This window comes from Apium graveolens, chromosome 6 (genome assembly GCF_009905375.1).
Source record: "Apium graveolens cultivar Ventura chromosome 6, ASM990537v1, whole genome shotgun sequence".
NCBI classification, from domain to species: domain Eukaryota; kingdom Viridiplantae; phylum Streptophyta; class Magnoliopsida; order Apiales; family Apiaceae; genus Apium; species Apium graveolens.
Window position 1 is genome coordinate 97684833 of NC_133652.1, and position 72089 is coordinate 97756921.

A 72089-nucleotide genomic window follows, 5' to 3' on the forward strand; every position below is an offset into this window, starting at 1 on the left:
CGGACGGCCAGAGCGAAAGAACAATCCATACAATCGAAGACATGTTACGTGTTTGTGTTATTGATTTCAAAGGAAGTTGGGACGAGCATTTACCCTTGGTAGAATTTGCTTACAACAACAGTTATCACGCCAGTATTGGGATGCCACCCTATGAAGCTCTTTATGGATGCAAATATCGATCTCCCGTATATTGGGACGAAGTAGGAGAACGCAAAATACTTGGACTTGAATTGGTACAACAGACGAAGGAAGTTGTTGAAGTTATCCAGAAGAGATTGATAGTAGCACAAGACCGTCAAAGGAAGTATGCAGATCAGTCAAGGAAAGATATGGAATTCGAAGAAGGAAATCTGGTATTACTGAAAGTATCGCCATGGAAAGGATTGACACGATTTGGAAAGAAAGGAAAACTGAGCCCAAGATATGTCGGATCTTTTGAGATTTTAAAGCGTGTTGGAAAAGTAGCTTACGAGTTGGCGTTACCTCCGCACATGGAGCACATTCACAATGTTTTTCACGTATCGATGCTTAAGAAGTATAATCCAGACTCCAGGCATATAATCGAATACGAGCCAATAGAGCTTCAAGCAGATTTATCATATGTAGAGAGTCCGATAGAGATTCTAGAGGGAAGAGAGAAAGTGTTAAGAAATAAAGTGGTAAAGTTAGTAAGAGTATTTTGGAGAAACCCAAAGGTTGAAGAGTCAACCAGGGAGTTAGAAAGTGACATGAGAGAAAAGTACCCTCATTTGTTTTTTTAGGAGATTTTGAGGACATAATCCTTTTAAGGGTGAAGGATGTAATATCTGGGATATATCGTGTAATTATTTTTGCTAATAAATAAATATTATGTATGTTCAGTATTTATTCTGTGAATTAATTGTTAAGTGGTATATGTATTTGGATGTTTAAAAATAATATCAATTGAGTATTTAAATTTCTATATGCCCAAAATATAATATAGATATTTGTCATATCTTCTTATTCATTTTTATGTTGATTTATGATTTTATAGGAAATATATGGATTTTATAAATTCTTTTTTCGAGTATTTATAAACTATTTTATACAATCGGGAACCAACCGACGTCACCCGTTTTTACGTTTTTATAACCCGAAACTCTTCCGAAAACTCCTTCTTAACCTAATTGCAATATTTCGAGCATTTTCCATGTTTAGACTTTTTCGATTCGGCATACGGTTTGTCCTGTGCGGGTCCCGGCGTAATATTTTTGATATATTATTCATTTCGGTAAATCAATAAAACTCGTATTTTCGATAAACGGGATCGTTTTATTAAACTATTACAATTATCACCTCGTAATACGTGTAACCAGGCGCTGAGACCAAGACCGCAGTACAAATTGTACTGATTTGGATAATTATCCCGAAAACCAGTATCATTTGGATTTGTTTTTATAAATAAACGTACTATTTTATATCCAGAATGATCCAATGGGATACTAATTTTCCGTAATTGTAAATAGCCTTTACCGTATTTTATTTTGTACCGAAAATCATTTGCAAACAGTAATTATATAATTTTACAGAGAAAATTCATATATTCATAAAACCTACAGAGAATCAAACCTCAATTTCAAGGTGTTACCGGAATCCGTTGGTGAAGCTCGAGTACTCAAATCAAAGCTCTTGAAATATACTATCAGAATATGTGCTTCATATCACTGCAGAATCAAAGGTTTATTTTCTATTTTTTTTATTTATTTTCGAATTATTTTGATTAAAATTATGATTTTTTATTCGGATGATTGTTTGAATGATTTGATGATTGCATGTTGTAGAGCTTGTTTTCCTGATGATTTTCATATGTCATATGACTGATTTGGAGTTCAATAACACGTTCAAAATTGAGTTTAATCTTCGAATTTTAAAATTAGGTTTTATAACTCGTATGAATGTTCTTAATTGAAATTTAGGGCTTTTTGTTCTAGGGGTTATTAGGTGTTGAAATATAGTGGGTTGTGTTCCTTATGAAATTTCCAATCGATTGGTGTATAGCTCGTTAACAGAGGATCCCTGAATCGAAGGGAGTTGTGTTTTTAAGTTTACGTCGAGCTCGCCGGAAACCGGCGAACTTCTTGTCCATTTTCCGGCCAACTGAGGGATAGGTTGTGTGTTTTGATGGCATGGTTGTGTTCCTGGTGTTGTGTAGATATGATCTGGAGGTGGTGGTGGCCTGAGCATCCCTGGATCGTCTTCTCCGGCGAGACATGGGTGTTTTCCGGCGAACCTCTGTCAAATTACAGTTTAATACCTGAACTTTTGGGGACGATGCAGTTTGGTCCATGAAGTTTCCATAATTTGCAAAAATAACCTTAATGTTTATAAATTATTTAAAAATCATATTTTCTATTTATTTTAATTATAAAAATTCATTTTTAAATTCTGAAAATTCCAAAAATTGTTATTTTAATTCCAAAAATTATTTTTAATTCAAAAATAAATTTGAATTAATTAGTTAATTAATTTTAGTTAATAATTAATTGATTAATTGGTCAATTAATTCGAAAATTAATTGAATAATTGATTTAATTAATTATTAACTGATTTTAATTTTTATTTAATTAGATTTAATTATTTAAAAAAGAATTAAAAATTCTGAAAAAATAGTTTCGAGCTTTAAAATATTATTTTAAATTATTTTCAAGGCTCGATTATTATTATTAAATTTTCTTGAAGCCAGATTTGGCCAACCGAACCTTGTTTATTGCTTTAAAATTGATCCAACGACCCGTTTTAATTCCGAAAAATGTTTTAAAAATCATATTAAATACCCGAAAGCTTGTTATGACCCGAGACTCCTTTATAAATGATATATCATTGATTGTTTGACGTGTTACGTGTTATATTTGACTTGTTGTTTGACTATCGGTCTATATGTTCGGTGTTTACTTGTTTATAGCGTAACTTTTAATCCGTTAGTCGAATTTGGGTAAAACAAAGGGTAGATAGAATTGTATACCGACTAGAATCGTATGAGTTGAGTATTAATAGATGCTTATGATATGTGAGCAGAAGAGGCAAGGCTTAGGAAAGTAAAGCAGATAGTCGAGGACTAAGACGGTTGTGATTGGAAGTTAGTGCAGTATAGCAAGCTAGTACCAGGCAAGTATTCTGAAATTTCTCGAAATATATTGTAGATGATTGATAGTACCATTCTATATTGCAAGTGCTTTGAAGCACTGAACCCTAAACCTTGATTCCAGTTGTTGATCTTTGAGCCGTAAACCTTATTCTTTCTGAACCATTGATTGTTGAATACCCGAGTACAAACCACAGATATACGATACTACTCCACAAATACATACAAACTAAATACCAACCACTGAATCAAATGACTTACATATTCAAACCATTGTACCCTATGCTTTGAAAAACCAAATCCTTGTAACCTTGAAACGTTGATTCCTTTGTTATCCAATTCTTTCATTACCTAACAGCCATTCTTTGAAATTGCCATATTGTTCCTTTATGAAGATTGAAACCATTTCATTATTGAACATCCAATGTTGTTTATGATTTTGTTTATTTCTTTACATTGATTATTCTGTTATTATGTTAGAATTGGATTATTTTATAAAATTGTGGACCAGATTCGTGGTCAGACCAGATTGGTGGTCAAGTTAGGCCAATATGTGCCTTGGATCCAGTAATTAGAGCAGGGCTGTGTGCCTTGCAGTGCGAAAGCTAGGGGTCCAAGTTGATCAAGTTAAGCTAGCGGACAGCGTTTGAGATAGTTTAAGTTTGTAAAAGTTTGTAATAATGTTTAATATTCAGTTATGAGTTTGAATAGTTGGGATTTGGACGTTTGTAATATAAAGTGTGTGTGTGTGGCTTTTGTACATACTTTAACCTATTGCGGTCTGTGGTAGTTGGTAAGTAGGGTCACTGCATATTATTATTATCTTTATTATTGTTATAAGCAGGTTATAAATAAGGTATGTGTGTGTGGACCCCAAACTTCTGACCCGGGTTTAGAGGGCGTCACACATATAAATATTAGTCGGCTACTAGCCATTCGACACCTATCCACACAACTAGCAATGAATTCCAATTTTCTCCAATATTTTAAATACCCATCCTAATTTATTATTAAGAGAATATCCAAAATTCTAAATATAACAAGTGATTAAACCTTGACAAACAAACAAACCATGATCATAATCTAGCACATTAGCAACCTATAAGACTTAGTGAAATACAATTGTCTCTAGCATGCAAATCAATTCGATAAGACTTAACATCACTAAATATGTCATCACTACACTAGCATCAATATCACAAATTAATCGAAAAAATCATCCAAAAGATCATGTTATTATGCACATGCATGAAAGTACATGAACAAACTATCATAAAAACTATAAAAAACTACTACATGCCAGAATATGCAAACTACATACACTAAACTATCATGAATATGCAACCTATATGCGACTCACAGAAATATATTCCTTCACCTACTACCCCCAAACTTAAAATATTCACTGTCCTCAATGAAGGTAATAATAAGGAATCAGGCATACCTACTCCGAATCAGAAGCATCACCCTCAACGGGTGGAGTGTCAGGCATGTATGGAAGCGGATACACAGAGTCCTCACCAAATACTGGCCACTAGATGTCAATACTGGTGGCTCTAAATACAGTCCCAAGTGCTTGGGTAAGATCATGTGCAAACCAAATATGGATGTCGTGCATCGCATCCATCCTCCTCGCTAGATGCCTATACTGCGTCGAACTTAAACCAGCTCCAACCTCCGCTCCTGCTGCCTCCTGCTGCTGCTGCGACGAACCAGCCTCGTCTCCTAGCTGAGCTCTTTAAGCTGCTTTACGGGCCTGCGAAGAACCTCCCGCAGTAGCCTGATTCATGGGTACACCACCTGGCAGATGATCATATGAATAACCAAGCCCCTTAGGATTGAGCTTCCCTCCATACCACTCCTGCATACTCAACAATGTAGAACTTTTGATAGGAGCACTGGGAAGCTATAGCTGCTCATGTGCGAACCAATGAACACCAACTACCATGTACAGCTTCGTCACAATGGACGCATAGGGTATAGAACCCGTGGTACCTCCTCTCAAGAATCTCAAAATCCCCTGATAAATCACCATCCTCAAATTAATGTAATCACCCTGAAGAATACCCCATAGCAGACGAGCACGCTCCACCGTAATCTCATACACATGAGAAGATGGCATGATGTTAGCATAAATAAACGAGTTCCAAGCCCGTGCAAACATGTTCATGCACGACGCAGGGAACATGGAGTAATCAGTAGTGCCCCTTTTAAACTTTCAGTGAGTCTCAGGCACACACAGAGTCGTAATGATCAGATCCAAGTTGAAGTCCTCAGGAGTCTTATCGTTCCAAGTATCCTGACCGGGCTTCCTTGCGGGCTGCACAATCACCCTCCTAATGGCATCAACACTGTACTCTACAGTCATCCCCCTAACCAACGTGAAGACATTCTTCTCCACCTTAGCATTAGCATATAACTCCCGCACAATACTCATGGGCACAGCAGCGGGAGCCTCACAAAAAGGAACCTAGCCCATCTCAAGAATCATCTCCAACAGCTTACCATCCTTCCCTGATGGCAGAAAACCTCGCTCCTTAGCAATAGGTTTCGAGAGAAGTCTCGTGTACTCCTCTTCAGCCTCATGAGTAGAAAACCTTGGCCTCACACTACCCACATATGAAGAATCGGTGGTGCTGCTGCCAACTTGCGTTCTTTGTCTCTTGGGTGCCATTGGGATTGAATAAGAGAGAATAAAAACTAAGTGTTTGAGAGAGATTTGTGTTTGAAAATTTGTGAAGTGGTGGAGAAGTTTGTGTATAAATGTGTATATTTATAGGTGGTGAGATGAGAATTAGATATGGAATAGAATTGGGAATTGATTATGGGAATCGTGGGAATAATGGGTTTGATTTAGAGGGGGAAATTTGGGATGTGGAAGAGTAAAATTTGGTTTGAAATTGATTTTGTGGCAAAAATCCTGTTTTTTACTCCTTAAACTGCTGTTTTTTTAAGTCGGGACCCCGGCGCGGGTGCTCTTAACTTATGGAAAACCGGCGCGGGTGTGCGCTAGATTAGCACGGGCACGCTTACCTTCTGGAAAAATAGCATTGCTACTGAAGTTGGCCCTGAATTTTTTTCTATTTCTGATTTTTTTTGTGTTTTTCTCCTTTCTTCTTGCTTCCTCTACCTACCAATATATAACAAACTTTGGTTGCCTCCCAAGAAGCACTTCTTTTACGTCTCTAGCTCGACATAGAACCTTGAGCTCAAATGGACAATAGAACGGCACTAACCACCTCGCGGGTTGTCATGTCACCATACTAATGCTTCAACCTCTGACCATTTACCTTGAATGCTTGGCCCAAATCACTTTCAAAAATTTCCATCGCTCCATGTGGAAACACAGTTTTGATTATGAAGGGCCCTGACCATCTTGACTTCAACTTTCCAGGAAAAAAACGGAGACGAGAGTTAAACAAAAGAACTTGTTGCCCTAGCACAAATGATTTGAGCACTAGACCCCTATCATGCCACATCTTGACTTTTTCCTTGTACATTTTGTTGTTCTCATAAGCTTGAAGTTGAAACTCGTCGAGTTCATTCAATTGAAGCATTCTCTTCTTTTCAGCCGCATCCAAGTCAAGATTCAATTTCTTCAAAGCCCAATACGCCTTATGCTCGAGCTCCACTGGAAAATGACACCCCTTACCGTAAACCAACTGAAACGGCGACATTCCCAATGGAGTCTTGTATGTTGTTCTATACGCCCAAACAGCCTCATCAAGCTTCAGAGACCAATCTTTCCTCGATGGACACACAACTTTCTCTAAAATACGCTTGATCTCTCTGTTAGACACCTCAGCTTGACCATTTATCTAGAGGGTGATAAGACGTAGCAATGCGATGATTCACTTTATACCTTTTCATCATAGCAGTGAACTTGCGATTGCAAAAATGCGACCCTTCATCACTGTTTATGATTCTTGGAGTTCCAAACCTTGTGAATATCTGCTTGTGAAGAAAATTAAGCACCACTTTCGCATCATTCGTTGGAAACGCCTTAACTTCAACCTATTTTTACACATAATCAACCGCCAAATGGATGTACTGATTATTACAAGATGAGACAAACGGCCCCATGAAGTCAATTCCCCAATCATCGAAGACCTCAACCTCGAGAAGCATATTAAGTGGCATCTCATCCTTCTTAGATATGTTACCCATACGTTGACATCGATCATATTTCAAAATGAACTGGTGAGCATCTTTAAACAAGGTTGGACAAAAGAAACCTGCTTGAAGAATACGAGCTGTTGTCTTTTCTCCACCATAATGTCCTCCATAAGCCGTTGAGTGGCAATCTCGCAAGATCCTCCCCCCCCCATTTTGCTGTAAGGAGTACATCTCCTGATGATTTGGTCAGCTCTTTGTGAAAAAAGAAATGGCTCATCCCACATATACCACTTCACTTCATGTAGAAACTTCTTCCTTTGAGCATATGATAAGTCGGGAGGCATGATATTACTCACAAGGTAATTTACAATATCTACAAACCACGGTTCTTCTTCTTGCACTCCAAACAACTGCTCATCGGGAAAAGACTTATTTATCAGTCTTATCCAATGAAGTACCATTAGGGTTCTCTAAACGCGAGAGATGATCAGCGACTTGATTTTTAGTCCCCTTTCTGTCCTTGATCTCTAGTTCAAATTCTTGAAGCAAAAGAACCCATCTAATCAATCTAGGATTCGAGTCCTTCTTTAAGACGAGATAACTAATTGCAGCGTGATCAGTGAAAACTGTCACCTTAGTCCCAAGTAGATAAGATCAAAATTTCTCAAAACCATAGATAATAGCCAAATGTTCTTTCTCGGTAGTAGTATAATTCAGTTGAGCACCATTTAGGGTCTTGCTAGTGTAGTAGACCACATGAAATATGTTGTTCTTCCTCTGCCCAAGAACTGCTCCAACTGCATAGTCACTTGCATCATACATCATCTCAAAAGGTTCACTCCAATCGGGTGCAGTTATGACAGGTGCCGTGATTAAACTCTTCTTCAATATCTCAAAAGCTGCAAGGCACTTGTCATCAAACTTTAAAGGGACATCTTTCTCTAGCAAACTGCACAATGGCTTCGAAATCTTAGAGAAGTTTTTGATGAAATGTCTATAGAAACCCGCATGCCCAAGAAAACTGTGAATTCCCTTAACATAATTAGGTGGAGGAAGATTCTCAATGACCCCCACCTTGGCTTTGTCCACCTCAAGACCCTTAGAAACCTTATGCCCAAGAATAATGCCCTGTCGCACCATAAAGTGGCATTTCTCCCAATTGAGAACCAAATTGGTCTCAATACACCTCTGGAGAACATGTCCAAGATTTTTCAAGCATTCATCAAAAGAATCGCCAAATACAGAGAAGTCGTCCATGAACACCTCCATATTCTGGCCAATCATATCAGAAAAGATGGCCATCATACATCTCTGAAATGTGGCTGGTGCACCACACAGAACAAAAGAAACTCGTCTGAAGGTGAAAGTACCAAATGGACAAGTGAAGGTAGTCTTCTCCTGATCTTCTAGAGCGATAAAAATCTGATTGTAACCTGAATAGCCATCTAGAAAACAGTATTACTCATGACCCGCCAATCTATCAAGCATCTGATTAATGAAAGATAAAGGGAAGTGATCTTTCCTAGTGGCCTTGTTCAGCTTCCTATAGTCCACACAAACACTCCACCCCATGACTGTTCGTGTAGGAATAAGCTCATTCTTCTCATTTGCTACCACAGTAAATCCACCTTTCTTTGGCACACATTAAACTGGGCTCATCCATGAACTGTCAGAAATATGATAGATGATCCCTGCATCTAGCCACTTAAGAATTTCCATCTTCACTACTTCCTTCATGATCGGGTTAGGTCTTCTTTGCTGATCAACCGTAGGCTTGCTACATTCTTCTAGCAGAATTTTATGCATTCAATAAGAAGGGTTGGATTCCTTGATATCTGCTATAGTCCAGCCAATTACCGATTTGAACTCTCTCAGAATCCTCAAAAGCTTTTCCTCGTCACTACCTGAAAGGTCAGATGCAATAATCACAGGTAGAGTAGATGCATCACCTAAAAAAGCATACCTCAAATGCTCAGGTAAAGGCTTAAGCTCAAGAGTGGGAGCTTCGTCAATAGATGGCTTGAGACATTTAGGAGCTTTGTTCAATTCCTCCATTCTAAAAGATTCAAAAGGCATATCAATCTTCCTCTTCCAGGGAGAATCATTCAACTATTGCAATTGTTCTTTACCTTCGTCATCTTCACTGTCTGAATTCCCCAATAAGGTTTTTCTAAGGCATCAGACCTCAGCAATTGATCAAGTTCCGATTTCACCGCAGAATCGACCAACTTCACCTTTAAGCACTCCTCATTTTTCATAGGAAATTTCATAATATTGAACAAATTAAAAAGTTACATCCTGATCCAGCACTCACATTATAAGCTCATCCTTCTGCAAATCTATCAAGGTTCAACCAGTCGCCAAGAAAGGTCTTCCCAAGATTATAGGAATCTTCTTATCCTCCTCGAAATCAAGAATTACGAAATCAGCAGGGTAGATGAGTTTATCAACCTTGACCAAGACATCCTCCACAATACCTCACGGATATGTAATCGAACGGTCGGCCAACTGCAAAGTCATATAAGTCAGTTTTGGATCAGGTAAGTCCAACTGTTTGAAGATTGACAAAGGCATTAGATTGATGCTAGCTCCCAAGTCACATAAGCATCTATCAAAAGACACTTGTCCAATAGTACACGGAATAGTGAAGCTTCCTGGATCTTTAAGCTTTGGAGGCAACTTCTGTTGTAGTACAACACTGCATTCCTTCGTGAGAGTGACAATCTCTAAATCATCTAGCTTCACTTTCCGAGATAGAATACCTTTCATAAACTTTGCGTAACTATGCATCTGCTCAAGAGCCTCAGCGAAAGGTATGTTGATATGAAGTTTCTTGAACACCTCCAGAAACTTCTCAAATTGCTTGTCTAGCTTTTTCTTCTACAGCCGCTTAGGAAAAGGCGGTAGAGGATAGATCTGTTTATCTCTTGTATTACCCTCAGGAGGAGTGTGCTCAACAATAGTCTTCCTTTGTTCCACTTCTGCTTCCTGCTGCTCTACTTCTTTCTCAGCCCCAGCTTCTTCAGTCAACACTTGAGTTTGTTCGGGATTCGCAACCTTTCCAGACTTCAAAGTGATTGCCTTTACCTGCTCCTTAGCTTCCCTCTTTCCTGGCACTTCAGTGTCACTAGGTAGTGTACCAGGCTGACGATTTAGCAAGGCATTGGAAATTTTCCCAATTTGATCTTCCAAGGTCTTGATAGAAACAACTTGACTCTTGCACATAAGCTTCAACTCCTCTAATTCATATTTTTCAGTAGCTTGTTGTAGCTGAAGTTGTTGTCTTGGTGCATATTGCGGTTGCTGAAAACTAGGGGGTTGTACTGCTTAGATGGATACTGCTGACAAGGCTGTTGAACCGCATTCGGAGCATTACTCCAACTGAAATTAGGATGATTACGGTTGTTGGGATGATAAGTGGCTGGCACAGGTTGCTTCAAACCCTGAAAGTTGCTCATGAACTGAGCTGATTCACTAGAAATTACGCACTGATCAGTCTCATGGGCACCAACACAAAGCTCGCAGACACTAGCGATTTGATTAACTCCATAATTAGCCAAAGTGTCCACCTTCATCGTCAACGCCTTAAGTTGGGCAGCTATAACAGTTGCTGCATCCAAATCCAGAATTCCTGCTACTTTTCCCTGAGTCAGTCTCTGAGAAGGATTCTGATATTCATTAGCAACCATCAGTTCGATCAATTCATAAGCTTCATCTTAGCTCTTAGCCCACAAGGCTCCTCCTGATGCTGTATCGAGCATGGGTCTAGAAGTAGCACCTAATCCATTGTAGAAATAATTTATAATCATCCAATCAGACATGCCATGGTGTGGGAACTTCCTTAGCATCTCCTTATATCGATCCCCAGCCTCACACAGAGATTCTCAAGTTTGCTGAGCAAACTGAGTAAGAGCATTCCTGATTGTAGCAGTCTTTGCCATAGGGAGGAATTTAGTGAGAAATTTTGAACAAGATCTTCCCAAGTGGTGATAGACCTTGTTGGTAGAGAATGTACCCAGCACTTAGCTTTATCCCTCAAAGAAAATGGGAAGAGTCGCAACTTGATAGCATCTTCAGTCACATCATTAAACTTAAAAGTGTCGCAGATCTCGATGAAATCCCTGATGTGCATGTTGGGGTCTTCATTAGTAGAACCCCCAAACTGAACTGAGTTCTATATCATCTAAATCATGATTGAATTGATTTCAAAAGTGTTAGCTCTGATGGTTGGCCTGATGATGCTTGAATGGATGTCATTGATCTTAGGCTGAAAATAGTCCATCAAAGCCTTAGGATTTTCTACTTGATCTCCCATCACTACTAAAACTGGTTCCTCGACTTTCTCTTCTTCTTCTACCTTCTTTTCTTCTTCAAAAACTTCCTTTCGAACCACCACAACTTCTTCATTGGCTTTATTCAGAGTTCTCTTACGAGACCACGAACACGTATGCATACACCCTCGCTAGAGTACCTGAAATAAGACAAGGAAACAGAAAAGTAACAATATCCGAGTCAATTAACTTTAACGACCACTGATGGAAAACACATAAACTAAAAAATGAACACCGAGTCCCCGGAAGCGGTGCCAAAAACTTGTTAGTCGCTAAACACGAGCTAAATTACACACAAGTATATGCGTTCGCAAGTAGTATAAGATATAAATCAGATTCTTTCCCACAGAGACTGGTTTAGGTTAACTTTATAATTTATGCACTTAAGCAACAATGTATGGTTATTATTCAATGCTCAGACGATAATAAACTGAGATTGTTTATAACTAAGAATTAAACTAACAATTATAACTAAGGGAATAAGACTAGTTAAATTAATATATATGACAAACATGAGATTCTAACTTCATTAAATACTTCATTCAATAGCCTTTTCGTTCTTAACCTTAGCATGTAATGGTGATGACACTAATAAGACAACACAAAACTGATAAATGCCAACTTTCTTTGCATGAATACCATACTACCAGACATCTACAAAAGAGATAGAAGCTGAATAAAAACCAATTATATTGAGACCCTATATGTCTATAGAATTTGATAATATAATGATTTAAGCACAAGTTATCTATCTTGATTACATATGGCAAGTAAGATGGTTAAAATTATCTACGAATCATGCATAACAAATACATGAACCTATGCTAGCATGGCAAGTTCTAAACCCTTTAATTCACTTTCGCTTCATTAAAGATTAACATACTATCTTATAAGTTCGAGCGCTAATAAGACGAATAAGCACAACCAATACTAGGTTATCATACAATCAGCACACACTAAGGCATCGAAACAAATCAACTAAAGAAATCCATAGATAAATCCGCTAGAACCCCACAATAACGATTATCCCATAATCGGACACTGCTATCCCGACACGGCGCGGGTGCGCTGGGTTTATGATGTTTGGGCGCGGGCGCGCACTTTGACAGCGCGGGCGCGCTGGCTCACTGATCAAAAATTTGACTTCTTCTTTTTCCTTGCCGATTGAGCTGGTTTTGCAAGAGCTATTATCCCAACACCTTCCTGACACCAAATTAGCACCAAAATAATGCTAATTTACCTGATTACCTGAAGAATGCCTGAAAATGCAAAAACACTAGAAAACACATTAAAACACCAATAACTTGAGTAAAAATACACCAATTCAAAACTTTATGGAGCGTAATAAAGTGTCATAAATGCCACTCAACAAGGAGATAGGAGTATCAGGGAAACATACATTGAAAATTAATTGATAGAACCTAGCATAGTATACTGTATTAGGATCAGAAGTAAACCTATCTCCTATAAAAGATAAAACTACCCTACCAAAATCATAATGAGCATCATGAATTAGAGAGTACCCTATCTGTTGAGTCATGATGGGTAGAACATCAAAATTAGAAGACTTAATGTTAAAGTCATTGGTGATGTAGTCAAAGGAGAAGTTCCATTCCTTTCTGAGCCCATTTCTTTTCAACTGACAAAGGTTCTTCAAATCCTTGTCATAGCCTATCTCAGTAAAGAACCTCCTCATTTCATTATCTCCTACAAAAGAAGTGTAGGAGTTATGAGCAGCCAGCTATAGTGCATCCCTTACAGTTTGAGGAGTAACTATCCTTTTCTTATTGTCAAACTCAAACACCAAACTTGGAGTTCCATTTGTACCTCCATCATTATACACTCCAGTTTTCCAGATAGAGAGCACCCGGTCACCTGAGATAGTTGTGGGTGCTATGAGAGCAAACCCAATCTCACTGGTTTTTAGAAAATCTTGAAAAATGTGAAAATCAATGTTCACACTGTTATTATCGAAAATAGCAGAATAATTATTAGTCACAAACTTTGCACCACCATAGCTAAAAGGTTTTGAAGCAACTGGTAAAGTCATGTTGAATTTGCAAGACAAAGTTTTTCGAGAAGAAATTAGGGTTTCAGAAGTTACCGGTGAGAGAAGGAGAGAGTTGTTAGGGCGAAAACACGCGCTAAAATTCACGCAAGTATACGCGTGCGCAAGTAGTATAAGATATAAATCAGATTCGTTCCCACATAGACTCTTTTTAGTTAACTAATATGCAATTAACTATGCAACAATGGTATGGCTATAGCTCAATGCTAAGATCATAACAAGTTGAGATGTTTATAACTAAGATTAAACTAATATGCAATTAACTAAGAATAAAAGTGATTGAATTAACTATATGAGACAAACATGGGTTTCTAACTTCATTACTACTTCATTCAAAGTCATTGTTCTTAACCTTAACATGCAATGGTGATGACAACTAATCAGATAACACGAAACTAGTAAACGCCAACTTTCATTGCACGAATACCCTATTACCAGACATCCACAAAAGAGATAGAAGCTGAATATACACTAATTATATTGAGACCCTATATGTCTATATTAATTTGACAACATAAAGGTTTAATGCGCAAGTTATCTATCTTGATTACATAGGGCAAGTAAGATGGTTAAAATTACCTACAAATCATGCATAACAAATACATGAACCTATGCTAGCATGGCAAGTTCTAAACCTCTATATTCACTTTCGCTTCAATAGAGATTAACACGTTATCTTATATGTTAGCTACGCACATAAGATGAATAAGCACAACCAATACTAGGATATCAATCAATCACCACACACCAAGATATTGAAATAAATTAACTATAGAAATCCATAAGTAAATCTGTTAGAACCCCACGATAAGGATTAGTTCATAATCGAACTCATCATCACCATGGGTTCCAATGAAAGCATGATAATAAACAATATAAGAGTACTAGGGTTCAAAGATAATAAAAAACAAGCATCCAAGTATAGCCTAAATCAAAGAACATAAAAGTCTTCTTCTCCGTAGCCGTCTCGTGCTCTCTAGGTCTTCTTATTGCTCTCCCAGATCTCCTTGTTGTTAAAAACATCTTTTTATTCTTATATATAGGCTCTAGGATGACCAGAACTCTCAAAATCTTCAATTTTGACTAAAATCATGATTTTGGAGCAGAAACCGGGCGCGGGCGCGCTGCTATAGGGGCGGCCGTGCTGGAATAGTGTTTCAGCGGCGCTGGCACGCTGACTCTGGCGTGGCCACGCTGACATTCTGGAAAAATTCTGACAATTCTTCTTTTGGCCATATCTTGAGTTCTGCTTGTCAGAATTATGCGATTAAACTGCCCACGCAAAGCTAACGAGATTACCTACAACTTGAGAATGGACTAAGCTTCCAATTCTGATCTTTTTTCAGCATATTATCTTTGAAAAGGTCCTTTCTTCATTTAACTGATGCCTGAAATGCAATAACACAAAAACACATCAAAAATACCAAAAAATTGAGTCCAAAACACCAACTTATTCCTGTAATGAAGCGTTCCAAGTAGATATAAAATTCACTTATCAAGAGTAAAGTAGCCGAGAAGAAGATGATAGAGATAAGTAAAGTGTTAATTTGAAATCAAAAATTGATTTTGTATAACACATCACTCCACTAAATTAGAAACGTTTCAGTATAGTGGGACACATGACATCATATAATTGGATGTAAAAGAAATCATGTAAAAGTGTAGTAATGTAGTTATTGCACACACAGTTCCCTAGAATAATGTTTGGTGTATACTCAAACATTTTTCATATCTTCACGCCATCAATAAATAATTGTAATCATGCAAAAATTACCCACTTACAAATAACTTCACACTGTAATTAAAATGCTGATTAAAACAATATTTGAATAAATTGAACAATTATCATCAGAATATAATGGTCAATCTGAGTTTGAACAAAATCAGTACTTAATTAATAACTATCAGGATTTATCATTCAACACCAGTTTGACCAATATCAGAGTTTATACAGATAATCAGAGTTTAACATGCAGCTACTGGCTGGGATTAATAGAAGCTAATTACATGCTTACATGGAATCAAAGTTTAACACTATAATCGGTATTTAGCAAGTACTGATATATAATAATATGATACCACACTTTAACTATCAGCAATTATTCCAAATTATTAGAGTTTGAGAAATATCCCAATATCATTCCCAATTCATTCACCAATCTGGTAAAAGTAGCTTCACAGAGAGGCTTGGTGAATATATCTTCTAATTGCAAATCTGTTAGAACAAAGATCAATTCCATTGTACCTTCCATCACATACTCCCTTATGAAATGGTACCTAATACTGATGTGTTTAGTCATTGAATGTTGTAAAGGATTTCCTGTCATTGCAATAGCACTTTTATTATCATAATATATAGGAATTGCAGAATACTCCAACCCATAATCCAGTAACTGATTATTTATCTATAGAATTTGAGCACAACAGCTTCCTACAGCAATATATTCATCTTCTACAGTTGATGTGGAAATTGACTTTCGTTTCTTGCTAAACCAAGAAACCAACCTGCCACCAAGAAATTAGCAGCTTCCAGAAGTGCTTTTCCTGTCTATTTTACATCCTGCAAAATCATCATCTGAATATTCAATTAGCTTAAAGTCTGAATCTCTAGGGTACCATAATCCAATATTTATGGTGCCTTTGAGATATTTAAATTTATTTCACAACTAATAGATGTGGTTCCCTTGGAACAGCTTGGAACCTTGCACAGAGATAGGTAACATACATGATATAAGGCCTACTACCATTCAAATATAGGAGTGAGCCAATCATACCTCTGTAGCTAGTTATATATACTGATGAACTAGTTTTTAAATCTAACTTGGTTATAGTGGCCATTAGAGTTATTGTAGTTGATCTGTCTTGCATTCCAAATCATTTGGGAAAATTTCTCAAGTATTTGGATTGATTTATGAAGATCCCTTAATCAGTCTGTTTCACTTGTAAACCCATAAAATAACTCAATTCTCCCATCATACTCATTTGATATCTTGAATGCATTAGATTTGTAAACCTCTCACAGAGTTTATCATTAGTAGAACAAAAAATGATATAATCAACATATATCTATACTAACAACAAGTCCTTACCATGGTATTTATAAAACAGAGTTTTGTCAATTGTACTTCTTGTGAAACCACTTTCTAACAGAAATAGAGCAAGTGTTTCATACCAGGCCCTTAGAGCTTATTTTAGTTCATAGAGTGCTTTATCCAGTTTATAGACATAATCAGGATATTTTGGATCTATGAACCCTGGAAGTTGTTTAACATAAACTTCCTCTTCAAGTTCACCATTCAGAATTTCACTATTCACATCCATTTGGAACACTTTAAACTTCATGTGAGCATCATAGGCTAGGAAAATTCTAATTGCCTCAAGCCTCGCAACTGGAGCAAAAGTATCATCATAATCAATGTTTTCTTGTTGTGAATAGCTCTTTACAACTAGACTTGCTTTATTTTATTATAATAATGCCCTCACTATCAGTTTTGTTTCTAAACACCCATTGTGTGCCCACTACTGATCTATTCTTTGGTCTTGGAATAAGAGTCAAGACTTTATTCTTTTCAAATTAATTAAGCTCCTCTTGCATTGTTGTAACCCAGTCAACATATTGAAGAGCTTCTTCTACTTTTTTTGGTTCAGTTTGAGATAAAAAAGAATGGTATAGACATTCACTTTGAGTGGCTTTTCTGGTTCTTACACCACTATCAGGATTTCCAATAATCAAGTCAGGTGTGTGTGACTTATACCATTTTCTTAAAGATGGGAGTTGACTCCTAGAAGCAGAGCATCCCCTTGATCCATGAACTCTCTAGAATCTCTTTTACTTGTACCACTATCATTTCCTGATGCTCCCCCTGAATCAGTATTTCCAATGCTATAAATATTTGATCCATCAGTATTTGAGGAGTCAGAGTCTGATGAATTATTTACTGATGTTCCTTGAGTTGAATCACTTATAGAAGACTCTTGATATGAATCATATTGCTCCCCCTCAATATGTGCGTCAGTATTTACAGAATTTCCACTGTCATTTGGATCATCAGAGTTTAGAGTGATATCGGAACTTATTGTATCAGGATTTACTATATCAAGATTTATCAAAATATCTGGATTTAACTGTTCAACCTATGGTACTTCATTTTTAAATCTCAACTCATCATGGTCATCTGCATCTTCTAGACCTGTGATTTTCTTGTCATCAAAAGATACATGTATAGACTCCATGACTATCTTCGTTATCAGATTATACACTCTGAAAGCTTTTGTTGAAAGTGGATAACCAACAAAAATGCCTTATCAATTTTTAGATCAAATTTAGTAAGCTGTTCTGGATGAGTTTTTGAGAAAAAAACACTTGCAGCAAAAAATGTGAAGTTCCGTTCACCATCTCGAATGGTATTTTTCCATGTCTGTTGATCAATGTTGCATTTTATGTGAAACAAGCAGTTTGCACAGTCTCAGCCCAGAAGTAGGTCGGCAATCATGATTTCTCTAGCATGGTTCTTGTAGCTTCTATGAGAGTTCTATTCTTTCTTTCAACAGCTCCATTTTGTTGTGGAGTTCCAGGGGTAGAAAATTCTTGTTTTATCCCCTTGTATTTGCAGAACTCTTCCATAGAACTGTTCTTGAATTCAGTTCCATTATCACTTCTGATGATCTTCACTTTGTATGTTGATCCTTTTTCCAGCTCTCTCACATGATCAAGAAGAATGGATGAAGATTCATCATTGGTGTGCAGAAAATACACCCATGTGTATCTTGTATATTCATCAACAATTACAAGTGCATACCTCTTCTAGGCAATTGACATTATATTTACTGGACCAAAGATATAAATGTGAAGTAGATAATATGGTTCAAGAATATAGGATTCAGTTTTACTCTTGAAAGATGTTTTCCTTTACTTGGCTTTCTGTAATGAATCACATAAGCCATCAGGAGTAAACACTGCATTGGGCAATCCTCTCACAAGATCTTTCCTCACAAGTGCATTGATATTGTTGAAATTGAGATGAGAACGTCTTTTATGCCAATTGCAGCTGTCTTCCACGGATGCTCTACTAAGTAGACAAACTTCTGATTTATCAGTATTTATGGAGACCCTAGCTTCATATAAGTTACCATGTCTCACACCAGTCATTGCAATCTTCCCATCAGACTTACTGATAATTTCACAATGTTCCTCATAAAAGTTCACATGGTAACCTTTGTCACTGATTTGACTCACACTGGGCAAATTATGCCTGAGTCCTGCAACCAGAGCTACATTATCAATGATGACATTCCCAAGTTTGATTTTTTCATATCCCTAGATTTTTCCTATGTTGCCATCTATATATGAAACACTTGGGTCAACCTTCTCCTTAAACTCTGATAGCAGGGATTTATAACTAGTCATGTTTCCTAAGCATCCACTGTCCAAGACTAGAGAATTTCTCCTATTACCCTGCAATCAGTATTTAAATCAATTAGTATTTTAAGGACCCATACTTGTTTGGATCCTTTGGCCTTTTTAAGTTTGTTAACATATGCAGCATAAGACTTCATATCAGAGTTTATGGTAACATTCTTACTATCAGTATTTACACATGCAGAAATAGTTTTTGCATTATTTAAAAAGGGTTTCAGTTCATAATAATCATAATATAAACTGTGATACTCTTTACATGTATAAATAGAGTGCCACACACTACCATAATGAAAACAAGGACTCTGTGGTTTATATCTAACTGTTCTATTCCTAAAATCTGATTTGGAAGGAATAATATTTATCTCTTTATTCTTCCTGCAAGAATTATCAAGACGATTAGTACTACCACAGTTCAAGCATGTCTTTCTAGGTGCATTGGGAATAGTTTAATAAGTACCATTTTCATTAATAACTACTTTTCCATTCCTATTTTTCTTAGAATTTTTCTCCTTTTCTTTTATTATAATTCCTTCAGTTTTTGCTTAAGCTATTTCTGAGTCATTAAATCAATATTTACTGATTTTGTGTGAACTTGTTCACTCTTATCAGTATTTAAGTTTGATTTAGGTGTTGAGGTTGAACCTACCTCATGAATTGACTTAACAGTATCAACACTTGAATTAAACTTAATGGGTTTCAACTGAACCTTGTTCAGTATAACCTTATGATCAGTATTTTTTGGTTTAACCTTCTCAGTTTCTTTTCCATTTTTCTTATCAGAATTAGATCTATTAACATTTCCTAATCCTGATCCCCAACATCCATTTTCTAAAGTTTCCCGAGTTGTTTTTCCTGAGTTAGTCCAAAGCTTAATAGCCTCTCTTTATTTAGCTAACTCTTTTTCTAGATAAGCATGCTTTTCTAAAAGTTTCTCTTTAACATAAACAATATTATCTCTTTCTTTTTGAATTTCTAGCATGGAAAGTAACTCAATTTCTAGGTGATCATTCCTTTTCTTTAACTCAGAGTTTTCACTCTTGATTCTATTATTCTCTAAAGTTTGATCCCGATAACTAACATGCAGAGATTTAAGAAACAATCTTAATTCAGAGATATCATCAGTATCAAAAGCAAGGGTGGTCTGAGGTACCTTTAATTTAGCAGTATCAGCCTCAGTTTCAGCATTTGCCATGAGAGCAATCATCTGAATCTGATGAGTCATCCCGGTTTTTCTTTTTAGTGATCAAGGTATGTTTCTTCTCAGTTATAGGCTTTCGCAGTCAGCTGCAAAGTGACCAACTCCATCACAGTTTTAGCACTTTTCCTTTGACTTGTCAAAGTTTCCAGACTTTAATTCCTTCCAATCAGTATTTCTTTTATCATTCCTCTTATTATAGTTTGAGAAACTGGAACCATTTCTGGAAAACCTTTTCCCTTTCTTGGAGTTCTTATAGACCATCTTCTTGAAGCTTTTCACCAATAGAGTAGCCAATTGTTCCATGTCTTCATTGTTGTCATAATCACTGTCAATATCTGATTCACTATCAGAGTTTGAGTCATCATCAGAGTTTGATAACTCAGTATCAGACTTTACAATCATAACCTTTTCTTTGGAGTGGCTTTTTCTCCTGGCTTTCTCCTTTGGCTTCTCTTCAACTTTGAGAGCAACCTGTATTGCTCTTGGTCCTTTCCTCTTGTTTCTTTGCTCCATCTCCAGTTCATGAGTCTTCAGCATACCATAGATCTCATCTAGAGATACATCATCCAATTCATAGTTATCCCTAATTGATGTGACTTTTAAGTCCCACTTTTCTGGGAGTGCAAGAAAGAACTTCAAGTTAGAGTCTTCAAGATCATATTCTTTGTCAATCAGAGACAGGTCATTGATCATCTTTCGGACAAGGACTCATCAGATCTTGAGTCAAAGTTTTCATACTCCTGAGTAAGCACTGTCCTTCTATTCTTCTTAATAGCAGTAGTTCTTTGACACTTGACTTCCAAGGTGTCCCAAATTTTTTTGGCAATTTTATATCCAATTACTCTGTTAGACATAAAACTGTCAATATACTGTGAAGAATATGCCTTACTTTTACATCTTTCATAATAGATAAAAGATCCTCAGGAGAATAGTCCTTCTTATCTTTATCAATCATCTTTTCTTCTTGGCCAACAATAGAAACATCTAGTTTCATTGGCTTGTGTGGACCATCTTAAATTCTGTTCAGATATTCAGGATCTGTTGCTTCCAGGCACATAGCCATCTTTACCTTCCAGATTGGATATTCATGATTCTTCAAGATTGTAACTTTGATAACCCATATCTACTCATATTATGATTGATAGATTCGTTCGCTGATGGAGAAGGTGGGGGTGGATTCTATTATTGTGGTTCTTTTTCTGCCATTAAAGATTGATTTTCAGATCTTAAACTGTTTGTATATCAACAACAGGCTCTGATACCAATTGGTAGGTCCGTAATCAACCGTAGAAGGGGGGTGAATACAGTTTATGCAATCAATTCAGTAAAGCTTTAATAGAATTAATAGTTTTTATAATAACAGATAAAAACTGTTTACTAAAGTACTATCTCAAATGATGAATAATCATCCTTGAGAGCTGCTAGGTTACATGAAAGATATAACAATTCCTAACATATATATTGTAAACCTAATATGTGCTTATATAGTGCACATTTACACAATCAATAAGGAATCCTATTCTATTTCAATAAGGAAACCTAATACATATCCATGCATGATTGTTTCTGAAATAAAGTCCTTCACCACCTTGAATTATGGTTCCTTTTTCCTTCTCGAATATCTACTGAAGTGATTAAATCCTGAAATCAAATGCTGATCATCAAGTACTAATGACGTCACCTTCAGTAAATAATGATATTAAGTTGTTACATATTAAATTCTCAATGATCAGAAGAAGCTCAGGATCTGGCTGTTCGGGTGGCATCAGTATCGGATGTATCGTCAGGATTTGATACATCATCAGCATTTGGATGTCATCAGTATTTAAAGCCAGTCTGCTTAAAGGATTTGTTATGTTCCTTGTAATGTGGAGCATATCTCTTTCACGACTGAGTTATAGGACTTTATCTATTCAGTTAAAGATATGTATCAGTTTCAGTTAGCTTTTGATAATACATATCTTAGATTGATTTGTTGTAGTTGTGTAGTATATAAACACAGTTTAGGTCATCACTTAGTGTATCGATCTCGAGTATCATTCGACCTAGCAGCTCTCAAGAATATCAGTATTTCTTGAGAGGATTTTGTAACAGTTTTTATTAGAATTATAAAAAGCTGCTATATTTTGTTACTTGTTCGAAATATTTATATAATTGTATCCAACCCCCCTTAAATAATTGTATCTTCACTGGGCAACAATTGGTATCAGAGCTCACTGATAAATTTATAATCAGAAATGATCTAAACATGTCTCTGAACAAGTATGAAGGCATTAAAATTAAAATACTGAATATCCAACATGGAAGGTGACGATGCTCATGCATCTGGAAGCTACAGATCCAGATTATCTCGATGTAGACAATGATGGTCCCTTCATGCCAACAAAACTGGTGCCTGCAACTCCCACTGTTGCTGAACATTATCAGCTGAAGGAGAAGACTGAGTGGACACCAGAAGAGAAAGTAGATGTGCTGAAAGATGCAAAGGTAAGAAACATTTTTCATAACAGTCTTGATTCTGTGATGTCAAACAGGGTTATAGCCTACAAGACTACCAAAGAGATCTGGGATGCTCTTGAAACTCAATGTCAAGGAACCATGGCCATCAAGAAGAACAGAAGGGCTGTTCTGATTCAAGAATATGAACACTTTGAGGCCAAGCCTGATGAAAGTCTCACTGATATCTATGACAGATTTCTGACCCTGCTCAACAATCTGTCTTTGGTGGGAAAGGTGTATGATTGAGAGGATTCAAACACCAAGTTTTTGAGAGCTTTGAATGAAGAATGGGAGACTCAAACTTCAATCATACGACATCAGTATGATCTGGAAGTAATTACTCTGTATGAAGTCTATGGCATGCTGAGAACTCATGATTTAGAGGTTCAGCAAAGGAGAGAGAGGAAAAGCAACAAAGGGAAATCTGTTGCTTTGAAAGTAAATGATAAAGCTTCTAAAGAAAAGTCTGTTGGAGCTGTAAGAAAGAAGAACAATTTTCCAGAATCAAATACTGATGATTTATCATCAAATTTTGATGATGATACTAATTCTGAAACTGATGAGAACATGACAGATTCTGATGTCATGCAAATGGCCGCATTGCTGGTTAAGGGCTTCAGGAGGATGCAATTCAGGAAGTCTAAAAATAACAGAAGCTTCAGGAAGAAGTTCACTGAAGGTGAAAGGAAGTCAACTGGGAGATAAGATGGAAACAACTCTAAAGCTGGGAAGGTAGATATGACAAAGATCAAGTGTTACAACTGTGACGAACCTGGTCACTTTGCCTCAGAGTGAAAGAAAACAAAGCATGATAAAGGAAAGAACAAAGCCCTGATCACTTCAAGCAAGAATTGGATGGACTCCTTTGACTCTGAAAATGATGACACATGCTACGCACTGATGGCTGGCTTTGATAATCCTGCTTCCTCTGAGTCTAAGGTACAAACTCCTTTCTTCTCTTTTGATACTGAGAATATATCTGAGTTAAATCTATTTTTAAATCTTTGCATGGTAATTTTAAGCATAAGACTCTAGAAAATGATAGACTTATAACTGAAATTGAGATCTTAAAATCTAGGAATGAACAGTTAGAGTCTGACTTAATAAATCAAATAGATTTGAAGAAATAATTTGAGAGAGCTAAACATACAGTAAAAATTCTTGAGGCTAGATACAGTATGTTAGAAAAAGATCTAGAAAATGAGAGAAAAACCCTTAAAACCTGGACTGATTCAGGAAAAAAGGTTCATGAGATAATCTCAAAGAAAAACTGGAAAGAATGCCTAGGCTATAAAGATAGAGTTAAGGATGTTGACACTGAAAATAAAATTACCCTTAAAACTCCTGTTAAGTTTATCTCTTCAGAAGCTGATGAACCCAAATCCACTTTTAAAAAGGGTTCAACATCGGTATCACAAGAAAAACAGGTAAGTGATAAAACTCAAAGAAAGGAAAGCAAGGAAACCATTAAGTCTGTTAATAAAGAAAAGAACATAGGACTTTTGTCAGCAAGACAATTGAAAAAGAAATTATCTGAGGTTACTGACAAACCTCAAGTAAAAAGTCCTAAAAGAAACAGGAATGGTAAGCAAGGTATTTTTAAGGATTCAAATTACAAGGTTGTTCCCAATGCTCCTAGAAAAACTTGTTTTAACTATGGAAATACTAATCATCTTGCTATTGATTGCAGGAGGAATAAGAAAATGAAAACTACTATTCCTGAGTCTGATGTTAGGGGTAGATCAGTATTTTATAAACCACAAAATCCTTGTTTTCATTGTGGTAGTAGCTAGCATTTGATTTATACTTGTAGTTCTTATCACAAGTTGTATCACAATTATTATGAACCTTTGCCTAAGTTTAATAAAGTTGCTTGTGTGCTTAATTCTGTTGGTTTTACTAAATCTGCTTCTGACAAGACAAATCCTGACAAAGGAAAAACTGTCAAAAGTACTCCTGACACACAAAGGCTTAAGTTGTCCAAAAAGAGGGCCCAACAAGTGTGGGTCCTTAAACATCCTTCTAATTAATTATTCTTCTGATTGCAGGGTAACAAGAAAAATACACTTGTCTTGGATAGTGGATGTTCAGGACACATGACTAGAAATAAATCCCTGCTGTCAGAATTTGAGAAGAAGGTTGGCCCAGATGTATCTTATGGAGATGGAAATGTAGGACACACTCTGGGATATGACAACTTGATAATTGGAAAAGTAGCGATAGAGAATGTAACTCTGGTGGATGGACTGAAGTATAATCTTCTGAGCATCAGTCAAATCACTGACAGAGGTTATCATGTTATATTCTATGACTCACGCTGTGAAGTTGTTTATAACAAGACAAAGAAAATTGTCTTGATAGGATACAGACATGGTAACATTTATGAAGCGAGGCTACATAAAAGTCTTGAAAAGGAAGCTACTTGCCTTATATCTAAGGCATCAGTAGATAAGAGCTGGAACTGGCATAAAAAGCTCTCACATCTCAACTTTAATTCAATCAATGAGCTTTCCAAGAAGGAGCTTGTAAGAGGATTTCCAAACATGATATACTCATCTGATGGTCTTTGTGATGCTTGCCAAAAGTCCAAACAAAGAAGAGTATCCTTCAAAAGAAAAACCGAATTCTCCATTTCTGAGCCATATCACATGTTACATCTGGACCTCTTTGGACCAGTGAACATAATGTCCATCAACAAAAAAGGTACACACTTGTAATTGTTGATGATTTCACTAGATATACATAGGTTTATTTTCTACATAAGAAGGATGAAACTCCAGAAATTCTTCTAGACCACATAAGGCAAATTGAAAATGGATCCACTCATAAAGTGAAAATTCTGGGAAGTGATAATGGCACTGAATTCAAGAACTCAAAAATGGAGGAATTCTGCAAGGACAATGGCATAGAACAACAATTCTCAGCTCCAGATACACCTCAGCAAAATGGTGTTGTTGAGAGGAAGAACAAAACCTTGATTGAAGCTGGAAGAACTCTGCTAGAAGAAGCAAAACTACCCACTTAATTTTGGGCTGAAGCAGTAAACACAGCATGTTATACTCAGAATATCACTCTGATAAACAGACATGGTGTTACTCCTTATCAAATGCTAAAAGAAAAGAATCCCAGTCTCAAACATCTACATGTATTTAGATGTAAGTGCTTTGTTTTGAGAACTCATACTGATCAGCTTGGAAAGTTTGAATCAAAGGCTGATGAAGGAATCTTTGTTGGATACTTACCATCAAAAGCATACAGAGTGTTCAATCTGAGAACATACACTGTAGTAGTCTCCATAAATGTATCTTTTGATGATAAGAAGATTCCTTGTTTTGAAGAAGACACTTATGAAAGCTTAATCTTTGCAAATGAAAGTGCTTTGTTGGAATCTGGATCAATCTCTAATGAACTGTCAAATCCTGACGATCCAAATCCTGATACTCCTTCAGATTCTGAAGATAATCATTATACTAACGAACCTGCACATATTGAGGGGGAAAAATAACAAGGATCAACTGATGGTACTAACACTGAAGAATCATCTCAAGATTCTTCTCAATCTAATATCTCAGAATCTAATGCTGATTCAACAGCAGATGAACATGATTCAAGTCCCAATATTTCATCAGGAGATAACATAACAGATTCAGGGGGAGCCTCAAATACATTTGATGAGGCATATAATTCAGGGGGAGCATCTTGCTCCAGAAGGACACTTCCCAGTGCCATAAAATGGACTAAGGATCATACTCCTGATCTGATCATTGAAAATCCTGATGATGGTGTAAAGACAAGAAGTGCAACTCAGAATGAATGTTTATATCATAATCTACTTTCAAAAGAAAAACCAAAAAAGTAGAAGATGCACTTAAGGATGCAGATTGGGTCATGGCTATGCAAGAAAAATTGAATGAGTTTGAAAGAAATAAAGTATGGAAGCTCGTGCCTAGACCTAAGAACAGGTCAATTGTAGGCACAAAGTGGGTGACTGATTCTGATGGAACAATCATCAGAAACAAGGCAAGGTTGGTGGCTAAAGGATATTCCCAACAGGAAGGTAATGACTATGATGAGACATTTGCTCCTGTTGCTAGGCTGGAAGCAATCAAAATCTTCTTGGCATATGCTGCTCACAAGAAGTTCAAAGTCTTCCAGATGGATGTCAAGAGTGCATTTCTCAATGGAGAACTTGAAGAGGAAGTCTATATTGAACAACCACCAGGATTTGTGGATCCTAAACATCCTGACTATGTTTACAGACTTGATAAAGCACTCTATGGACTAAAGCAAACACCTAGAGCATGGTATGAAACCCTTGCTCAGTTTCTACTTGAAAGTGGATTCAAAAGAGGTACAATAGATAAAACCTTATTTTATCTTAATAAAGGTAAAAATTTGCTTTTAGTCCAAATTTATGTGGATAATATCATTTTTGGATCAACTAATCAAACACTGTGTGATAAGTTTTCAAAGTTGATGCAATCAAGATATCAAATGAGTATGATGGGAGAGATGAGCTACTTCCTAGGCTAGCAGATTAAACAGAACGATAATGGCATCTATATCAATCAGTCCAAGTACACAAGAAATCTACTGAAGAGGTTTAATATGCAAGAAAGTGCAACTGCAAGTACTCCTATGGCAACTGCTACAAAACTTGATCCAAGTGAAGGTACAGCAGTTGATGTCACAACTTACAGAGGTATGATTGGTTCTCTATTATATCTAACTGCTAGCAGGCCAGACATTATGTTTGCCACTTGTTTGTGTGCAAGATTTCAGGCAAATCCAAGGGAGCCGCATCTAATTGTAGTAAAGAGAATTTTCAGATACCTCAAGGGTAATATCTCACTTGGACTTTGGTATGCAAGGGAAGCTGATTTTGCATTATGTGGTTATTCAAATGCTGATTTTGTTGGTTGCAAAATAGACAGGAAGAGTACATCAGGAAGCTGTCAGTTCTTGAGAGGCAGATTAGTCTCATGGTTCAGTAAGAAGCAGAAATCTATTTCTACTTCAACTGCTGAGGCTGAATATATTACAACTGGAAGTTGTTCAGCTCAGTTGTTATGGATGAGAAATCAGCTCATGGACTATGGATTATCATTCTCAAAAATTCCTATTTATTGTGATAATCAAAGTGCTATTGCTATGACAAGAAATCCGGTGCAACACACTCTTACAAAGCACATCGGTATCAGATATCACTTTATAAGGGAGCATGTCATGGAAGGAACCATAGAACTTCATTTTGTTCCTACTAATCAGCAGCTGGCTAATATCTTCACAAATCCATTACCTAAAACAACATTTACAAAGCTTGTGAATGAACTTGGTATGGTTAATTGGGACAAGTAAATTTATTTCAATTTATATTGGATCAAATCCTAATGTATACTGATCAAATTCTGATATGTCCTAAATGTTGTGTTTTTCGATATTAAGCCAAAAATATTTGTTATATTTCATTTTTATATGCATGATAAATTAAGTGAATTTATTTGCTAAATGTGCATGTATGAATAAATATATCAATATCATCATTACACATCAGTCTAGGGAGACGCGCCTTAAAAAGATATCTTTTGGTTAAATCATTAAGTTAACTCTACACTTAATAATTAATCAGTACTCTAGTCCCTTGATATTCCTTTGGCTATTTAACCGTCATTCTAGCTCAGTCATATCATCTCCTATTCTCACACAAAATGATTCTCTCTCTCTTTCTCTCTCGCTCTCTCTCTTATTTCTCACTCATTTCTTCTATCACAAAAATGGTTCTTGTAAACATGTTCATGAACTATGAGAATTTCAACTTCGAGTTCAGTTGTGATGACTGGGAGCAGGAATGGCACATCACTGCCATTCTCGATGAGATATAGAACTTGGTTTCACAAGAGATTCAGAAAAATCTCCTGTTCTTTGAGATGGACTATCAACTCCATCTCGATCTCTTGGAAGAAGCACGGAGAGAGGCTCTTCTTCAGCAAGAACAGATCATCCGTCCTGCGGTGCTAGTTGTCAATAGTAGGAGGAACTAATCATCAGCTTTGTCAGGCTTCTTAGACGAAGGCTGTTGATGTTCACCATCTTAGACTAGGACTATCTTGTAATCTTTTGCATGTAATCTACAAATTTCATGAAATGTACTCTTCTGAAATATTAATGAAATTTCTTTTGATTGTAAATTTAGTCTATGCTTATTTCGTATTATATGCATGTGAATGTTCTTCTTGAAGCCTGTTAATCTTCACATCATCTACTTAAATTATATTTCTTGATGATTGTTTTTGATTAAAATTGTGGTTTGCTAATAATTTGTGCTATCTTGATAATCAACTATTGAATTCGAATCGACATATCCTGAGATTATCAAATCCTGACAGAAGAAAGGTTTCGAATACTGACGAGAGGTCAGCATGTTCTAATTCAGATTATTAGTGTTAATTAATCTCTGAGTAAGTTTTATTGCTACAATTAAGTGTCTCGGTTAATTAATGATTAATGGTGGATTATCTAATAAACAAATTTCTACAGTTGTGTCTTGACATATCTGTATGTATTTTGTCTTTACTTTCGTAATTTACTCCACCGTTGAATTCTATTACTCAGTAATTGTTCCCTGTTTGAAGTCAAATTCACTAAGTTACCTTCTTCATACGAGTGTGTTATACCTATTTCTGAATAGTGAAACTATAAAACCAGAAGAAATTCTGTGACACAATTCATCATACACATAGTTTCACATTGCACATCTCATGTTACTCTCTCTTATAAGCTATACACATCATGACAACATCTGATGCTTCACCACTCTTTAGTCAAACCACAATCATTCATGGAAATACATTTGGCACTGACAATTACTTAGCTCTACTTACACATCAGCAGCTACCATCATCTTTTCATGATATTCAGGATTTTCTACTTCAATGTCCAATTGGATATGCGCTTACGATTCCTGTTAAGGTGTCATATAGGGTTGTCATGCAGGTCTGGAATACAGTTATGGTAAATTCAATAAACACTGGCTTCTTCTTTGAATATAAGGGCCAAAGATATGAAGTTGATGCTGATATTCTGCTTCAAGCCTTGAGATTGCCTGCTCTGGATGGTGCTCCCGATACTCATACCACTGAGCAACTGTTTGATATGCTAAGGACTTTAGGGTATCAAGGAGAAATCACAACCAGTGGAAAACTGGCCAGGACTAAACTGAAAAGAGAGTGGAACTTTTTCTTTGACTGCATCAGTAGGTGTTTCTTGAATAAGACAACAAACTGTGATGCTCTTCCATCCACTTCTCTGAGAATTTGGTACTCTCTTCTTTACTTTGGTAATTTTGATTATGGTAATACTATATTACAGTTTATAATTGCTAGGAGAGCAGATGCTTCGGGAGTAATAGGGTATACTAGATTTTTACAACTGATTTTTAATTTTTTATGCCCTAATGCTATGTTTGATGATGATGAAATACTCCACGTTTTTCAAATTTCTGAAAAAGCAATCACTAATCATATTAAAAGGGATGAAAAGAATAAATTTTTAGGACCACCCTTTTTTCCTAGAGAGGTCAGGCAATTTCTGTTAAGAAATAGACCTACTCCTACACAAGTGCCTGCAAATCCTGATGTTGGCACCTCTGTCACAGTTCCTAACTACCCATCTTGTTTCTAACCTAAGCATTTCTTCTTCCAAACAACAAACACATCAAGCTCATAAATTAGCCTCCTCTGTTGTCTCTCAAAAGACATCAGTTGTAACAAAGAAAAGGTTGTTTAAGAAATCTGTCACATCTGGACAGAAAGCTAAACAAGCCTCACTGAGTGAGATTGAGAAGAAAGAAGACTGCTTTCCAATCAGGAAAAGAAGACTGATTATACAAAATAATTCTGACTCAGATGATCAGATACCAATAGGGTCCTTATCAAAAATCAAGAAGTCCATTGATCAACATCCTGATGACCTGATTGACACTACTGGAACCAAGTAGCCAACTATTGATGCTAGTGCTCTGCTTGACAAGCTTCCAGTAAATGCAGCAACTGCTGAAAACAAGAAAACTTCAAAGAGTCATTTGAAAAGAAAAAGTGAATAAGTAGTTGGATACATCAGAAAGAAGAAGAAGACTCAGTCTCTTGTAAAGGATGTCAGTACACAAGAACCTAAGTCTCAAAGGGATTTAACAACTGTAACACATCCAGTCACACAAGAACCATCTTCTCAAAGGGAAGATGCAAATAATGAGACTGCACAGATTATTGTTAATATTGCTCAGAATGATCTTCTTGCTGACTCTGTTCAACTACTACAGGAAAAACAAACTCATCAGGATATATTGTCTAAGGTGGATGCAATCATAAACGATCCTATTTTTGAGAAGAGCACACAAGAACCTTCACCAAGCATTGTTAAAGCAGCTCACATGACTCAGACTCCACAAGAGCCATCAGTTCAAAGTACCGATGCTGGTCTTTCACTTTCTCCTGACTGATCAAATCCTGATATTACAACGGCTCCTACTGAGAATCATCTTTCAACTGCACTAGCTAAAATTGATGATCCCTTACTGATTGCTAGTTTGCAAAAGCATCCTGATGTGCTATTTGTTCCTCCACTTGCATCACTTCCACTTGAGGACTCACCTTCAGGTATTGCTAACTTCTCATATATTCTCATGTTTGTATGATTATAAATTGTCTCTTCTTTGAGGTTACCTCTATTTATGTGACAAGCACACAACTCTTCTCAACCATCTCTTATTTTCTTTGCTAAATGTGTGATTGAGCCTTTCTATGAGACTGTGTGAAAATATCAGATTAAAAAATAAATAATTTTTTTGAGTGGCAGTCTCCTGTACTGGCAAAAGGAGAGGTAGCTTTGAGACAAGAATCTTATAAGTTTTTCTTTACTTATAAAATTTCTTCTGTGAGAATAATATTACTCTTAAAAGTAATACATTATGTGAGAAGTGATGAGATCACTTAAAAAGAACAAAGAGATTTAGGTGTTACCATGTTTCTGTTTCAGGATCTCATCAGCCACAGGCATCTCTTGCAAATAATCTGGATAAAGGTAAGGCAATTATGCCTGACTCTGCAAATTCTTCTGATGGCTTGTCTGATTCTGATAATAACAGTGATGACGATGATTCTGATTCAGCTGAGCTTAAGTCTGCAATTGATGCATCTAAGAAGTCCAATGTTGGTTCTTCTTCGCAATTCAATGAAAATCCTTCTTATTACAATGCTGATGCCGAGCATTTTAGACAGACAAAATGGGATTATAAATGGAGACTTGCGCATTCTTCTATCTCGTCTGCCGTTGGCCTGCAACATATTCATTGTGCCTATGATGAAATTAAAACTCCTGATCTGAAGTTGCATCTTAAGGCCTCAACCATTTCTGTTAAAGGAATTCACTCTGATCTTGATGAAATGAAGAAGTCTCGTGCTGCTGTCAAGGAGAAAATTGATGGATTTTTCCTTCAAACACCTACTTCAGCTGAATTCAAAAGTGTGAAAAATACTATCATAGATGTTGTTGAATCTCAACACATCATGGCTTCTAGAATTTCCTCCTTAAAAGAAAAAGGTCTCTTCTATAGGTGACAAACTAGATGCTCTGTTTTCTCTTCTTTCAAATACTGATGCCAAAAAGGGGGAGAAGATAGTTGCTACAAAATTTACACAAGATTCTATCCAGACAAAAGATAAAGATATTGATGATGATGGTGATAAGAATAATCCAGTTATAGATGTTAAAATTGCTTCTACTTCTCAACAAACTCAACATTCCAAGAAGAATGATTCTTCAGGACAAAGGAAGTCTATTGGTGCTTATAAAGCCAAGCACAAGACTACTGTTGGTGCTCTTGAGGATGATGACATTACAATCTCTAATTTAGCAGATGCTAAACAGTTGTTCTTTCCTTATAGGCATAAGAAAACAGGTGAAGAGATTGTCTTGTATTACAAAGACAAGAAGTTTGAGCGAAAGAATACTAGGAGTGCTCTTGGGTATATAACTGAAGAATTTCCTGATATAACACCTAAAGAAGCGGTTATGCAACAAAAGGAGCTTTTGGCTCAAATTGAAGCTGAAGCTAACACTTCTAAGGGAAGAGGAAAAAGAGGTGGTAGATCTACAAGAGCAAGAGGAAGAATAAGAGGAAGAGGAAGAGGAGGAAGAACTTCTAAACCAAGTCAAGTGACTGCATTTAATTATACTTTTCTGAATTTTCTATCCAGAGAAGGGTATGTTCATGTACAAGGACATGGAGGTCATGAAGAAAATGAAGAAGTTCAGAAGCCAGAAGAGTTGATTATACCAAGGAAGAAAAGATCAGCCACTGACATTGATCAAGCTGATATGACAAATCAGAATGTAACTCCTGATGCAGACACAAATCCTGAGGTAAAAGCAGATCCTGATGCTATGAACCTGATAACTGATTCTGACTCTGATGAAAAGGTGATCAAAGCATTAAATGATTCAGCCCTTACTCCCGTAGTCACTCCTCATACTTCAGAGGTTGATGAAAAAGAAAAGGTTGATAGGAGGAAAGCTGATCAAGCATACAAGGAATATTTGTAGAGAGTTTTAAAATCAAAGAGAGAGCTATGGCATAAAATAAAAGGGAAGATTAGTGAACTGTTTACAAGTTATGCTCCTCTCAACAAGAAGGATAGAAGATGGAAAGATATTCATACATTCGATTATCCTAAAGGGTTCAAGCATGTTGAATTTGTGTCAGCTGGGTTAAGAGATTCTATAACAAAACAGGAAGATGTTGATAAATCCATGAAGAAACTTTCTTGTATAGAATACAATGAGAAATTGAAACTTATCAAATCTCGAACCAGAGGAGGCATTGGTCACTCTAATATGGAGATTTTAAGATCTGATCTGCTGGATACAAATACTCTGACAAAGAATCTTGCTGAAAGAATTTCTCCTTCACATCTTGAGAAAGTTGAAGCTGTGAAGATTGTTCATAGAAAGATAAATGATAATGATGTCAAAGAAGAGATTCTGTACTTTTTTAGGGATGGTAAAGTAAAGAGCTTTACATTGCATCATCTCTTAATGAAGACTGTGACAGAATTGAAATACATTCACTATCTTCTTAGAATTAAGAACAGTGTCACCAGAAACTGGTCTTCTATGATACTTGAAGTCATCAGAAGAAGAGTCATGACAAAAGATGATAAATATAATGGTGATTATGTTCCTGAGTACAGAACTTATACTAGTCAAGAAATGCAGACGAAAAGGGGAGCTGCAGTACTACAAGTTTTTCTCAACAGTCCTCAGTTATCCGTCAGTCCTGATCATGAAGATGTTAGTTTAAGCTACATGCTGATCGGTGATCTTGAGATAAGCAAAAGCTCAATTTATAAGTTGAGATCTTCCATCTATCAGCTTGGAGAAGACAATAAAGAGAAGAGAGAGTTGAAGAAAAAGCTTGTTAAAGTCTTACAAGACAAGGAGAAAGAAAGATTGAAAAACTTTCTGGGAACAACTGTCAGTTATCTGAAGATACTGAAGTAAGATTTACTCCTTGTACATTTTGTATATTGGTTTTGGCAACATTGAGAATGGAATTTGTTCTTCATTACATTAAGCATAAATTGGGGGAAATTGTTACATATTGAATTCTCAAGATCAGAAGAAGCTAAGGATCTGGCTATTCGGGTGGCATCAGTATCTGATGTATCGTCAGGATTTGATACATCATCAGCATTTGGATGTCATCAATATTTGAAGCCAGTCTGCTTAAAGGATTTGTTCTGTTCCTTGTAATGTGAAGCAGATATCTTTCACGTCTGAGTTATAGGACTTTATCTATCAGTTAAAGATATGTATTAGTATCAGTTAGCTTTTGATAATACATATCTTAGATTGATTTGTTGTAGCTGTGTAGTATATAAACACAGTTTAGGTCATCACTTAGTGTATCGATCTCAGGTATCATTCGACCTAGCAGCTCTCAAGAACATCAGTATTTCTTGAGAGAAATTTGTAACAGTTTTTATCAGAAATATAAAAAGCTGTTATATTTTGTTACTTGTTCGAAACATTTATACAATTGTATCCAACCCCCCCCCCTAAACAATTGTATCTTCACTGGGCAACATAAGTCCTGATAAATAAACTCTGATAGTTTATATACTGATATCATCAATTATATCTAACATTTTCTTCATCTACTTGTATTCTCTTCTGGATCTTGAGCTCTAAGCTTTGCTTCTTCCTCCTTTCGGATTTTCTCCCTTACCTTCTCCAACTTTTTTTGCTTTTGTTGCTTCAGTTTCCCTATTATTGTTCTGAGCTTTCTAATTCTTTTTGCTTTTACCCCCAATCCGGTCAAAGACAGAGGGTCAGGATTGGTGAGAGTTACCAAACTTCTCCAGGTTGTCTTCTGGCTCTGCATCTGTCTTTCCCTGAAGAGCTGGATTGCCTCATCCAGCTGATTGCTAGTTAGGTTAGCCATGTATTCTTCTGTGACCGGGGCGTTGGTATACTTGTACTGATTCAGCTCAATGAGGTTTCTAACATCCCGGGGGTGGGAATACCTGCTCTAGGACCGGAGTGTGGGGTAATTGTTGCTCCATGAGAGTGTCGTGGTAGGTCCCCGAGTCTTAGGACTGGTCCAGGTCCTGAGCCCGTATGCTTACTAAAGGTCTCCCAACCGTACTCTATCCTGCTCTAACCATTTTCTCGAGGGTACAAAAGTACCAATTCGCAAATAGCAAAAGTTTGCGGGAAATATAACTCACAAATAACAACTAACCAAGATCGCAAACTCCCAAAATAGATCTAGGGGTGCTTCTAACAAGAACCAATATCAACCAACACAATGACAACAATGGTCAAGAACATCTAAATTTGGGCTTAAGTTAGAAACTGAGTGTTCAAGAGTAAAGAAAATCTGGGTTTGTAGACAAGAAAAACTAGTTATAGCTCACACAAATGTGGCTTAAAAATAAATAAACAATATTCACACAAAGTGGCTTAAAATGACGAGCACACACAAATGTGGCTTAAGTAAAAGGCATTCATAGTTACGACTGAGCTGGGTTGCTTGGATTCTTAAAGATTATATAACGGACTTATTTCAGAGCTTGTTGAAGATGATGAGTCCAGGGCACCGAGACCTTCTAGCACCAAATGATAACTCCAATCAATGGCCTGGTCCTTCTGATGCCACTCCTTGACCTTTTCTTACGATGTAACTACGGTTGGGTGACTGCAAAACAACACTGGAGGGGGGTTTAAGTCCCACGGTGCCTCTGGTGTGAGAATAAGATATGACTTTTGGATGATGAAGGTAGAAATGTAAGGTGGTTGTGTGTGTATGAATGAGTGTGGCAGAGAATGATTAACCCCCAAACATCTCCTCCCTAGACTATTTATAGCCCAATGGTAGGGTTTTGGGGTTGGTACCTTTCAATCATAGTCGTTCGTTTATAGGAGCAGAGGGCACATAGCTAGAATGGATGTCTTACACTTGTCTAGGTGAGGATGGATGAAGAATATTCCAAAAATCTTCTGACACGTGCCTTGATTATTCCTATGATTGATCATTGATAGATAGATGTCATTGTCACGTGTTTGGGCCCGTGCCTCATGTGTTGGGCTTCTTGTGACTTGGGCCGCGTGGAAGCTTGGGTCCCGATTTGCGGTTTGAGCTGGACCTGAGTGGGGATGGACCTAGGCGGTGTTGGCCCTATTCCGTCTTGGACTAGGTGGTCCAGACCCGGGTCCAACAAGGATTTTATATCCTATCATTTGCACTCTGTGCTTACAAAATCTTACAACAAAACTCTAACGAGCACACTAATGTACACGTCCTTACAGTAAATATATATTACTATACTATTTTAACTATAACATAGTGACCATAATAAGCTTATGGCAAATAATACGTTTAAGTTATAAAATAATTGTTTATAAAATATATTAAATTTATAAATCATTGGTGTAGAAAGATATGACATTAAAACAAACAATTAACAGAAATAAATATACTCTATTTTGTGACAACAAAATATATATAAATAATTAGTTACCGGTTAAATCGGCCCACTAAAATTAATGTCAAGTAAAAAGAATATAAAAACTGTAAGAGTCTAACATTAAAATAGGTAGATGTTATCATATTATTATAAAATTCACAAAGAATTTAGACGTGGAATAAAAAATGGATTATATGACTATACACGGTGTTAATACTATTGATGTACAAAAACACACAAATTGTGCAGGCTCACGAATTAATTCTAATATAAATATTTCTTAAAATCTATATTTACTAACTCATTATTCACTAATACAATTCTTTCCACAACACCCATGAATACAACAACAAAATATTATAAAGAAAAAATAAATAAATTAACAAAGGAAATTTCTTGAACAATAAAACACAGGAGCCAAAACTTAGTTGTATTACATAACTAATTGAAATTAATATTTTAGTATTGATTAGTACCTTAACTAATAAAATATATAATTAAAATATTAACATATATGCATACATTTTAAATAAGCAATTATATATGTTTATTTATTTAGTAATTTAATTATGACAAAATATAAAGTATTAAATCACATATCATTGACAAGTTTTTAATGCCAGTTAATAAAATGATTATAAAAATTTAAATCTAACTACATAAAAAAGGTTAAACTATCAGCTCAATCAAATATTGAGCACATACATCACATATGTATTTTTCATAGAAATTAAGCCGTATATAATGTCAAAATAACAAGCACAATCATAAATGTAAAAATGAATAATTTTATGATATCAATCAAGCCACATCATTATTTTAAGAGAAACAAGACACATATTTATAGATAATAACACAGATCATTATACAATAATTATAGCATAAAGCATAACATTTTGATCAAAAGAAATAATAGAAAATTAAATTTCCAATATATTGGTAATGAAAAATATTTAAATAATATACTCCCTCGGTGATAAATTTTAAAATAACAATTAAATATTCATCTATCAATCACTCTACAAACAAACAAAGCTAAAATAATATAATAACATAAACAGATTTGCAAGAGTGAGCTGAGCTAACTAGCTCAGCAAGTCATAATAGCAATAACCGAGGTTAAACAATGATCAATTAAAATGACCAGAAGAATCAAGTTTCTTGTCATGTAATCATTAGAATTGGATATACATTTAAAATTTTAAAACCAAGGTTAGGCCGCTGACCAGTCACGCACTAACCCCGAGCAATGCACACAACTTTACTCTCTATACTGGATCCAAGGCACGCATTGGCCTAATATGACCACGAATCTTGTCTGACCACGAATCTGGTCTACATTCATAAAACCATCCAATTCTAAAATGATTCAATATGATAACCATTATAATTCAATAAAATAAAATCATAATTAACATTGATAAAACATTTATCTCGGAGTATAAAACAATTCATGGGTATTCCTAGGGTATATCAAGGTATGTACAAAGAATGGCTTCAAGCCCGGAGAAGAATAAATGAACAGTAGTTTCATGGTTACACAAGGTTTAGTTCGTTGATGTTTCAAGGTGTTGTAGAATATATAAGTCCCTGTATGTTCAAGAAATTTAGTTCCAGTGTTTAGTGTATGGTGTATATGTATTTTTGGAGTAGTATCGTATTGGTATGGTTCAATATTTGAAAAATCAACAAATCGGTGGCTTATGAAGAATAAGGCTTACAACTCAAAGATCAATTGATGTGATCAGGATTCAAGGTTAGATAATTCAAAACATTTGCAATATAAGATAATATTATTCAGAGTATTTGCAATATATCTCAAGAAAGTTCAAGAAGTACTTGCCCTATCACAAATGATTTCCCACTTCACTTGTACTAGTTTAACGGTTCTACTCAACAATCACTTGTCTCTTTTTATGCCTCGCTTCTACTTACCGGTCACTTGCTTTCTTTTTTTATGCTCCAGTTCTGTTTACAGATCACATAGACCTCATAAGTTTTTATCTACCCTTCTTTTCACCCAAATCCGGTGTACGGATTGAAAGTTACGTTAAAAAATGTCAAATAGTATACACATAAGTTGATTACACATCAATTAGATCACATATAACACATAACACGTAAGGTATTCGATAAAAATGATTTTTAAAGGAAGGTTCGGGGTTAAAGTAATTTTTCTAGTATTTAATACGAATTTTTGAAAAATTTTCAGAATTAAAACGGGTACTAAAATCATTATATAAATAAATCACAGGGTTCGAATACCCGAATATGACTTGAAAATCATTTAATAATAATTATCGAGTCTTCAAAATAATTTAGAATAATATTTTAAAACTCGAAAATATTTTTCAGAATTTTTAAATCCAAAGAAATAATTAAATCTAATTAAATAATCAATTAAAATTAATTATTAACTTATTAATTCAATTAATCAATTAATATTTAAATTAATTGACCAATTAAATAATCAATTATTAACTAAAATTAATTAATTAAATAATTTAGATTTATTTTTGAATTAAAATAATTTTTTAGAATTAAAAATAATGGTTTTTGGAATTTTAAATAATTAAAAACAATTTTCGGAAAATAAATATAAACATAAATATAGTTTTTGAAAATATTTAAAACATAAATCTTGTTTTTGTAAGCTTATAAAACTGAAATACGAGTTCTGCAAATAAGGGAGACTTCTAGGGGCCAAACTGCAATTTGACACCCCTGGTCGTCTTCCCCAATCATCCTGCCGGCCGGACTCCATGGCCGCCGCCATAGAGCTTTTCCGGCGGCCGGAAAACTGCCCAGAATCACACCAAAGTTACAGGGGATGATGGCCTTACTTCCAGGAACTCATTCATGACAACCAAATTCAAAAATCACCTCAGTATGACTTAGAAAATCTGGCCAAAGTTTCTCGGCTAATTCTTCGCCGTTTTTCGACGAGGTCGAATACGATATCCTTTGGCCTTCAGACCGGTACCAAATAATTCCTCTTTCAACGATCTATAAGTTGACATCAATCAAATCTGCTAATAACCCTTAAATTAAAAACGCCTAATTTTCAATTAAGAACATTCAAACATATAAACCCTAATTTCTGAAATTCGAAAATCAAACACCTTTTACTATATGTTATTGAAATCCAAATTCAACATATAATATACCAAAATGATCAGAATAAAATTATCAACGAGATACAATCATCAAATCATACAAATCACATCAAAAATTTATATTTTAATCATAATTTAATTTAAATTTAAATAAATATATAGAAAAATACCTTTGATTTCTGCATTGAAATTGATTATAGTATCTGAAAGTACTTTTCACAAGATCCGATTCGGTTATTCACACGCTTAATTTCGATTTCGATAATGCCTTCATTTTTAGGTTTGATTTTGAAGAACACGGCGAATATTAGGATTTTTCTCTGTAAATTATATAATTTAACTATTTGTTTATGATTATCTAGATAAAATAAAATACGGTAAATGCTATTTATATTTATGGAATATTGGTACCCCGTTCGATCGTATCGGATATAAAAATAGATTACTTACCCGCTAAGTAACAATAAAACCGATCCAATTCGGTACTAGTTTAGGATAATTATCAAAACCGAGTTTTTTATTACACACTTATAAGAAGATAATGTAATAGTTTAATCAAAATATCTCGTCACTCGAGAATACGAGTTTTATCGATTTACCGATACGAATATTGTATCGAAAATAGTTTATAAAACATAAAAACGTTTGAAGTTGGAATATTCCCGGCTATACAAAATATTTATAATTACTCGAAAAAATAATTTATTAAATTTATAAATCCTTTATAAAATCATATAACAACATATAAATTACCAAAAAAATATCAAAATTATCTATACTTTATTATGGACATATAAAAATTAAAATACTCAAATTTTATCACATATAAACATCCAAATATCAATTCCAATTATCAGATAATTCACCAAAATTTACATAATAATCACATAATAATTATTTATTGATAAAAATAACTACACGATATATCCCGGATATTACATGTAACAATATTAAGTTTTTCTTGTGAATAATGAGTCGGTCCAAAAAAAGGCATATTATTTGACAGAAATTAATTGTTAATAGTTGATTATTGCGTGGAGAGTACCAATTGCCAATTAAATTTTCTGTCCAAAGACTAAAATTTAATGTTGCGCTAGGTATCTTATGATGGTGTTGCCAATATTTAAAATTTTATCATATTATTATATATACTAGTTTTGAGCATTTGTCATAAATTTGTATTCTATTTCAGTTATTGCTAGCGTTAATTCTACTTCCGCTCAATTGAGCATGATTCCAATGTTGAATGAGACAAACTATGTCACGTGGAAAGAGAATGTTGAAATCGTTGTTGGGAGTATGGATCTTGACCTTGCGCTAAGGAAAGAGCAACCAGTTCCCACTACGGATGATCCAAAAATGGATCAGATTGAGAAATGAGAACGTCTAATCGCATATGTCGGGCGATCATGAAGCGAACGATTCCAACCGGCTTTCGGGGCTCTATTGCTTAGAGCACAAGTGCCAAGAAATTCCTCTCCGAGATTGAGCAATATTTTTCTAAGAATGAGAAAGCGGAAACGAGTAATTTTCTGTCAAAACTCGTGACCATGAAGTATAAAGGAAATGGGAACATAAGGGAACACATCATTGGGATGTCTAATCTTGCTGGCAAACTCAAGGAACTCAAGTTAGAACTTTCAGATGAGTTATTTGTTCACTAGGTTCTTATATCTCTGCCTCCTCAGTTTGGACACTTTGTGGTGAGTTATAATACTCAAAAGGAAAAATGGACTTTTAATGAGCTCATTTCATACTGTGTGCAAGAGGAAGAGAGGGTTTTGCGAAAGAAGACTGAGAGTGCTCACTTGGCATCAAGCTCTCATGATAAGAAAAGAAAAAAAGGTGATGATATTACAAGTGGGAAACCCAAGCATCAGTTGCAAGAGAAGCATGATAAGGGAACAACCTGCTACTTTTGTAAGAAGGCTGAACACATGAAGAAAAAGTGTTCCAAATATGCTGATTGACGTGTGATGAAGGGTAAGACTTCTGTCTTTGTTTGTTCTGAAGTTAATTTGGCTTTTGTACCTAAGGATACGTGGTGGGTAGATTCTGGTGCTACTACTCACATAAGTTTATCAATGTAGGGTTTCCTGTGGAGCCGATCGCCAATTAATGCTGAAAGATTCATCTATATGGTCAACGACAATAAAGTTTCAGTTGAAGCTGTTGGAACATTTAGATTATTGTTAAAAACTGGTGTTTATTTGGATTTATTTGAAATATTTGTTGCACCGTCTTTTAGACAGAATCTTATTTCTTATTTCCTCTTTGGACAAATATGGCTACACTTGTTCCTTTAGAAATAATAAAGTGTGTTTCTCTTTAAATTTAAATGTGGTTGCCACCGGTTCTTTGATTAATAATCTTTATATGCTCAATATTGTTGCTTTTAATAATGAAATTTTACACTCAAGTGCAAGAGGTACAAAACGTAAGTTAATTGAGAATTCTGCTATGTTGTGGCACAAGCGATTAGGTCATATCTTTAAACAGAGAATTCAGAGGCTTATGAATGATAAAAATTTTGATCCCTTTGATTTAAGTGACTTTCAAGTCTGTGTAGAATGCATTAAGGGAAAACAAACAAACTCGAGAAAATTAGGTGCCAATAGAGCTACAAGTGTCTTGGAACTGATTCAGAACGATATATGTGGACCATTCCCTATGGTCTCTTGGAACGGTCAACAGTATTTGGGGATGATTATTTAACAATTTATAGTATTTGTTGTTATTGTTCTTGCGATATATACATGTATTTCATATAAATGGTAATCTATTAACATTCATAAACCATTACGTAGTTTCGAATGTTTCAGACTTTGTGTATAAATATTGAATTTATGATATAAATACATTGAATGCTTTTATATTATATTATGAGATGTAAAATGTTTTTTGTTTTTAAATGAAACGCTAAATATTAAATAATATTGTTAATGATAAGTTCAGATTCATTAAATGTTATTTGTAATAATATCGAATTCCCATTATAAATTCATTGAAACACGCAAGTCACATTTTAAACCTGTTGAATCTTAGTATACACATTTATTGAATCTCGTATTTGAGTGATGTTATTCATAAATTTTTGAAATACTCGATAGAAATCTGGCGAAACATAGTTATATCATGTATATTCTATGTTGAATGCATATATAATAACCGTCTAAATATTGTTTGTAAGGGTTAAACACTTATTAAATATATGTTGAATCCTTTAGAAAATAATGAATATAGTGTTTAACCCACAATATAAATAGGAGTTTTGTTAAGATTTTTTTTCATTTGGGAATGTGCAACTGTTGAACCATTAGTTTAATTATGTTGAATATTCTTAATTTAAAAACACTCAACCTTATAAGTTAACCCATATTGGGAAAATAAATTTTAAAATCATATAATTTTTTTAAAAAAAATGATATTTGTATACCCAAAGATGGGCTATTTAACCTGTTTGAAAAAATGATATTAAAAATCAAATTTTAATCAAACTAAATGGGTATTTCTATACCTTAATAATAATTAACCGATAAACCTATTTAGGAACGCTTTTGGGTGAAATCAATAATATAAATATGTTGAATAAATGTATTTTACACAACATTCAAATATATAAATCAATTTACGTTGAGATATAATATTAAAAAATTGTTACAAATAAAAAAATATCTAAAAATGGTTATTGTTATACTAATCAACCCTAAATGAAAAATGATAGACAAAAAATGAAATATTTTTTATTTAACAAAATGGGTATTTCCATACCTAGTAATGGACCTAAGACACATTTTTTATTTCAAAAAATTAAAATCCATATTTTATTTAAAATATTAATTCCGAACATTTGATGATTTTAGTAATATTAAATAACATAAAGAGTTAGAATAACTACAATTTCTTATATGAAATAACTCATTTCTTAAACTAAAACTAAAAGTTTTTTTGCTAAAACTAAAGTTGGGTGATGGTCAATTTTTTTTTAAATATGACAAGAATATCACTTTTTGAAAGGCATGACAAAGAATCTCCTCTTAATACGTATTTGAAAAATGGATAAGGTTATTATGCATCTGAAAAATGGGTATTATATAATTTTTTTTTAAAAAAATAAATAAAATAAAAGCAGAGTATGACACACCTTTTTAAATGCGTATCACCTTAATTGAAGAAGGTGATACACATCTACACAATGCGTATCATGAATTATTATTATTTTTTATTTTTTATTTTTTTAAAGTCTTTTTTATACAAATTACCAATTTGTAAAATATATATTAATTAAAAATATGTATTAGGCGAATATTTTTTGCCAAAATTTTCAAATATGAAATTCTCGTCACAAAGACTCTAAAGAGAAAGGAGAGATTTTTTTTTCATTTTCTCCCGAAAGTTGTACCCCACTAATAAAGAAAAGGGAATAGTAATGGGATCCGAGTGAGTATAACAATAACCCGAAAGACCTCTTTCTTGTATTTAGGGTTTTGTTCTAAAAATTGGGGATCTTTCTATCCATCGAACTTGTTTTCGCCATCTCCGCCGCCATCAGCTTTTCATCTTTTTTCGGTAACTTCTCCGATCAATTGCTCACTTCATTTAAATATTCATATCCTCACACACACACACACATTCAAATCATAGTATCATCGTCTTTACTTGATTAACTGAGCTCTTAGTTTGTTGTATGTATTAATCATAGATTCTTTTATAATAAGCTCCAGAAGCTACATTAGAGTAAAGGCATGTCTTTTTTATAATAACAGTAGATCTTAGATGTTTCTAGGGATTTGTTAGTCTTACCGGGTTTTCGAAGTGTTCCGTTTTGGGGAAAGTTAAAATGTAGCTGCTGAATCAGAATTTAAAATGACAAAATTAAGTGTAACTTCTAAAAATGGTAGACTCGTGAAAAAGCTGGCCTTTTAGCATGGACACGTTGGTAGCAAAATTTATGTCGCCATTTTGGTGTAACATAACAATGATTAAGGTGTATCACATTTATGGATTGTGGTCAATCTGGCGTTATTAAGAAATCAAATAAGATGCATTTTTTGTTTCTGTTTTATTTAAAATGGGTAACGCTAGTACACACATTCTCCGAACGAGGCTGCTTTTTTCATATATTCCATAAGCTTTCTTTTTACTGGAGATGTGTTGAAGAATCTTTATATATATACTTAGATACTTAGAGATAATATATTGGTGTAATTAATATGAGTGTTTTTTAAATCAATGGATATTTGTTTCGTGATGCTGATATAAATTTCATCTGTTTGCTTTAGGTGGAAAGGTTGGTATGCATTTTAGTGAATTTAGCGGACATTTGTTATGAATAGACGCTTCCTCTCAAGTCTTCTCTTATCCCTTCCTTGTTTGTTGAGATCAGGTACAAAGTCAGGGGATTTTTTTCTAGTGTCAAAGCGTTTTATGTTAATTGCATCTTCCAAAATTGTCTTATAAATTGTACCACAGCCTTTCCTGTTGCAAAACATATCACATGAAGGGAAAAATGGATGCATGTCTATTATTATCAAATCACTTGCATAAATTTTTTCATGATTGTACAGTCACTTGTTAATCTTAACTCCTTTAAGCTATCCAGTTAATCAGTTAGGTAAGTGTTTCAGCTAACCTTTACGTTTCCTTCATCATGCGTCCTGAACACAAGCTTCTGTTCATAATAGGAATTAGGTTTCTATATTGTTTGATATTGTATCCTATGTTACTCCGACTCTTCGGTTTAGGTTGCCGTACCCGTGTCGGACACTTGGACACGACACTTATTTAGTGTCAGATCTTTTGACTGAAACATGGACACTTTGACCAATTTATTAAACAAATATTAGTCACACTTAATATTCATAATAGATATGTAAGAAGAATGAAAGAGGGGAGAAGAAGATAAAAGTATGGAATATGCCAAATTCGTAAAGTTCTTTAGAAATTAACTTTAATCTAAGTTCTGTTGTTACTTTATTCTTAGATGTCTAACTTAACATACTTGTTTCTTAGTAAAATATGCCATGTCCCCATACCCGTGTCCAAAATATAGGACTGTCCCGGGTCCTTAATTTTCGACTTCTAAAGTCCGACACTCCGTACCCGAGTCAGAGTAACATATATTGTATCAGGCTAAAATGTGTTGTTAATACAGGTCAAGCTGTATTTTATCCTTACCAAATTTCAATAATTCTTTTTCCTAAATGAACCGTACACACCCCATTTTCCCTTTGACAAAGTTTGAACCCTCGTTCTTCCTCGTGAAGGGAACTGAGGGGGACCTCTAGACCAAGAGGGAATAGGCATCTAATTTTCCTGTAGTTTTACATTTAGGATTTACATCTACAACAGACCACTCAAGTGGGACCCTGTTAATTTATTTGATGAATGTCAAATAATCTTTGAAGGTGGTTTTGGAGAGAACCATTGGTGAACCTAGCATAATGTAGCCTATTCCTTTAAAAGCCCCCGGCATAATGTAGCCCATGTTTGTGTCTTTACACAATACAAGATAACTCTGTCTGGGCCTATGGGGTGAATATAATCCTATGATTAAATTAAATTGGTATTTAGGTGCAAAGTCTGTGCATATGATGGCATACACTTGATCTCTGAAATTCAGGTAAGTCCTGTTGACAACATAAATTGCTGATGCATATGTCGTTGCACCTTTCTACCAAATAACATATGGTTCCTTACATAATGATCTATGTATGATGTATCGTTGATTTAGGAACATCTCATTTTTCTTTTGTTTCATAACATTAAAACATATCACTATTCACTAGATATGTTTCCCTTTTGAGAGTTTTAAGTTTCCGTATTTTATTTCCAACATTTTCCCTTTATTTTTATTATTTTTGTGGAGAATAGTGATTTTTGGAGAATAGATTGTTTTGCTTTTTTAAAGATGGCAGCCATGAGTAAGTTCTTGGAATGTCTTGCATTCAGTATCTCTGAAAGCTTATACCCTGGAAAGATTGCCAGTCAAGGAAAACTGTGTTTAAATCGTATGTGGCAAATTAAGAAGTCAGTCGTCTCCTGGATGAAAATGTTTTGTGTTCTCACAGATGTCATCTTCTCTTTATTAAGTTTCGTATGTTTTGTCGGTCGTCACATTGGTAATAGCTTAGGAGTTCATCTTCAGTAAGGCTGCATCTGGAAATTTGTTCATCTTGCACCAGTTTTAGTGTTATAGAGTATTGTAGGATAGACATTTTCTCAAAAGTTCAAATATATGTTGAAAAAAAGAAATGCAGTTTTGCATATCTCAATATTTTCAGGTGATGCTGTCAAAAAAATTGTGTCTGCTAGTAGTTTTTGATTCTGATCTTTACCTGTAAAAGTAAAACATTGATCTTGCAGGTTGCCATTTGTTGGTCTTTGGCGCATAAATAAAATATTTTCCTTTGGCTGGAAGTAACTATGCAACCCACTGGTGGGAGAGACAGCCAACTTTGTGACAGTAATAATCAGAAGATCCACCCTCAACCTATGGAAGAGGCAAATAATCAAAACCCAGAAGCAGTAGAGTCCCTGATATCGAGAATATTTACAAACATTTCCTCCCTAAAGTCTGCCTACATCCAACTCCAAGCTGCTCATACACCTTATGACCCTGATAAAATTCAAGCTGCTGATAAGCTTGTTATTGCAAAGCTGAAGGACCTTTCTGAGCTAAAACATTTTTACAGGGAGAATAACCCCAAACCTATATGCGTCTCCCCTCAGGACTCACGCTTAGCTGCGGAGATCCAAGAACAGCAGAGCTTGTTAAAAACATATGAGGTCATGGTGAAAAAGTTTCAGTCTGAGATTCGCAATAAAGATTCTGAGATCACTCAGGTTCAGCAACAGATCTCCGAGGCAAATCAGAGGCGGACGAAGCTGGAAAAGAATCTTAAGCTAAGGGGTTTGTCAACTAATGAATCAGAAGGTTCAAGCGAGGAAAGTGGTTTTGTATTACTTGAGTTAACTCCTGATCTTTTCAAGTCAGCTGTTGAAGCTGCTTCCAAAGCCATCCATGATTTTTCAAAGCCACTAATTAACATGATGAAAGCTGCGGGGTGGGACCTTGACGCTGCAGCAGATTCTATTGAACCTGACACAGTGTATGCGAAAAGGGCTCATAAAAAATATGCATTTGAATCGCATATTTGCCAGAGGATGTTTGGTGGCTTTCAGCATGAAAGCTTTTCGCTGAAAGTTGAGAATCTTGTAGCCACTGAAGAAAGTTTCTTCGACCAGTATCTTGGCCTAAGAGATATAGATCCCCTAGATTCTGTTGGCCAAAATCCAGACTCAAATTTTGGGAAATTTTGTCGGAGCAAGTACCTAGTTGTTGTTCACCCAAAGATGGAAGCTTCATTTTTTGGGAACTTGGATCAGCGAAATCACGTGATTGAAGGCGGACATCCACGCACACCTTTCTACTTGGCATTTTTAAAATTGGCAAAATCAATTTGGCTTTTGCATAGGCTGGCTTACTCGTTTGATCCTGCAGCAAAGGTTTTCCAGGTGAAAAAAGGATCTGAATATTCGGAGGCCTATATGAAAAGTGTTTTAGAAAATTTGCCTAAAGATGAAAGTGATCAAAAGCCCAAGGTTGGGCTAATGGTCATGCCTGGTTTCTGGATTGATGGCTGTTTGATCCATTGCCAAGTGTACCTAACAAGCATAAAAGCCTAATGACAGTTGTCTATAGGCTTGTATTTGGGTGATGTTTTTCGTATGTAAATGGTGGTGTTGGATGGGTGATAGATGTTTCTATGTTGTATCTGAAATATATCGCGGTACTTGTAAATTTTAACCGACTTTGTGACGGAAAGTTATTTGTATTTTTGTGTTATTACTGCTAGTATTCAAATATTTTAAACACGTTAAATTATCAAAGTCACCAAACTAATAGGGGTGTCAATTGACTCACTAAACTCATTAAAAAAAATTTGAAGTAAAAAAGTTAACGGATCTTTTCGAAAATTTTTGACGAAATGTAAATACTTTCAGGACAATAACCTTAGTGTCCGTTGGTAACTTAGATGTAATTTCAAATTTTAAATTTGATCAAATAATATGTTTGGATAAGTAAAATAATTTGGATTTGGATTTAGATTTCATTTAAAATTCAAGACATTCAAATTTTAGCATAAATATGAGAATTTGAAATACCAACTTAAATCATATCATTTAAAATCTATCATTTCAAATGAAATGTTTGTTTCTAAACAAGACATTATGGCATTTGTACAATAATTTTCTTAACTGATCTTTTCAAAAAGGCTTGACGCAAAAAAATACTCAGGACAATAATCCCATGACATTTGTACAATAACTTCAACCTTCGGTTATTACTTTTTATTGACTTACAAATGCACTTCTACATTTCAGGACTTGTACATACGTAGGCTTACCTCTAAATGGCTGAAGAGAGCATTTTGGAATACTGTTGTAATAACCGGGAAAATTATGCGAATATTATATATTAAATAAATAAATATTATGTGTTTAAAGTAATTGTTGCCATGATATGAGATGTTATAACTGTTATGTGTGTTTCTGTGCGGGCAAGAAAAATTCTACATTGATTAAAATAGGTTTAAACTGCAATTATATAAACTTATATGCAATCGGGACGCGTATTTATTAGCGTCTTTATTAAGATACCTGTTTTATTTGATTTTATGCGCGTTTGAATGTATTTTACGTCTTTTCGGGATTTTCTGGTAATTTAGGGATCGTTTCTGTTTTTCAAAAATCAACGGATCGGGACCCCACCGGGAAGTCAAACCCCACAAAATCGATGTTTTTATTTTTATAAAATTATTCGTATTTTAAATACCCTTTATTTTCTTATTTTTGAATTATTCGCAATTTTTAGGGAATTTTGACATTAATTTTGTATTTTATCGTTTTTAAAATTATTCCCCGTAATTATTTTTTTGGGGCTTAATTATTATAATTTAGGGATAAAAACACCCTTATTTGATTTTGGGGGTAATTATTTTCTGTTAATATAAATACCAGATTTTGTTTATTTTATTTTCAGAATTAACAGAAAAATAGTAAAAAATTCAGAAAATAGGAAAATCAGATTAGGGGTTAGGGTTTGAGTTCTTGAGATTGATTCGATCGTTGATCGCGATAGGAGTGGGTGATTTTGGATATTCGGGTAACAAAAAACGAAGCCTGAATCGTGTTCTTGCCGTTTGTGCAATCAATTCCATCAAAGGGTAATCGAATTAAATTTCGATTTTTTTGTTCATAATCTTCCAAATTTGGGGTTTTGAATTCTGGATTGTGCTGGATGTTTTTGATGATTACAGTAGCTTTACCGTGATTAGAGTTGTTAGGTCACACACATTGTGGAAGGGGGTGAATACAGTGTATAACACAATTAAATCGAACTTTAATAACTCAAGTAACAGAAAACAAACTTTATTCAAAACAATAAACTCTGTTACAGTATGGAACTGTCCTCTCTCAGTGATGAACAAATATCACGAGAGCTGCTAGGGTTACAATAAATAATCTTCTCGATAATGATAACACTTCTAGTGTAAACCCTATGTCTGTGTTTATATACTACACAGTTACAAGATAATCGCTAATTGATATGGAATATACTTCTGCTTCCTAAAATATATCAATCAGATATCTTTTCTTCCAAGTATTCTATTTTTCATAGAATTCCATCTTCATGCATATCTCTTCTTATGTTTTGTCTAGATCTTCTCTTCCCGTAAATCAGCTGCTTTCCTTATCTAAACGTTTCCTTTAAGTCGTGATATTATCTTATGATAAATATCTCCTGAACCTTAAGTACTGACGACTTAAGTTCCGACTTCAGTATAAGTGCTGATTTCAGTTAAGTACTGATTTGTCCTGTTTAAGTAAGATCTGAAAACTAAACATAAATCACATTAGTCATGACATTATCAAATATATCTAACAATCTCCCCCAACTTGTAAATTAGCATAATATACAAGTTAACAGATATTTGATGATGTCAAAAATATTAAGTACAGATGCATGTGAATTTGACTAGATAACTACAACTTATAGTCCTTAAAGCTTTACCAACTTTAACTTCTGATAACAACTTCAGTCTGTATTCATATCAGAATTTGAGCAGTTGTAGATCTTGAGTTGGCTTCAACTTCTGATCTCTCTGATGTCAGGAGTTGTTCTGAGATAGTTCTTCAATAAACATCTCTCAGCATATCTGAGTTCATCAATCATCCTCCTTTGAGCATCTTTAAGTTCTGCAGAATCTTCACCAGTTTGAAAGATTGCAGCCCTGAGATCATTAATTTTAGCTTTCCTTATGTCCTGATCCAGTCTGATCAAATACGCCTTGTCAGACTCAAGATTGAATTCCACAGCCCTGTAATCCAGAAAGGTAGTTATAATCTTAGCAGAGTTAGGCTTCATCTCAACAATATCACCCTTGTGATCTCTGTACTTTGAAAGATATGTGCTGTCAGACTTAACAGAATAAAGCTTTTTCTGTTTCTGAATTTGACTCTTCAAAAAGTTTGCAGCACTTTTTGTTATTTTGTCATTCACTTGAAGTAAGACTAATACATGTTCCAGTTCTTCAAAATACTTCAGTGGAATGACATTTTCCCTTATATGATAAACCCTACCATCTGTCATGAAGTACAACAAGATGTGTTCTTTCAAGTAAGTATGGTAAACCATCTGTACAGATTCTAGTTGATTCAATCTTTCAGGAGTTGCTCCAATACCTGATTCACTTAAGGAAGTTGGATCATTGGTTGTGTTCTGTATTCTTCTTTCATCAGCACTTCCCAATCCAGTTTTATCTCTTGCTTTCTTTCAAGTAACCACTCTTGCTTCAAAACCACTTGCAGCAGTCTTCAAAGGTTGAGTCTGTTTGGCTTTGGTGAATCCTGGTAGGAGTATCTTTGAAGGTTTAACATGAGCAATGTCAGAGGTTTCCGTTGATTTATCTTCTGATATCAAGTTAACTTGAGCTATGTCAGAGGTTACTTGCTTCTTTGAGATATCAGAACTAACTATCTCTTGACTCTGAACAACTTGAGCCATGTCAGAGGTTGTCTTAGAATTTTTTCTTGACGTCAGAGCAAGATCAGCATCTTCAACAGTAATTTCTTCATCCACAGGAGGCACATAAACCTTGATAGGTTCACCAATTTTCTCTTTGCCCTTGGACCTTGGATCTATCTGCAATTGTGATTTAGCTTTGGTTGCTTCAGGATTTGTCCTTTCTTTTATCACAATGCCTTTGAGTTTTGGAAGTTTCTTTTTACCAACAGAAGCTTCAGATTTAGATTTGACTTTTTCTGACTTAAGTCTAGCTTCTTCTTCCATCAGACTCTCCAAGTCCATTCCTTGATTTTCCTTAAGAAATAACTGTCTTGACATTTCTTCATCAAGATCAAAAAGTTCATCAGAACTTATCCTTTTACCAGTAGCAGAAGTAATTCTTTTTCCAGCATCAGAACTTATCCTGTGACTTGTAATTCCAGCTCTTCTTGATGAGAAATTTCTACCTTGACCATGACCTCCACCCATTCCAGAGTTTCCCTGGTCATCTTTTTCATCATCATTCCCCTTCAGTGTCTGATCAATTTTGCATTTGGACTTAATTACTTTCTCCCCCTTTTTGGCATCAGCAGGTAAGAGAAGAGAGACAAGCAATTCCACTGAGGCTTGGATTTCATCAAGTTGAGATTGCTGAGAAGTTTGATGTTTCAAAATATCATCAATCTGAGACTGTTGCTTCTCTTGAGTCTTCTCAATGTAAGCAACTCTGTCAAAGGTAGGTTGGAAGAATTTTTTCTTATCAAGTTTCCTAGTCATATCTTGCTTGAGCAATTCTTCCTTAACTTGACGTAACTCTGCATGAGTTGTTGAATGGAGACCTAACAGATGTCTAGTACTCAATGAAGTGACTCGAAACTGTGTCTTAAAATCATCATTAATTAACATTTCATCAGCTTTTGCCAAGTGCTCAGCAAGAATCTTTTCAGATGGAACAAAGGTAACTGAGTTCCATTCCTTAGTCCACTCCTGTCCTCGAGGAGTTTCACTCCAAGGTACTGGTGCTTCTCCTCGTAAAAACTTCTTGACTAGTTCAGATTTAGAAACAGTTTGTGGAGGTGCATGTCCTGAAGGACCAGCTGCATCAGCATCTGCATTTGGAGCAGCATCACCAGTATCATCAGCATTTGCAGCATCAGAACTAACAGAATCAGCACCTTCTGATAAAACAACAGTATGAGAAGCAATTGAGGCTTCAACATCATCCTCTAAGTGCTGATCTGTTTCCAAGTTCTGATCAACAGCCATATCCTGATGCTCACCTATATTATGATCATCAACATCTAAATGCAGAGAAGGTGTAGTAGTCAATTCTGGAGTTTGAGTAGCATCAGTAACAGGTGTTGTTGATGGATGAATTGCTGTTGGAGCTTCTAATTAGATAACCTCAGGCACAACCAGGTTTTGAATATCAATTTCAGCACTTGTGCCTGGATCTACAGGAGATACAGTTTCATGTACAGGAGACACAGATGGTGTGTTTGCCTTGTCTATAGCAGCTTCCTGAGTTGGGGTCAATGGAGAAGGAGATGCAGTAGCTTCAGCAAATTCTGGTTCTTGTGAGATCAGAGATTCCTGATCTCCTTCCTTAGCTGCTGCTTCCTCATCATCTGAAGCTGGCCTTTTAGCTCTCTATTTCTTGTATCTCTTTGAAGGTGGGGATTCCTTGGGAGGTTCAGCAGAAGTCATTCTTCTAAGCTTTTTGAGAAGCTTAGATCCCCCAATTCCAGAATCCTTCTGAGAAGGAACCTTCTCAGCTTCTGTAACAACAGGTTCTGATGTAGAAACCTGTTTCTCACTATCAGACTCATCTCTCAGAACAATCCTCCTTCTCTTCTGTGGTGTTTGAGGAACAGTCTTTGTCCTCTTGGGCTTGGAAGATGAAGGCTTTACAGTAGGTGCTGAGGATGAAGGTTGAGCTGTCTGTGAAGGTGTAAGATATGATTTGAGATATGTTCTGAGGGAGGGTTGAGGTATAGATGTATGAGTGGTATGTTCAGATGGTTGCTGTGGTGTTTGGGATGTGGTGGTGGGTTGTACATCAGGATAAACAGATCTATAGGTTTCAGGATCAGCATTTACCAAGATCTGTTTTACAGACCGAGGATTCTGTAAAGGTCTAACCACCGTTTTCTTAAGGTCAGCATTTAGCAAGTCATTAAAGGCTCATTTTGCAAGTTTAAAAGGTGGATATAACTCAGTAGTAGGTTGGAGTTCATCAGCACAACATAAATTATATATAAGCTGACAGAATCTAGCAAAGTAGACAACATTCCTATCCTCTGTCATCCTATCCCCAATAAAACCTATCACAGCACTTGCAAAATCAAAATGAGTTTGGTTAATAATAGCATACCCGATGTGCTGACTCATTATTGGAATGACATCAAAGTTGGAACACTTATTCCCGAAGGCTTTAGTGATGCAGTCGAAGAAGAAGCTCCATTCCTTTCTGATATGTGCCCGTTTCAACTGTCCAAACTTAGCCAAACTCCTTTCATACCCCAAACTATCCATTAACTCTTGTAGAGCTGATTCCTCCGGTGTTGAAAAAAATACAACCTTCTGGTAAATGTAAGGCCTTGCGAATTGTACCAGGAGTTACCACATGTTCAGAATCATCCACTTCAAAAACAATACTGGGAGTACCAGTTGCACCACAATTATCAAAATGCCCAGTCCGCCAAAATGTCAGAACTTGTTGGCTTGAAAAGACTGAAGGCTGGGTTAATGCATACCCAATTTCACTGTGTGCAAGAAGATCTTGCACAAAATGCAACTCAGATGGAGCTTCATCATGATTGAGAATTACAGCATAGTTATTTGAAACGAACTTAGCTCCATCAATGATCAAATCCTTAGGTGCCATGAAAAAAATTGAAAATTGAGAGTGCCTGTAAGGTGTTTGATAAAATGTCTGTATGAAAAACAACTTAGGAGATGAGAGATCGTAAAACTGAAGAAAGAGAGATAAAGTGTAAAAGTAAATAAAAGATTGTATAATCTTCTCTCTCTCTTACTTATACATGGTTAAAAAAAAATATAACCGTTGGACACCTGTCAGACATGCAGCAATAATGAATAGTTAATGGGCACGGGAAAACAGTAATCATTACTTATCACATGCAGTTTTCAAGGAAAAACCGTTCCACTTACCCAGTAATCCCATTAATTGAGGTAAGTCAGTTTTAATTCAAAATTTAAACTGTTCCCACTTATTCAATTATTTTCACTGCAAAACCAATATTCTGAAAATAAATTTCGAGTGTGAGAATGGCCAAAATAAATCAAGTAAACAAGCACTGATATTTTAAAATCAGAACTTAATTTAAATCAATGATTAAAATGATCATCAGAACATGGATATATCAGGATTTAATAGTGCAGTTAAATTGCAAACATCTCAGAAACAGAATCTTGCAAAAATAAGAAATTCCATTAATATATTAAGAGAATACATTCATGGAATTGAAATTACATCAGAGTATTACAAGACTGTCCTAAGCTTCTAAACCTAACATCAACAGCTTTTGTCCTTGGCTAAAAAGCCGGACAAAGCTGACGATGAAGAAAAACAGGAAAAAGAAAATAAATTATTTCTTCTTCCGACTCTCTACAAAAAGAATAGCGAATCGAATGATTCGCTCTTGTTGGCGGAGAGCTTCCAGCCTTTCTTCTTCCAATCGCTCCAGATGGCGATGGTAGTCCATGTAAAAGAACATGAGGTGTGTGAGAACCTCCATGGGAACCGAGTCCCAAATCTCATCAGGAATGACAGTTATGTGCCATTGCTGCTGCCAGGCCTCACAGCTCAGCTCCATCTTGAAGGTCTCATAGTTCAAAAACATATTGTAGTTGACCATGTTTGTGTTGGTATGAGGGAAATGAGAGTAAGTATGTGAGAAAAGAAATGATATGTTGGCTGATGTGAAGTGTTGGTTTATATAGGCAAGAGAATGCCAGGAGATGTAAGGAAATTTAATGCTGACAGGTAGAAATAATTCTACCTCGTCTCCCTAGACAGGGAAGAGGAAAAACAGTCATTGGAAGTGTAAAACGAGGTTTAATGCGCACAAGAAGCAAGTAAAAATTATTGTGCATGTACGTGTACCACTATCCCTAATTATATTGACTGTTAATATTCTGTCCAAACATATTCTGATTTAAAATAAGACTGTTTCATATGTTAACCACAAATAAGTCAAGTAAAGGATCAGAATTTAATATCAGAACTTAGACTTATATCAGAACTTAACAGTCATCAGAACATGATTTCTGAACTCGAAAAATGAATGCCTATCTCCGTAATTCTTCACCCAAATTCTGATATCGATTCTTCAGAACTTAATCATCAGAACGTTCAACAGAACCTGTCCTCAGAATTTATGCAATCTGACACATAAACTGTTCATCTACAACAACATAGATCACCACAGTAATTTTCATCATTCATATGGAGTGTTAGTGTGTGCATTAAGCTAAATATCAGACAAAAGAGTAAAGTCTGATTCACTTCAGTACATCTTAGAAATAAGGCATAACTAAAACTTTACTTAAAATCTGTCATTATTCTGAAGCCTACTATTGAATGAGTTCATGCATGTGTCCACCTCAACTGTCTTGTGCTAATTTTGTGCATCTTTTTAAATTCCATTTTGCAGTGGCTTCTCAGTGTAAGTGAGTCACGACTGCTTATCAGAATTTATGCTATTATCAGAGTATTTCTCCAGTAATCATAGAGTGTGAAAGGTCACCAAGAAAAATATTTTGCTTTTCTGATGCATATTACTTAATACCAGCAATGCACTTGGGTCGTCCCTTCCACATTTTTACTCTAGACCTCAAAGGAGTACCTGATTTTTATTTCTTTTTCTTTTCTTTTATCTTTTGATAAGAGAGGTTTATCAGCACTTAGTACATTCAACAGATTTATTAACATCAGAACTTAACAGATGAGAAGCATTCTTCTAGTTTTTGACTTAGTAATAAGATAGACAAAGTAAACTTAACTAAGCTCAATATCAGAATTTGCTTGTGTCAATGGATTTCCACATAAATAATTACTTCTAACATGGGATCTGTAGTATATGGAAAACTACTAAGTCAGCATCTAGCACAGTTATCCTCATAGGATTGAATAGTCATAGAAACAATCATATCACTATCAGAGTTTAGAAATTCTCATCAGATAACAATCAGTACTTAAGCAATTTTCAATTAAACACAGAATACACAGAGAGAGTAATATCTGTAAATACTGATCATAAAGTCTGATGCATCAGAACAAAAAACTAAGCAGATTTAGAGAAAGAACCTGAAACCATTCCAAGTTCATTTACCAATCTTGTAAAAGTAGCTTCACACAGTGGTTTTGTGAAGATATCTGCTAGTTGTTGATCTGTTAGAACAAAGTGCAATTCCACTGTACCTGCATCCGCATGTTCCTTTATGAAGTGGTACCTAATGCTGATGTGCTTTGTCATTGAGTGTTGAACTGGATTACCTGTCATAGCAATAACACTTTGATTATCACAGTAAATAGGGATTTTAAAATATGTTAACCCATAATCCAGTAACTGATTCTTCATCCAAAGAATCTGTGCACTACAACTTCCTGCAGCAATGTACTCTGTTTCTGCAGTTGATGTGGAAATTAACTTTTGTTTCTTGCTAAACCAAGAAACCAATCTGCCTCCAAGAATTTGGCAGCTTCCATTTGTGCTTTTCCTGTCAATTTTGCAACCTGCAAAATCTGCATCTGAGTAACCTATTAGTTTAAAATCTGATTCTCTGGGATACCACAATCCTAAATCAGCTATTCCCTTAAGATACTTGAAAATCCTTTTCACAGCTGTTAAGTGAGGTTCTCTTGGATCTGCTTGAAATCTTGCACAAAGACAGGTAGCATACATGATATCAGGTCTACTAGCAGTTAGATAGAGTAGAGAGCCAATCATACCTCTGTAATCAGTAATATCTACTGTTTTACCAGTATCCTTATCCAGTTTTGTTGCAGTGGCTATGGGAGTGGATGCACTTGAACAATCTTGCATTCCAAATTTCTTCAGCAAATTTCTGGTATACTTGGTTTGACAAATAAAAGTGCCTTCTTCATTCTGCTTGACTTGAAGGCCCAAAAAATAGCTAAGTTCCCCCATCATACTCATTTGATATCTTGACTGCATCAGTTTGGCAAACTTCTTGCAAAGTCTGTTATTTGTAGAACCAAAAATGATATCATCAACATATATCTGAACCAGAAGTAAGTCCTTTCCATGGTTGAGGTAGAACAGTGTTTTGTCTATAGTTCCTCTGTTAAATCCACTTTCCAGAAGAAACTGAGCTAAAGTCTCATACCATGCTCTTGGAGCTTGCTTAAGGCCATAAAGTGCTTTATCAAGCCTGTAGACATAATCTGGATATTTGGAATCTATAAAGCCTGGAGGTTGTTCAACATATACTTCCTCCTCCAATTCTCCATTGAGAAAAGCACTTTTCACATCCATTTAAAAGACAGTAAACTTTTTGTGAACAACATAAGCCAAAAGTATCCTTATGGCTTCCAATCTAGCAACTGGTGCAAATGTTTCATCATAGTCAATTCCCTCCTGTTGAGAATATCCTTTTGTAACCAACCTTGCCTTATTCCTTGTAATTATGCCATCACTATCAGTTTTGTTTCTGAATACCCACTTTGTACCAACAACAGATCTGTTCTTTGGTCTTGGCACTAGGGTCCAGACTTTGTTTCTTTCAAATTCATTTAACTCTTCCTGCATTGCTTGCACCCAATCAGCATCTTGAAGAGCTTCTTCCACTTTCTTTGGTTCAGTCTGAGAAAGAAAAGAATTGTAAAGATATTCGCTTGAAGTAGCTGTTCTAGTTCTGACACCTGCATCAGGATTTCCAATAATTAAGTCAGGTGTATGTGATTTAGTCCACATCCTTGCAGATGGAAGGTTTTCTCTAGAACTAGATGCTCCCCCATGATCCATGCTATCTTCATCAACATTTTCTGATGCTCCCCCTGAAACTATGCTCTCTGAGTTGGATTTTTCAGAATTTAGATTTTCAGAACTATCAGAGTTTAATCCATCAGAGTTTGCAGTATCAGGATATAGACTATCAGGATTTTTAGTATCAGAATTTAAGTCTTCATTTCCAAATCTCAGCTGATCATGATCATTGAAATCTTCAAGTCCAGTAATCTTCTTGTCATCAAAAGAAACATTGATAGATTCCATGACCACTCTTGTACTCAAGTTATAGACTCTGAAGGCTTTTGTGGAAAGTGGATATCCAACAAAGATGCCTTCATCAACTTTTAGATCAAATTTGGATAGCTGTTCAGGATGAGTCTTAAGAACAAAGAACTTACATCCAAATACGTGAAAATACTTCAGATTTGGCTTCTTATTCTTCACCATCTCATATGGTGTCTTTCCTTGCTTGTTAATGAGTGTTGCATTCTGAGTAAAACAAGCAGTCTGCACAGCTTCAGTCCAGAAATAGGTTGAAAGCTTTGCTCCATCAAGCATTGTATGTGCAGCTTCAATGAGAGTTCTATTCTTTCTTTCAACAACTCCATTTTGCTGTGGAGTTCCAGGAGCAGAAAATTCCTGCTTGATTCCATGGTTTTTGCAGAACTCTTCCATAATCAAATTCTTGAACTCAGTACCATTATCACTCCTTATTATTTTCACAGAATCTTTGACCAATTTATCCAGTTGCCTGACATGATTAATCAAGATAGATGCAGTTTCACTTTTTGTGTGCAAGAAATACACCCATGTGTATCTGGTGAACTCATCCACTATGACCATAGCATATTTCTTCTTTGCAATAGACATGACATTTACTGGACCAAATAGATCAACATGTAGTAAGTGATAAGGCTCAAGAATTGAGGATTCAGTCTTGCTCTTAAATGAGGATTTCCTTTGTTTAGCCTTCTGACAAGAATCACAAAGGCCATCAGGAGCGAATACTGACTTTGGCAGTCCTCTCACAAGATCTTTCTTAACTAGTTCATTTATATTGTTGAAATTTAAATGAGAGAGTTTCTTGTGCCAATTCCAGCTTTCTTCAATTGATGCTCTACTCATCAGACAGATTTCAAAACCATCAGTACTTGTTGAAAGCTTGGCTTCATAAATGTTACCACGCCTGTATCCTTTCAGAACAACTTTGCCTGTAGATTTACTTACAACTTCACAGTGTTCTTCAAAGAAATCCACATGATAACCTCTATCACAGATTTGACTGACACTCAGCAGATTGTGTTTAAGTCCTGAGACCAGAGCTACTTCTTTAATGATGACATTCCCAAGATTGATATTGCCATATCCCAATGTTTTTCCAATGTTGCCATCTCCATAAGAAACACTTGGGTCAGCCTTCTCCACAAAGTCTGATAACAGGGCTTTATTTCCAGTCATATGTCCTGAACATCCACTATCTAGAACTAGGATGTTTTTCCTGTTGCCCTGCAATCACAAAGACCACTAACGATTAATTTTAAGGACCCAGATTTGCTTGGATCCTTTGGCCTTATTAAGTTTGTTAACATTTGCAGCGGATTTAGCATCAGAGTTTGTGTTAACATTTTTCTTATCAGAATTTACACTATCAGACTTTGAATCGGAACTTACACTAGAAGGAACAATGCTAACTTTCTTTAAAGAAGGTTTTATTTGATAATAATCATAGTAAAAACTATGATATTCCTTATAAGTATAAATGGAATGCCATAAACTACCACAATGAAAACAAGGATTTTGTGGTTTATATCTAACATATTGACTCTTAACTCCTGACTTTGAAGGTAAGGAGTTTATGTTCTTATTCTTCCAGTAAAAAGAAGCCAGATGGTTAGAACTTCCACAGTTATGACATGCTTTTCTAGGAGCATCAGGAATAGACTTATAATCATTGCTTTTATTCACACCTTCCTTTCCATTCCTATTTTTCCTAGGTGATTTTACCTTGTTTGCATTCTTAACATCTTTCAGCTTATGCTTAAGCTGCTTCTTAGTCATTAAGCCTATGTTTACTTCAGTTGTCTTTTCCTGTTTTAGTTTGTCAGAAGTTAATTCCTTTTTAACTTCTGATTTCTCAGTATTAGACTTTACAACTACAAACTTAACAGGTTTTAACTTTGGCTTTTGTTTAACAACTATAGGCTTAATATCTACAGTTCCTTTATCATTCTTATCATCTCCATAACCTAAGCCCTCCTTACAGTTTTCACTACTTAACAAATTCTGAGTTGTTCTGCCAGAGTTAGTCCAAGTCCTGATAATCTCTCTTTCCTTTTCTAACTCAGCTTTTAGAGATTCATTCATTTTAAGCACTTCATCCCTAACATAGAAGGCATCATCTCTATCTTTCTGAGTTTGATGGAACATGACTAACTCTTTTTCTAAATAATCATTCCTCTTTTTGCAAGCAAGATTTTCAGAAGTTAATCTTTTACATGTTAAAGTTTGATCTCTATAACTAATGAACATGGTTTTAAGATATCTTCTCAACTCATTAATATCATCAGTAGGAAAGGCATAAGTAGTTTGAGGTACCTTTAATTCAGCAGCTTCAGAACTGCTTTCAGCACTTGCCTTATCAGCATTTGCCATCAAGGCATAATTCTCCTCACTTTCAGAATCTGAGGTGTCTGTCCAACTTTTCTTCTTTGTGACAAGAGCCTTGCCTTTGTCACTCTTCACTTTCTTGCAATCAGGAAATATGTGGCCTTTCTCACCACAGTTGTAGCATTTGACATTTGTATAATCTCCTTTGTCAGACTTTCCTCCTCTGCCCTCAGATTTTCTGAAATTCTTCTTATCAGAACTTGCACCTTTCCTGGAAAACTTCTTTCCCTTCCTGAACTTCCTGTATGCAATCTTTGTGATTCCTTTCACCATAAGAGCACACAGCTTCATCATCTCTTCATCAACATCCATCTCAGGCAAGCTTTCAGATTCTGAGTCATCATCACTTTCAGAACTTGATGACTCAGTATCAGATTTTATGAAGAGAGCTTTACCCTTGTCTTTCCTTGAGGTAGCTGCCTTGGGGGATTCTTCTTCAGCCTTAAGAGCAACCGTTCTTGAATTTCCTCCTTTCCTCTTGCTTCTTTGTTCCATCTCAAGTTCATGAGTCTTGAGCATCCCATAAATTTCATCAAGAGTTGTTTCATCAAGATTATAGTTGTCTCTTATTGTTGTTGCCTTCAAATCCCAGTTTTCAGGAAGAGCCAACAGGAATTTAAGGTTTGAATCTTCAAGATCATACTCCTTATCAACCAGTGACAAATCATTCAAGAGTTTGGCAAATCTATCATATAAATCAGTCAATGACTCATTAGCTTTTGAGTCAAAGTGTTCATACTCTTGAGTGAGTATAGTCTTCCTGTTCTTCTTAATCGTATCAGTTCCCTGACATCTTGTTTCCAAGGCATCCCATATCTCCTTTGCAGTCTTGCAGTTTATTACCCTGTTTGACATTACATTATCAATGGCACTATGCAGTAAGTGTCGTACCTTAGCATCCTTAGCAATTGATGCAATATCTTCAGCAGTGTAGTCGGTCTTTACTTTTGGTACTGACTTTGCTGCTTCACCTGCAACTGCAACAGCGAGCTTGGTTGGTTTGTGAGTCCCTTCCTTGATTCTATCAAGATATTCTGGATCTGTAGCTTCCAGAAACATGGTCATCCTCACCTTCCATATGGGATATTCAGATGGTCTCAATATGGGAACTCTAATAGTCTCATATCGGCTTTGGATTTGTGTCTTCGGAGGTTCTTCAGTTTTGGTGGGCTTAGTTGGAGTTTCTACTTCAGACATGATTGTATTTGGATCTTAAACTGTCTGTGTGTTAACAGATAGGCTCTGATACCACTTGTTAGGTCACACACACTGTAGAGGGGGGGGGGTGAATACAGTGTATAGCACAATCAAATCGAACTTTAATAACTCAAGTAACAAAAAACAAACTTTATTCAAAACAATAAACTCTGTTACAGTATGGAACTGTCCTCTCTCAGTGATGAACAAATATCACGAGAGCTGCTAGGGTTACAATAAATAATCTTCTCGATAATGATAACACTTATAGTGTTAACCCTATGTCTGTGTTTATATACTACACAGTTACAAGATAATCGCTAATTGATATGGAATATAATTCTGCTTCCTAAAATATATCAATCAGATATCTTTTCTTCCAAGTATTCTATTCTTCATAGAATTCCATCTTCATGCATATCTCTTCTTATGTTTTGTCTCAATCTTCTCTTCCTGTAAATCAGCTGCTTTCCTTATCTAAACGTTTCCTTTAAGTCCTGATATTATCTTCTGATAAATATCTCCTGGACCTTAAGTACTGACGACTTAAGTTCTGACTTCAGGATAAGTGCTGATTTCAGTTAGTACTGATTTGTCCTGTTTAAGTAAGATCTGAAAACTAAACATAAATCACATTAGTCATGACATTATCAAATATATCTAACAAGAGTAATCGATTTATGTAAAAATCATACTCGTTTTATTGCTGGAACGTTCGAACCGTGTTCTTGAGTTTTCGTTTTTTTTAATTCGATTTTCTGATTGATTCATGTGTTTGTTGTTGATTCTGAGTATATGAATGTTTTTAACGTAGTCCATGCCTCGTTTTAGCATATTATTCGTTAATTTTGGTGTTGGTTCGACGAAATGGGAAGTTCGTCGGCGTAGTTGCCGGTGTTCGTCCTTGAATTCATCGGAGTTTGTTTCCGATGATTGTTTGGTGGTTATTGAGGTTGTATGTGATTGTATAGGTTCTGTTAAGTTGATCTGGACTGAGAAACGAATGAAACCGGGATGATTTTGGCCGGGAAACGACTCACCGAAGTCGGTCAATCCCTCCGGAAACTGGGTAATTTACCAGAATCCAGTGGGTGTTCAACGCGACCCGGATTCGTTCATACCTGACCCGTTTCATTTCTGTCTTGACCCGATTTTGATCTTTATTCCCCAAAACCCAGCCTTAAAAACCTGTTTGTGGGATTTTCTGTTTTATTTATTTTCAAAATTCATTTTCTATTTTTGAAAATCATTTATTTTAATTACAAAAATCATTTAATAATTATTTTAAATTCTAAAAATTATGTATTTAATTATTTTAAATTCTAAAAATTATTTTTTTTAATTATTTTCAAAATTACCATTTGATTTAATTTTTTATAATTCATTTTATTTAATTATTTATGAATTTAATTAATTGATTAAAAATTAATTAATCAATTAATTTTATTTATAAATAGTTAAATAAATGTAAATTATTTATAATTAATTCAAATAATTTCTAAAAATTATTTTTAGGTTTTAAAAGTTATATTTTGGTATTTAAAAATCAATTAATATTATTATTAATTGATTTAAATCTATTTATTACTTATTTTATTCATAATAATTAAACCGTTCATCCGTTTAATACGAAACGAACGCGTACAGACTCAGAAAAATATTGCGCTTTCAATAAAAATACTTTTAACTCCTAATTTCTTTTGTATTGCAATGTCATTTAATTTGTGCATTAGTTTGAGTCGGTATTTGAACGGTAAATGCCAATATTGACCTAATTTTAATTCTGAATGCTTTGAGACGTATTTTAATGATTTGACTTATAGGTTACATGAAATATGTGATTACGTGTTATACGAATACCATGATTATGTGCTATGTGATATGCATGCTATCTGTTTACAGTTTTAAAATGCCATGATAAATTATAAACGATCGGGTAGATGTCAAAACGTATAGTTACGTCGATTGAGTTTGGTTCTGTCAATTAAGATAGTCCTTTTATTTATAGAATCAAGTAGCAAGGAGTGTGGTCAAGTGTTAGCCGGAGATAGTAGCCATCAGCTATAGGTAGAGTTATATAAGAGGTTATCGAGCATACCAGGCAAGTACCCTAACTTCACTTATCATTCAAGTGACATTTATTTCGAATCATATTATGCAATTATTTATGTCACCCCTTATCATTCAAGTGATATTGACTCTGAATTTATTCTTTCAATTTCTCTACTATTCTAAGTTCAGAATAGTTAAATGTTTTTACATTTCGCTATAAATTACTCTATACAGCGAAGCTTTGAATTGAGATTAACGAATAACTATTTGTTCTGGTTATTTCACCATTGGTTGTTGAGATTACTCCGGACCATAATAAATGGGGGGTTATGTGATTAAGGATGTCTTTTGATTCGACTCCTTTGACGTAAAATTGTTTTTATGGGTTGGATGGTTGCGTAAGAGGCCGTGGCGGCGGTCCAGTATGAGCTATGTGTTATACGGGATATATCACCTTGCTAGGACGATATGTGCCTTAGGTACCTTTTTTTTAGTTGGATATGCTTCGGCATACCGGTGTTGCTCCGCGGCTGATCACCGATGGCAACACACCGTTGTTCGAGGATTCCAATCCCAAAACAAAATATATTGCAAATGTTGTTTGTTATCAAATATATATATATATATATATATCAGTTTTTGATACTGTTCAGGTATTGTGGTTTGGTTTTTTTCATCAGATATATTGTCATTGTTGTTCTAAATCATAAGCTAATTACTGCTTGCTGAGCATTTCTTTCGCTCATACTTGTTTAATATCCTGATTCTTTCAGCTAGGCCAGGGCAAGCTTAAGTTCCAGGTCGGACTAGAAGTTGTGTGCTTGTAGATAGTTTGGTGTGTTTCCAGGTAGACAGTTTGGGACGCTTAACTAGTCTAGAGGTTTGTAATAAAATTTGAATAAGTTGTAAAACTAATTAGACTTATGGTTTGTAATAACAGTTGGTTTGTAATAGTGCCTGTTCCATACTATAACCTGTGATCGATCCAGTGCAGGTAAAGGGGTCATATTTATTATATTATTCCGCTGTGATTATTTTATTGGTTAGTGACCCCCAGATCTAGACCCCGGGTCTGGAGGGCGTCACAGGTTGGTATTAGAGCCACAGGTTATGGTCACTGAAACAGGCTTAGGATTGTCATAAGTAAGTCATAGGAAGATCACATAAGATAAGCATGTGTAGTTTAGCTCTTATAGGATTAAATTTAGGTTATTGGGTTGGGTTATAGATAAGTCGTTTAGGTTCCCTGTTTTGCGTTTAGCCGTAGGCCTTGTGTCATTGCCCTGCTATTTTGTTGGTTTAGTTGAGATTTCAAGCAAGGATTTAAAAGGTTTGGAAAATTATGAGTAAAATTTTCTCTGTGTTATTATTTTCGAGATAATAAGCAGGATTATGTGATAATCATGTCGCTTGTGTTAATATGGTAGCAAGTTTATGATATTTTGAGAAGGAATAATGCTTGAGAATTTTGATATGCTAAGGAATTGCTACATATTTGACACAATGCTTGACAAATTATTATATATGTTGCTTATTTCTTATCAGAATAATGGCACCAAGGAGAAGGAATAATTCAGGAGAGGATCATACCGAGGGTCGGACATATCCAGCGATTGTCCAGATGTTGGGACTGATGCAGCAGCAGATGTTGCATCTTACGCAGCAGCAACAGTAACAGCAGCAACAAGCAGCAACACCACCTGCAGTACCTTTTAAGCAGTTTCAAGCAGTAAAGCCACCTGAGTTCAAGGGAAGTGCTGATCCTGTGGAAGCCAATGCATGGCTCAAAGAGATGGAAAAAGCTTTTGAATTGGTCGGAGCAGGGATTGAATAGAAGACCAAGTTTGCAAGCTACTTTCTGAAGGGCGAGGCAAACTATTGGTGGGAATCCACGCGAGCATTGGAAGGGAGTGAGTTTATAACTTGGGAAAGGTTTACCGAGCTGTTTCTGGAGAAGTATTTCCCGAGGTATATGAAGAATCAAATGGAGATCCAGTTCTTGAACCTGACCCAGGGTGATCTTACCGTGGCTGAGTACGAGGCTAAATTTATTGAGTTAGCAAGGTTCGTGCCAGACCAGGTTGATACAGATGAAAAGAAAGCAAGAAGATTCGAACAGGGTTTGAAGTTTTGGATTCAGAATAGAGTGGCCATGTTCGAGTTGACTTCATATGTGGTAGTGGTTCAGAAAGCAATGGTGATCGAAAGTAAGAGTGACATGTCTCAGAAAGGAAATGATGGAAAGAAAAGGAAAATAGAAACCTCAGAAGGAGGTCAGCAGCAAGGTAATTTTCAGGGCCGTTTCAACAAAAAGCCAGAATTTCATGGTAATAGGAATGTGGGATTCAGAAGACCACAATCAGGGAATGGAGGATAAGGAAACCGTTTTCAGAATTCAAATCAGCAGAGGCCTAATCGTCCACCAGCGTCAGACTGCAAGTTTTGTGGTAGAAGACATTTTGGGATTTGTAAGGCTAATGTGTTGTGTTACAAGTGCAATCAGAAGGGACACTATGCTAATGAGTGTTGAAGTCAGACTACAGCCCATAAATCAGGGACAGTGTGCTTTAAATGTGGTAAGATGGGGCATATAGCCAGGGACTGCCAGATAACTGAACCAGCAGCTAATGTGGCAAGGATTGAAGGACCACCAGCAAAGGACCAGCCCAAGGCCAGGACATTCAATATGACTATGAAGGATGCTGTTCAGAGTTCAGACGTGGTTGCAGGTATGCTTCCAGTCAACTCCGTAGATGCTAAAGTTTTATTTGATTATGGAGCTACAAGGTCATTTATTTCTCAAGATTTTGTCGATAAACTACATTGTGAAGTTAAGTTGTTAGAACAAGCATTAATGATAGAGTTAGCTAATAAGAATCAAGTTTCCGTCGACTGAGTGTGCTCGAGGTGTGATATTAAGGTAGGATGACATCATTTCTATGCCAACTTGATACCTTTTAAGTTGGGAGAATTTGATGTTATCTTATGAATGGATTGGTTGTCAGAGAATAATGCTCAGATTGATTGTAAGAATAGGAAAGTAAGACTTCAGACATTGGGTAGTAAGAAGAAGGTGGTATTTTGAGGAAATAAGCAAGAAAAGAAGTTCTTAATGATCGCTCAAGTGAAGAAGTTATTGCGTCAGAATTGTGAGGCGTATTTGGCCCATGTGATAGACACCAGCAAGGAAGTTCCAGCACTAGAAGTGATTCCAGTTGTCAACGAATTTCTAGATGTCTTTCCGGACGATCTACCAGGATTACCTCCCGACAGGGAAATTAAATTTGTGATTGACCTAGCACTCGGAACATAACTAGTTTCTAAAGCTCCGTATCGGATGGCACCAGTGGAGATGAAAGAATTGGCAATTCAGCTGCAAGATCTTTTGGAGAAAGGAGTTATAAGACCCAGTGTATCCCCATGGGGCGCACCAGTACTGTTTGTCAAGAAGAAAGACGGGAGTATGCGACTGTGTATTGACTATCGAGAACTGAATAAGCCAACCATTAAGAACAAGTACCCGTTGCCAAGGATCGATGATTTGTTTGACCAATTGAGAGGCGCTGTATGGTTTTCTAAAATTGATTTAAGATCTGGATATCATCAACTGAAGATCAAGCCTGAAGACATTCCAAAGACCGCCTTCAGAACCAGATATGGGCATTATGAGTTTCTGGTGAAGGCATTTGGATTAACAAACGCACCAGCAGCTTTCATGGATCTGATGAATCGAGTATTCAAGAAATATTTGGATAAATTTGTGATCTTGTTCATAGAAGACATCTTGATCTATTCTAAAATAGAAGAGGAGCACGCAGAGCATTTGAGGATAGTTTTGGAGATACTGCGACAAGAGAAATTGTACGCAAAGTTTTCCAAGTGTGAATTTTGGTTAAAAGAAGTACGATTTCTTGGGCACGTGATTAGCAATAAAGGAGTAGAAGTGGATCCAACAAAGATTGAAGCTATAATCAACTGGGAGAGGCCAAAGACACCAACGGAAGTACGAAGTTTCATGGGATTAGCAGGTTACTATAGAAGATTCGTGCAAGATTTTACAAAGATAGCTACGCCGTTGACAAAGCTCACCAGGAAGAACCAAAAGTTCAAATGGGACGAGAAATGCGAGGAAAGTTTCCAAGAATTAAAGAATAGATTAGTATCTTCTCCAGTGCTAGTCTTGCCAGATGATCAAGGAAATTTTGTGATTTATAGTGACACGTCATACAAGGGATTGGGATGTATTTTGATGCAGCATGACAAGGTGATAGCCTACGCTTCAAGATAGTTAAAACCACATGAAGAGAAGTATCCAACTCATGATCTTGAATTAGCAGCTATAGTATTTGCATTGAAGATTTAGAGGCATTATCTCTATGGGGAAAAGTGCGAGATCTACACGGACCACAAGAGTTTAAAGTATATCTTTACCCAGAAGGAATTAAACATGAGACAACAAAGATGGCTAGAACTAATCAAGGACTATGACTGTACTATCAACTATCATCCAGGAAAAGCAAATGTGGTGGCCAACGCGCTGAGCAGAAAAGAAAGGTTGAATATGATAACTTCATCCGAGGAGTTGATCAAGAAATTTGAGAAGCTGGAAATAGAGGTCAGTATCCCAAGTATGTCTACAGAGGTGTTATGTGCAATGTCTTTTCAACCAGAACTATTAGGGAAGATAAGAAGATGTCAGGAAGAAGTAATGAGCCATGAACGAGACAGTTTGACATGTGAAGAGTTAGGGAGTCAAAAGGATGATAAAGGAATATTAAGATTTTCTTCCAGAATATAGATACCCAATGTAGCCGAGCTGAAAGATGAAATTCTCCGAGGCGCTCACAATTCCAGATATTCAATTCATCCCGGAAGTACGAAGATGTACAGAGACTTAAGAGAAAACTTTTGGTGGCCAAGCATAAAGAAGGAAATTACAGAGTGGGTAAGTAAGTGTTACACTTGCCAGCGAGTCAAAGCAGAACATCAAAGGCCCAGTGGACTGATACAACCCTTGGACATTCCAGAATGGAAGTGGGAGCATATCGCAATGGATTTTGTAGTTGGATTACCGAGGACCAGGGCAAATCATGATGCTATTTGGGTTATTATCGACAGATTGACAAAGTCAGCGCATTTTCTTCCTATCAACGAAAGATTCTCAATGGATAAATTGGTACGGTTATATCTTAAGGAAATTGTGACACGACATCGAGTTCCAGTATCCATAGTTTCAGACAGAGATCCTCGATTTAATTCAAGATTTTGGAGAAGTTTTCACGATTGTCTCAGAACGAAGCTGAACATGAGTACGGCGTATCATCCGCAGACATACAGTCAAAGTGAAAGGACGATTCAGACTATTGAAGATATGCTAAGGGTATGTTCACTAGATTTTAAAGGGAGTTGGGACAAACATTTGCCATTGGTTAAATTCTCCTACAACAACAGTTATCATGCCAGTATGGAATGCTGCCTTACGAAGCTTTGTACGGGGGAAGATGCAGATCTCCAATATGTTGGGAAGAAGTTGGTGAGAGAAAGATTTTGGGTCCAGAATTGATCCAGCAGACAAAGGAAAAGATAGAGCTCATTCGGAAACGATTGGTAGCAGCTCAAGATCGTCAACGCAAATATGCTGATCCTGCCAGAAAGGATATGGAATTTGAAGTTGGTGAAGCAGTGTTATTGAAGGTTTCACCTTGGAAGGGTTTATCAAGATTTGGAAAGAAAGGAAAGCTGAGTCCGCGTTATGTTGGCCCTTTTGAGATTTTGAGGCGTGTGGGAAAGGTTGCTTACGAATTAGCGTTACCACCTCACATACAACATATTCACAACGTGTTCCACGTGTCAATATTGAAGCGTTATTTTCCTGATTCGAACCATGTGATAGAATATGAGCCAATCGAGATTCAGCCAGATTTGTCTTTTGTAGAGCAACCAGCGCAGATTTTAGATAAGAAAGAAAGAGTGCTTAGGAATAAATCTGTATCTTTAGTATGAGTCTTGTGGAGGAATCCCAAGGGTGAAGAGTCGACCTGGGAATTGGAAAGCGAAATGCGATCCAAGTATCCTCATTTATTTTCCTAGGCTGATTCTGAGGACAGAATCCTGTTAAGGGGGGAATGATGTAATAACCGGGAAAATTATGTGAAGATTATATGTTAAATAAATAAATATTATGTGTTTAAAGTAATTGTTGCCATGATATGAGATGTTATAACTGTTATGTGTGTTTCTGTGCGGGCCAGAAAAATTCTTGATTGATTAAATTAGGTTTAAACTGCAATTATATGAACTTATCTGCAATCGGGACGCGTATTTATTAGCGTCTTTATTAAGATACCTGTTTTATTTGATTTTATGCGTGTTTGAATGTATTTTACGTCTTTTCGGGATTTTCTGGTAATTCAGGGATCGTTTCTGTTTTTCAAAAATCAACGGATCGGGACCACACCGGGACGTCAAACCCCACAAAATTGATGTTTTTATTTTTATAAAATTATTCATATTTTAAATACCCTTTATTTTCTTATTTTTAAATTATTCGCAATTTTTGGGGAATTTTGACATTAATTTTGTATTTTATCATTTTTAAAATTATTCCCCGTAATTATTATTTTGGGGCTTAATTATTGTAATTTAGGGATAAAAACACCCTTATTTGATTTTGGGGGAATTTATTTTCTGTTAATATAAATACCAGATTTTGTTTATTTTATTTTCAGAATTAACAGAAATATAGTAAAAAATTCAGAAAATAGGAAAATCAGATTGGGGGTTAGGGTTTGAGTTCCTGAGATTGATTCGATCGTTGATCGCGATAGGAATGGGTGATTTTGGAGTTCGGGTAACAAAAAACGAAGCCTGAATCGTGTTCTTTCCGTTTGTGCAATCAATTCCATCAAAGGGTAATCGAATTAAATTTCGATTTTTTTGTTCATAATCTTCCAAATTTGGGGTTTTGAATGCTGGATGTTTTTGATGATTACAGTAGCTTTACCGTGATTAGAGTAATCGATTTATGTAAAAATCATACTCGTTTTATTGCTGGAACGTTCGAACCGTGTTCTTGAGTTTTTTTTTAAATTCGATTTTCTGATTGATTCATGTGTTTGTTGTTGATTCTGAGTATATGAATGTTTTTAACATAGTCCAGGCCTCGTTTTAGCATATGATTCGTTAATTTTGGTGTTGGTTCGACGAAGTGGGAAGTTCGCCGGCGTAGTCG

General features: G+C 35.6%; 1 protein-coding gene and 2 non-coding genes across 4 annotated transcripts; all 3 read left to right on the forward strand.

Annotated features, from left to right (window-relative positions):
* The first annotated feature begins 11038 nt into the window (after positions 1 to 11038).
* LOC141669008 (small nucleolar RNA R71) lies at positions 11039 to 11145 on the forward strand. Its single transcript, XR_012553310.1, has one exon. It is a non-coding gene; the product is annotated as a small nucleolar RNA R71 (small nucleolar RNA).
* A 33144-nt stretch (positions 11146 to 44289) lies between these two features.
* Positions 44290 to 48722, forward strand: LOC141666485 (protein GRAVITROPIC IN THE LIGHT 1). 2 transcript variants are annotated; one of them, XM_074472524.1, is made up of 3 exons: positions 44291 to 44443; positions 45157 to 45260; positions 47240 to 48722. In XM_074472524.1, exon 3 carries the CDS (start codon positions 47300 to 47302, stop codon positions 48560 to 48562), a length of 1263 nt encoding a protein of 420 aa, XP_074328625.1. In that variant the 5' UTR covers positions 44291 to 44443; positions 45157 to 45260; positions 47240 to 47299; the 3' UTR covers positions 48563 to 48722. The 2 variants fall into 2 exon arrangements, with proteins under 2 accessions (XP_074328626.1, XP_074328625.1); XM_074472525.1 differs by lacking the exon at positions 45157 to 45260 and having other exon boundaries at positions 44290 to 44443.
* LOC141669828 (small nucleolar RNA snoR101) lies at positions 46470 to 46530 on the forward strand. Its single transcript, XR_012554081.1, has one exon. It is a non-coding gene; the product is annotated as a small nucleolar RNA snoR101 (small nucleolar RNA).
* Positions 48723 to 72089: the final 23367 nt, after the last annotated feature.

What these genes read in the sequence shown, in the direction of transcription:
- LOC141666485 (XM_074472525.1), top strand. Translation starts at nt 47,300, where the DNA reads ATGCAACCCACTGGTGGGAGAGACAGCCAACTTTGTGACAGTAATAAT.